At 43.3% G+C, this 58,498-nt stretch overlaps 1 protein-coding gene across 2 annotated transcripts; it reads right to left on the minus strand.

Annotated features, from left to right (window-relative positions):
• Positions 1 to 233: 233 nt before the first annotated feature.
• itga3b (integrin, alpha 3b) lies at positions 234 to 32,874 on the minus strand. 2 transcript variants are annotated; one of them, XM_066698706.1, is made up of 26 exons: positions 32,294 to 32,874; positions 13,810 to 13,937; positions 12,798 to 12,880; positions 11,554 to 11,803; positions 11,030 to 11,122; positions 10,626 to 10,827; positions 10,122 to 10,315; positions 9,503 to 9,591; positions 9,035 to 9,171; positions 8,665 to 8,748; positions 8,393 to 8,460; positions 8,112 to 8,254; positions 7,706 to 7,855; positions 7,506 to 7,603; positions 7,055 to 7,229; positions 6,743 to 6,832; positions 4,554 to 4,633; positions 4,307 to 4,384; positions 4,063 to 4,162; positions 3,706 to 3,882; positions 3,442 to 3,546; positions 3,138 to 3,251; positions 2,729 to 2,827; positions 2,294 to 2,419; positions 1,474 to 1,629; positions 234 to 402 (listed from the first exon to the last, which is right to left on the minus strand). In XM_066698706.1, exons 1-25 carry the CDS (start codon positions 32,488 to 32,490, stop codon positions 1,519 to 1,521), a joined length of 3,171 nt encoding a protein of 1,056 aa, XP_066554803.1. In that variant the 5' UTR covers positions 32,491 to 32,874; the 3' UTR covers positions 234 to 402; positions 1,474 to 1,518. The 2 variants fall into 2 exon arrangements, with proteins under 2 accessions (XP_066554803.1, XP_066554801.1); XM_066698704.1 differs by having other exon boundaries at positions 7,706 to 7,858; positions 32,294 to 32,872.
• Positions 32,875 to 58,498: the final 25,624 nt, after the last annotated feature.

The following is a 58,498-nucleotide window of genomic DNA, read 5'->3' on the forward strand; positions in this document are numbered from 1 at the left end:
GCACTAGAAAACTAAATATTTTGATGAAACCAAATTGAAGTCCCCCCCCAAAAGGAAAAGTAGTTCATGTGCACGAATTGTATTGGTCGAGTTCATACTGTGATGTCACACAAACCTAGTTAGCAGGGGTTGGTCCTGCCGCCAGGTTTGTGAGGAAAGACTGCACCTGCGCAGACGAGTCTCTGGCCTCCCAATGAGGAGTCCCACACAACCCAGTGGGAAGGGCTAAGGAAATCAGTAGTAGTAGCGTTGCATTTCAGTCCAGTTGGTGACCCAGTGCTTCTTCTTGGAGCTCTTGGTCAGGAAACCCTCGTTGAACTGGTAGCGCTCCTCCTTACGGATCTTCACAGCGTGGTACTTTGGCATTATCCTGTAGTAGCTCGCTCGCTTAAAGAAGCCACACTGCAATTGTACGACAAAGACAAGGAAGGAAATCCATTAGACAAAATAAATAAAAAGGTCTGTATTTTTAATTCCTTGGGTAAAAAGTCAAAGCAAGAACTGAAGGAAAGATGCAAGCTTTTAGAGGAGTTAAAAAGAATTATAAACGAGAAAAATAGAACAGCAACAGTATTGTTCCCAGTAGACACAGGGAAAGAACCTGTCCAGGAAGTGAGTTGAAGGTGACGAGAAAGAAAGAGAAATTATATTAATCTTGCTGAAACTAATCACTTTAGGAGGCGGTTAGTGAGGGGATAAAATTAAACCAGTTAGGCTTAAAGACAGAAAAGTGTTTTTTGTCATTTAAAAACAGGGGGGAAAAGAAGTGACAGTTGACAGTTATTACAGAGAGTGTGAAGAACAGGGGGCTGTAGTTCCATCTTGTGATCATAAGCAGAGCATCTTTTAACCGCTCCACCGGACTGTGTTGTTGCCATGACTGTTACTTGACATCAATGCACAGGGAGCTCATCCTGCTCTTAATGGAGGTTCAAACTGAAGTTCTGGAGGAGGATAACCCCACTCCCATGTGGTAAAAAGGCACTAAAGAAAGAAAAAAAAAAAAAAAAAGAAAACTACAGCCCCCTTTTCTGCCCAGTCTTTTGAATACAATGTGACTCCTAGTTTCTGGAAGGCCATGTTTCCCCATTCACTGCAGCACAGCAGAGATACGCTAATGACCCTGACAGGAGACGTACAGTGGCTTCAGAATTCCACTCTGTCATTGCTCCTGCTCGTCTGGTCCTCGTTCCTTGTTTACAGATAGTAAACTTCTTACTATTTAACCAAATAGCCTTTGAAGCTCCATTATCTCAGGGCTTTATGCCACAGGGGACATACCCGAGTTCACTATTTATATATACACACACACATATATATATATATATATAGAATTGTGCATATATTGGGTTGGAGACCTTCCAGATGACCACAGCAGCCAACCCAGAGAGACAGACAGACAGAGATTCCAATGCCCTCCCTCTCCCCCTTCCCCCGCCTGCTGGTTGCTATTTTGTAACCAAGGTATATTACCAATGCAACTCATGAAATGTGCCAGTGGCCCCCAGGGGCCCCCGGTCAGTAGTCCTCGGTTAGCCGCTCAGTCTCCGACGGCTGGGTCTTCATCTCGGCTTTCAGCCTTTTGGCCTCGTACATTTCTCTCCTGCTAGCCCGCTTGAAGAAGCCACACTGAGGGAAGTGGGGAGGGAGGTGGGGGTTAAAGAGCAGCACTGCACACGCAGCACACACACTGGGCCCAGGGGACATCGGGGGGGCAGGGACCTGACCTGGGAACTGCTTATGGCTTTCTATTATGGGTGCTTTTGCAATGGCAGATGCAGAGGGAGAAAAAACGTTTTATTTTTTTACGACAAATATGTAATTAACTGTTGCAGCAGTCTAACACCAATTACTTCATCCAGTTCTTCATTTACGAAGGATCTCAGGAGCTCCTCCGTGCACCAAGGAGGACAATAAATTGACAAGTTTAGGCATTGCAGTTCCAGTTTACTACTTATTACTACATCTGAGGTGTGAAATATTTTAGTCACCACCTGCCACTGATTACCAGACACTTGCTCAGTTAAGGAGATGCAGGCAGTGCACAGGTCTTTCCAATTCCCTTCAGTCAATCATTGAACATCACATTAACCTTGACTGATTAAAATAAATAAATAAACTGTAACTAAGATTAAGTCAGACAGAACTCAATTTGGCATAAAAACTAGAAGACATAGTATTTCTACAGGACCAGGAAAGGAGACCTTTGATTTAATGCATTGCGTCTCAATTAAAAGTACGAATGAAGCCACCCGAGGCAGGCAATACTCAGAGCTGGCAGTGGAGCTCTCACCTTCCACAGTAACAGTATGATGAGGCCCAGCAGTATGACTCCCGCCAGTGCCGCAACAATAATCGTCCACATAGGAACCTCGTAGGGCTTCTCCTCCCTCAGGGCCGGGTCAATGTTTAGGATAAACTGCTCGGGACAGACAGATGGGGGGGGGGGAGAGGAAAGAAGGAGGAACAAGAAGAAGAAAAACATCATCCCATCTTGCTCGGTTGGTAGTGCCTTAATGATCCAATGGTCTGATTATGCCCTTTATGTATCAGTACTACTACTTCTGCTACTAACACTAAGTATGAGCGTTTCACACAGTAGTATTCTGTTTTAAGGCTGGTTTCAGAGCGCCTCTGGGCCAGGTTGTCAAATGAGACCTGGATCCCAACTGACCTGAATCTGGATAAATCAAGGGAGGATGTTAATTTGTTTATTCACGGCGCTCACCTCTCGCATCTGTGAAGTCATCTTGATGGTGGGTTTATCTGTTTCCAGTTTCAGGGTGGCCCTCCCAGCCACCCTCACGCGAGCCGCATTTATATAGTCCTGAGGACAAACAGACAGACAGACTCACAAGCGCTTCCTCCTGTGGGTGTAAATTGCTCATGGTGTCCCCACAATAATATTTAAATAATTCCTGGTGTGGAAGGCTTTCCTTACATATTGGGATTCAAAGGCCAACTGCAAGGAAATGTTCATCCTTTCAGTTTAGTGGAAGGGCCAGAATATACTTTAAACTTTTCAGACTATCTTTTCAGAGTCGATCTCACAGGTGTGATGTGTGATTTATCGACCATCAAATTGTTCCGGCATGGCCCATGGTTGGCGTCAGTGTGGGAAGCACAGAAGTTCATACCTCCAGCATGGTGCTGTTCCACACACGTGCTCGCACCGTCACCTCCGCCGTTGTGCTCATGTTGTGCAGGGGGCATCTGAACCGCACACACTTCGCTGTATTGATCTGGCAGTTCTGCGTAGAAGAAAATGGAAACAGCCATTTCTACAGTGAGAAGGCACATCTTTGATTTGCTGAAGATACATCCCAGCAGTGACATGGACTGGGGTCACTCTGGGAGGACGTGGTAAACACACACTGGTGTTTGTTTCTGGTGGAGGTGGGTCGTACACAGCAGAGAATAAGGACCAGACTTCCCACTCACCAGTTTGAATAACTCTTTCTTGTTCTTCAGGGTGCTGGTGGCCTGGGGATCCACTGTCTGGTCCATCTCATCAACCTCCCGCCTCCTGCGCAGATTGCTGGACAGCTGGAGGGAGAGAGAGAGAGTTTAACAAACAGAGTAATTATTTTGTTTATTTTTTGATCATTTGAACTTCTGATCAGCCCTGCAGTCCTGAGCAGCACACACATATTTCCACAGTCAGAAAACAAGAAGCAGTGAGAGCCAAAGCAGCACCAGACTCACAGTGAGGTTGAGCGGGTTTATGACGTTCCCTCGCGGCACACAGGTGGACTCGGCTGTGCCCTTGGTCTTGATGATGGTCGGGTACAACAGCCACTTGCCGTTGGACACCTCGTAGGGCCAATCAAACTCCACTACTAGAGTGCCCAATGACCCCAGGGGCTCCCCAGTTACCATCACCTGCAGAGGACAAGGTGGACAAGAATTACACAAAGACCCATTTGGAGGAATGCACACAGGAGAAACCAGGCACATCCCCTGCACCTGCTGTATTAACATGACAGAACATGACACGTCTTATGTACTAACACACTGCATAATGTAAGCTGCCTCAAACAGACTCCCCCGGCCGGCACTCACTGTGAATGTGTACTGCACAGGACTCCCCACATCACTCGTCTTTTTCATGGCCGACTCCCCCATCACCGTCCCACTGAAATACGTTGTCTTCTCATTGTCCCTGAGGGGCAAAACTCACATCACTGACCTGATAACAACCCCAAATCATACAAATATAAACGACAGACTACAGAAGGAAAAGGACAACGTGTTACTGAGAACAAAAAAGGAAAAGAAAGGAAGCCAACTTTCCTTCCTTACTCACACAGTGAAGGAGACCTGGACTGCGTACTCCACGAGCAGAACCACAGGGACTGGGAACATGTCTTTCTGGTCACTGATCCTGGAGAGATAAAACAGAGAACATTGAGCCCAAACTGACACGGGCACACTGTAAAATGACCCTGACACCAATACAGCACACATAAAAGGGACAGCTAATTTTTATATTTCCCAATACATTTATAATATATCAATCATAAAAATGACAATAAAGTGTCAGACAGACTCACGTGGAGAGCTGCAGTGTGGTCTCTATTCTGTCTGTGTACAGGTTGATCCCAGAGGTTTCAAAAATGATCCATATCATCTCCTGGGGGGAGGGGGGGGTGGACACAGGGGTTTTGTGGTTACTTTGTGTTATTTTTGAGACTGAGATTGTGTCTAACAGTGCTTGTACATTGATCTAGGCTGAGCAGTCAGTGTGAAGATGCCATATACGTGCGAAGGTACAGTGAGGGAAAAAGTATTTGATCCCCTGCTGATTTTGTACGTTTGCCCACTGACAAAGAAATGATCAGTCTATAATTTTAATGGTAGGTGTATTTTAACAGTGAGAGAAAGAATAACAACAAAAAAATCCAGAAAATCGCATTTCAAAAAAGTTATAAATTGATTGGCATGTTAATGAGGGAAATAAGTATTTGATCCCCTATCAATCAGCAAGATTTCTGGCTCCCAGGTGTCTTTTATACAGGTAACGAGCTGAGATTAGGAGCACTCTCTTAAAGGGACTGCTCCTAATCTCAGCTCGTTACCTGTATAAAAGACACCTGTCCACAGAAGCAATCAATCAATCAGATTCCAAACTCTCCACCATGGAGACCTACACAAGGCTGGAATGGGCTACAAGACCATCACCAAGCAGCTTGGTGAGAAGGTGACAACAGTTGGTGCGATTATTCGCAAATGGAAGAAACACAAAATAACTGTCAGTCTCCCTCGGTCTGGGGCTCCATGCAAGATCTCACCTCGTGGAGTTTCAATGATCATGAGAATGGTGAGGAATCAGCCCAGAACTACACGGGAGGATCTTGTTAATGATCTCAAGGCAGCTGGGACCATAGTCACCAAGAAAACAATTGGTAACACACTACGCCGTGAAGGACTGAAATCCTGCAGCGCCCGCAAGGTCCCCCTGCTCAAGAAAGCACATGTACAGGCCCGTCTGAAGTTTGTCAACATCTGAATGATTCAGAGGAGAACTGGGTGAAAGTGTTGTGGTCAGATGAGACCAAAATCGAGCTCTTTGGCATCAACTCAACTCGCCGTGTTTGGAGGAGGGGGAATGACCCCTAGAACACCATCCCCACCGTCAAACATGGAGGTGGAAACATTATGATTTGGGGGTGTTTTTCAGCTAAGGGGACAGGACAACTGCACCGCATCAAAGGGACGATGGACGGGGCCATGTACCGTCAAATCTTGGGTGAGAACCTCCTTCCCTCAGCCAGGGCATTGAAAATGGGTCGTGGATGGGTATTCCAGCATGACAATGACCCAAAAAACACAGCCAAGGCAACAAAGGAGTGGCTCAAGAAGAAGCACATTAAGGTCCTGGAGTGGCCTAGCCAGTCTCCAGACCTTAATCCCATAGAAAATCTGTGGAGGGAGCTGAAGGTTGGAGTTGCCAAACGTCAGCTTTGAAACTTTAATGACTTGGAGAGGATCTGCAAAGAGGAGTGGGACAAAATCCCTCCTGAGATGTGTGCAAACCTGGTGGCCAACTACAAGAAACGTCTGACCTCTGTGATTGCCAACAAGGGTTTTGCCACCAAGTACTAAGTCGAAGGGGTCAAATACTTATTTCCCTCATGCAAATCAATTTATAACTTTTTTGAAATGCGTTTTTCTGGATTTTTGTGTTGTTATTCTGTCTCTCACCGTTAAAATACACCTACCATTAAAATTATAGACTGATCATTTCTTTGTCAGTGGGCAAATGTACAAAATCAGCAGGGGATCAAATACTTTTTTCCCTCACTGCAAAATGTACTTTGATGGCTGAGCGTACATGCGTAACTTAACCAAACATCTCCGTAGCTCTCGGTTTCCTGTGACTGATATTCTCTTTTGCTCTTTACATTCTGCACACACACCATGCAGACCATACAAGATGAAACTGTGCATCAGTGTGTGGGATGCTTTGTGAGAGTGCCTGCTCTGAACGCCTGTGGATGACTGAAGACAATCCCAGCAGCACCTGGGGATCACCTCCAGGAACATCCATTAAATCCACCATAAAATTAGTCTCTGGTGGAAAGGACCTCTCTGCGTTTATAAATCACAACCTGTCATCGTCGGCTGGAGCAGCTGCTGAATTTAAGTTTGCTCCTGTGAACCTCACATTTGTGGCCAGTGCAAAGACCGTCAAGATGAATAAGGAGCTAATAATGTTTCTCTCCCAACAGAAGCCGTGTACCTCCTGGTTGCTTTTGAATGGGTTCCCCAGATCACAGATTAATGCGTCTGTCCCTTTGTCTTTGCAGAGGATGTTCTTCTTGTCCTTTTCCTGACAACAGAAGAAAAGGAACAATGCACAACGTGATTAAAACCTACAGGGTAAACAGCGGAGCTACAGCATCAGATGGAGGAGTGACACAGTTCTCCATGAAAAACAAAAGTAACTTTCCTGGATGTGTCAGCTACTTTACTGTAATTTCTTTACTGTAATTAATTCAGTACTGAAAATGACCCCCTCACCCCGTGGTTTTCCTAGATGGCTTTCTCTTACCAGTTGTCCGGAGCGCACCCCAGAGTAGCGCAGCGTGGGCGGGATGGTGATGTTGAGCACGGCCTGGTGGGCATCCTCGGCCTGCACCCCCACAGACGGCAGGTTGGTGACATTCACCTCCAGCAGCAGCTTCTTTACATTGGGGTTGTAGTCCAGGATCTGATGGCCTCCTTGACTACACACACACAGGGAAGACACATAGGACGCACATGGGAGACACACACAAGGAACACAAACAGAATACATGTTTATCCAACCCACACACGAGTGGACAACTGTTAAAAATAAACTGTACAGCTTGTGAGGTCAAAAATGGACGATAATGAGAATTGCACACTAAATTGCTCTCAGGATTTGTGCTTGTTCATTGATTCATTCATGTGGGGGAAAAGGCCCACATCATTTTGGCATGCTGTGTAGTTAGGGGGAACAGGAAGCTGGTGGGCAGTACCTGGGGAAGCGGACTTGCTGCTCGTTGATGAAGGCAGCCACCAGCTGCAGGTTACTCTTACACGTGTTGTCTTCCCCACACTCCTTCTGGAAATTAATCTGGACGAAGGATAAATAAAATAGAGAAATTAATACATCAGTGAAACACTTTTAACCTTTAACAAAAAAAAGCACGTTAGAACAAAAAAGCCTCATCAGTGCCTCATCTCTGGCGAAGACGTCCTGTCCAGCACTCAGCACCGGGAACGCATCCAGGTTCTGTAGGGCCCGGCGAACCTTGGGCTTGGGCTCCACCAGGGAGTAGTTCAGGCCGAACACAATGGGCTGAAGCTTGTCCTTGATATTATTGTCCTGCTGGGGGAGACAACACCAACATTCACTTTAACACATACTTAATATTATGCATGCACTACTACTACTACCACCACAATTTAAATAATAACGTTATGATAATAATAATACTGATGATAATAATAAATAATAGTAATAGACGGCTGTATAGCAGAGAAGGCAGATCAAATCTTTACGTCAAAGCTTTCCCAATGAGCTGTTTCTACGCGTGTGCTCTGTGACATGCTGAAATATAGGGGGACTGAAGGCTTCTTACCAGAATGACGTCCACATACTGGCATGTGTCCTCTGGCATGGAAAAATAACCCCTGTAGACACTGGCGGAGTCCTGGCTGCCACTGCGGAAGCGGACCCTGTGGCTGCGGCGATCGCGGTCAGCCTCCAGGCTATACTCCAGCGCTGTGAGCAGAGAGATGGGGGGGGAAGGGCCAGATCAGTAGGGCTGCTGAGACAACTGTGGGAGGCATTTAGGCATTTAAAATACAACACCCCCCCAACCCACCACCTTTGCAATTACAGATTGGAGGCTTCACTCACTGATGTTCCTCTTGTTCTCCTTACTCCCAGTGCTGAGTGTGTAGGAGAAGCACACCTTCACTTTGATGCTGAAAAACACACAATTGTGAAAGGATGAGAGACACACTGAGGGTGAGAGAGAGCTGGTGGCCATGAAGGTAAGGTAAGAAAAATAAACTAATACCCAAAATTTAAGCCAGCCAGCTAGTCTTAAAGAGAAAATAGTTAAATCCACTGCACAGGAGCTGAACGGTGAGCTGGCTGATACACACTGTGTAACCAAAAGTTCTCACCAGGAATCCAGAGTGCATTTACTGGGATCCACAATCCTTGGCTCCACGGAAAATTCCTTGGAGAGATGAATGACTGGTCTGGCCCTAAACGACACATTGGGGGGGGGGGGAACAATCAGCACAACAGGAAACAGAGATCCACAGACAAACAGTGAATATAAATGTACAGTGTAACGAAGATGCACAGTTATCTTTATTCACACACAAGTGACAGCATTGTCCGTTTAACTGAGCATCACAACTTTCCACTGGTAACTGTTTGAGAAAATGTTTGCCTTAACATTCCCTTTTATTATTGATGGCTTTCACTGAGGGGACATTACACATCAACCAAAGGGGATTCTTTGAGAGATCCGTTCAAATGGCCTACCTCAGCAGGGCCATTTTATCATCCAGGGAGCCCACCAACACATCGGGGTAACTGTTTTGATCCATATCCATTCCACCAGTTACAGAGTAGCCAAACGTCATGAACCCCCCACCGCTCACGTCCTGCCCTTCGATCACCTGCCGAACGCCAACATTCAAAACAAACAGACATTCTATTAGCAGAATGGCTGAAGAGCAGGGCAGAGAGGAATAAGACAGACAAGCCACACTGCCACCGCCCCTTTCATACACTCATGGTATACATTTTAGCAATCTGCATGACTTCATCTGATAGATAATGCCCAGTTACTGGACTATTTATACATGCCAGCCACCCCGTGTGGAGATCGTGTTCTATTGTTTGGGTGTCGTACATTTTATTTATGTTTACAAATCAATAGACTGGGTAAACCGAGAGCACAGGTGCAATCGTCTGTGACCTCTGACCTGTGGGCATCAGAATCCATACCTGACTGGGCTCCTGGGAGATGCCCTGCCTGCTGCCACACCAGATAAACACCTTCCCTGTGCCGTGGAAAGGGGCTCCCACAGCAAAGTCTGGGAAAATGGGGGAAATGACAGAGTTATAGACCCAGCCCCGCCAGAGCTGTACTTTTAATTTAATTCACTCACTCATTCACCCACGTATGTGAAACAAACAGAATACAACCAGGATAGGATTGAAATGAAACATAAAAAGGAACATATATGGCGATACAGTACCTATGTATTGATTTACTTATCTGGTGGTTGGTTTTGTTAACATAGGAAAATTCTATAAACCACATGTAACTGTCAGATCCTGGTAAGCACCAGTCTTGCATGACCCTTAACAATAAAAGTGTTCAGTCTAATAGTTTTTAGACCCAACCATGAACATCGCCTCAAGGTGGCAGCAGTGCAACACAGTCCTGCAGAGTGTGCATCAACCTTCCCAACAAGCAAGAGGCCCAAGACACACACAAGTTGATTCAAAGTGCAGTGTGTTAATATGCCAAAGCAGTACCTGCACAATTCCTACAGCTTGTGTGTTGACTGTGGAGATTTACATGTAAAGATTAGGGAGATGAAAGAAAAAACCTTGATACCTTGGAAGCCATCCTGGTTGATGTCCCCAATGGCAGCCACAGCAAAGCCGAATCCGGAGCCAGGAGGGCCCCGCAGCACCACGGTGGCGTTCTCCTGGAAAGAGCCGTTCTCATTCATGAAAACGTAAACAGTCCCACCTTCTTCCCTCTTGTGGTGGAAATAGAAGGGGGCTCCGACAATCAAATCCTTCCATCTGTTTCAGAACCAACACAGATAGGGAGAGAGGGAGAGCGACAGAGAGAGGGGAGGACAGAGGGAGGGAAAGAGATTGAGAGAGGGTGTAGTTGAGAGTATTTTGTTCATTTTTTTACTCCACAGATTTAAACGTCCTGCAGTCATACAATTCCCAGTTGCTTTTCAGGTTTGGCCAGCTCTGAGCTCCTTGACACGCTCTTAACAAAGAAAAGCAGTAGTTAAATGTTGCCTGTCTGCATGTACAAAGCAAGGTCACAGACATGCCTTCTACTGTAGTTATAACTGTAATGGAAGGTCACAGAACGTACCCGTCGTTGTTGAGGTCGGTGGCCGCGATGCTGTTTCCAAAGTAGGAGCCCACCTGCTCCCCAAACAGTGTGATGTTGGACTTCAGCTTCGAGTCCATGTCAGCCAGAATCACGGAGCCCACTGTGCGGTCGCGTGGAGCTCCCGTCAAGACCGTGTAGACTCCCTTTCTCAGGACATCCGTGGCCTCCAGCACGGAGTACCCTGGAGCACACACCAAACAAACACACGTATTGGGAAAGGTTTGTAAACACAATGGTTCTTTATGGTGAAAATCATGTTCGTGCGATTGAAAATACTCTGGAACCAAATTTGGAAATGTCAGTGTATCCTGAACTCCATGTTTAAGTGTCTTTGAATATCGGACTCTTTTCTGCCTGTGTGAATGTACTGGGAAGCAGCGTACCAATGTACAGGTAGCGGTTGTTCAGGTTCCCAAAGTCTTTGTCGTTGGATAACCAGGACTCCAGAGAGTTTCTCCAGGTGTTGTGGACATTTCCTGCAAACAAAAGAGTTGGGGGAGGGGGATAAATTGTTCCATCAATCTAGACAAGGTTGAGGAAGGCATTTCATGAAGAAGAGTGATAATTATGATAAGACTGGAAGGATTTCTGGGATACAATCTGCTGTATTAGAAGGCAATCCACCAGGAACTGCAGGGTTCAGCGATCACCAGGTCATAGACAGACACAGGATTTTCTGGTTTCATTCCACCTGATTGGATGATCATTTCCTGGTAAAGTTAAAACTAGTCTGCATTCCCCACTGTTATGATAATATATCACATGGTACATTCATGTATTTGAGTTACTTGCAAAGAAATCCTGGCATGAGAAGACTTCCTTTGAGACTTTTGTGGTATTTTAAGAAGTTCTTCTTCTAAGAATCCCCCCCTTCCCTTTCTATACACACACACACACACACACACACCTTGCCAAAGGTAGCTGCCTGGGGCCCCGATGTAGACATCCGATTCGGTTATCCCAGCCGATATTCCCATGTTGCACTGGCCCTCCAGTGTCATGTCGTTGTTGGGGTTGCAGACCTCGTAGCGGCTGTTCTGCCAGTCATCGTTGGAGTCAAATTGTAGGTCGTTGCCCCTGACAAAGCACCTCCCGATCATGCGCCTCTGCTCCTCTCTGCCCGAATTCACAATTTTCACAAAGCGGTGACCACAGGCCTGTGCAGACACACGGAGAGAGAGGGAGGGAGAGAGACTTGACTTTTAAATCACTTATTTATCAAAAAACATAATTTATCCAAACAATCCCATTTAAAACACGAGAAAACATATGCAAAAGCATCCTCATCTACTCTACACATGGTGTCCCCCACACACCACTGGCTGGTGAAAGTGCCCAGGTCAGTAACTTTCTTCCTGTTAACCAGACTGACAGTTTTGCCTGTCTAAAAAGAAAATTAACCAGACTAATTTGTAAAGAGAGAGAGAGAGAGAGTGTGTGCATGCGTGTGCGTGTGTGTGTTTGAGTGTGTGTGTGTGTGTGCGTGTGTCACCGGCTCTCTCAAAATGAAGTAGCTGTTGAACAAGAAGAACTCAAACTCTGGGTAATAAGACAGGGCTGCTGTCTTAGAAGGGTTTAAAACTCCATTGGACTCACCACTGTCTTAATACGCACCCACACAACTATTTCAATTTATTACACGTAGATAATTAATAGCCAAGATCAAATAAAATCCATGCCAACCCCATACAGAGCAAAAGAAGGTGAGAGACATACACACAAATTGTCATACGCAGTGTATTATTCACATTCTTTCATTTATTTAACTCATTGTAATTATTCATTTCATTTATTATTATTATTATTATTATTATTTTTATTTCTTGGCAGACGCCCTTATCCAGGGCGACTTACAACATTTATCTGAGCTGCGGTAAACAGACTATGTTGATTCATCCTTTGCCTTTTTGATTAAGGATTGATTCACTAAACATTTTATCTTGTTTTCATATGCTTTGGATAAAACTGTAACTGATCATGCCAAGAAAGCAATTTGAGACTTAATCTGAACTTGGATTTTTGCAGGAGTAGGAGAGAGAGCCAGCGAGAGGGAGCAACAGACACATAGCGAATGTGAGAAAGGAGGACAGAGAGAGACAGAGAGAGAGAGAGTTCCTGAGGGTGGCAATGTGACACCAAGGGGAAACTCACCAGCACTCGGCCCCCTGTTGGCCCTCCCTGGCTGGACACGGTTACTCCCAGCCACATGCCCTCCACCATCTCCTGGGGATCCACTGAAAACAGATGGAGAGTGTCACAAACCACACAGCCACGCCTGCCCTGGACAGAACAGTAGGCTACAAAGTACCGAGTCCTGTCACATGAAACTGAGCCTCCCTGACACATACAAGACACCAAGCACAAAAGAAAGGAAGCAAAATCTTGCCTGGACAAGGAAGCCTAGGCTGAAATCTATATCTTGGGCATGAATGTACTACAGGCAAAACTGGCTTTTGTGTGTGTGTGCATCATTTTAATATGGCAGGTCTCCATCTTTTTAAGTTGCGTGTCTCTGTTACCTGCAGAACAGACAAGCACTAACCACGGCGCCAGGGAAGTTAAAGATTTGAATCTGCTCCTTAATCAAGGTTGCATTTCAACTTTGCTTCACACTGTGATTCGGTGAGAGAACAAAACCAATACACTGCATCTACTAGGCTGAGGAGAATCATCAGAGCCACAACTTGCAGTACCCGTGTTCATTGCTCTCTGCTCACCACAAGGCAGCTCGAAAAACATCTCAGCCTAACATCAATGTTAAATTTCAGAAAAAAATAAAACAGGAAATCACTTGTCTCTCACATGCCACAATTTGTTCTGTGCACTTAAGTTACCTAGTATCTAGCTGGGTGTCGGTGGGAAACTGATGTTGATGTGGTCCCTGTACTGTTACAGTGCACCTGAAACCACCTCCGTGGGCAGCTCGAGTCCTTCTGGACGCAATGTAGGTTAACAGTCCACCCTCTGTCCACCCTCTGTCCACCCACTGTCACTGGTGAGCAGAAAGTGGAGGCAAAACCTTGGTTGATTTTGTGGCAGGCCTTACCCTGACACCTCTCGAGAAACTGAGTGTGCCACACCTTGGGAGGGTTTTGGTCCATCTCCCTGTGTTCTGGGAGGAACTATTCATTGGAAAATAAATTTAAGAAATTAACTGCCGTACCTGTGGTGACTAGGTCCATTCTGGTGCAGTCTGTCATGTCAGTGGTCAAAGGGCAGGAGTAGACCGCTCCAGTTTCATTTGCGCTGAGCTGCGGCACCGCTCTCTCTTTGGGCGCTCCTGTTAAAAGCCTGAAAGAAAGACCTGTTAGTTCTATTGCATTTTTATATTTCTGAAAAATCAAGAAAGCAAAATGCCATATATATATGGCATTTTGCCTTCTTGATTTTTATATATTACACACACACACACACACACACACACACACATATATACAGACAGGTGACAAATGAAAGGAAAACCAAAAAAGTGTCTCAGTAAGGTGTCGGGCCACCACGAGCCACCGGAACAGCTTCAGTGCTCTTGGCACAGATTCTACGAGTCTCTGGACTCTTCTGGATGCCTCATGCCCTGTGGATGGGGGCACTGTCATCCTGTAAGAGACCACTCCCATCAGCAGTCATCAGAATCGCCCACTTGTTGAGAATATGGTGAAGGATGACTCATCTGACCATATCACTTTTTTCCTGTAGACAAGTGCCTATGGTTTTTGCACCATTGAACTCTCAAATGTGCATTTGACTTTTAGGGGTTTATGCACTGCAACCCTAATATCCCTCTCTGTGTAGTTCTCAATGGACTGTGCTGACATAGTCTGATCACGTCCTGCATTGACATTCTCAGTCACTTGGGAAGGAGTTGCTCTTCTGTTTTTCCTTACATATCGCAGTAATGCATGAGCATCACGGTCATTGAATGTGTGCTTTCGACCACAATTTCCAACCCTATTTACTGAGGTCGTTCCATATAAAAAAAAATGTATTCACTTGTTATGTCTCCAAACCAACAGTATGCATTTAACTCAGACACTTCTGTGGTCAGACCAGACAGACACAAAGCCAGATAAGATCTTACCTCGAGCAGTAAAACTAACATACTGAAACTGTGACTCAATGTGCATCGGTGGCTTTTTCGATTTTTTGTTCTCAGCAGGGATGTTGAAGTGAAATGAATCCTGTATGCTTTTAAATTGAATAACTAATAATAATAATTGAGTCATGTTTAAATGGTCTAGAGTGTGTTGTACCAAGCGGCTTGTCATTATGCAGGACATGTTATCAGAAGGTGGTCTGTAACTCATGGACAATGTAATATTTTGCACCTGCTCTGGGGCCAGGACCTCACCACTGATTTCTCAGAAGCCTTATCATTGTAGAGCATTTTTAAAATATTATTCAGAGCTTTATCTCAGTAGCCAGGGTGAGCTTATCAGAGAACCAATTTCCATATTTATTTTTTTATTTCTCTCTTCCGCCTGATAAACTTTTGCCTGGCGAGAGCACACACAGTATAAAAGGGTGTGAGGGAGATTTGTTCAGGGAGGAATGGGTGCAGCAAAGGCAGAAAGAGAGAGAAAACAGAAGAATGAGAGAGAGAGAGAGAGAGAGAAAGAAGGTGAGAGCTGGAAAGCAAGGGAGAGATGAAAAGGGAGGCAGAGAGGAAAGGAAGGAAAAAAATAAGAGAGCAGGTGATTAGAGATAGAGAGTCTAAAGGGATGAAGAAAGAAAGGAATCAGAGAGAGAGAGATAGAGAGAGAGAGAAAGGTGAGGGGACAATAGGGAGAGAACGGTTAGTAGAGAACGGTTGGCATTGTTCAATGATTCCCTGGGCCTCCACTCAACCACGTACTGCACACACCCTATTTCCTGTGAGCTGATTTCTAGTAAGGGATGTATGACTAACCTGTCATGTGAAAGTTGAATTATATTTTGCTTGCCAGGACAAGGCCGTGATTAAAAGGAGATGAATGGGGCAATCAAGTATAAAACGATCCCTTTTATGGTTCATCTGCTGTGTCAGCACCTTACAAAAGAAGACACTTTGTTTGAAGTGGGCAAATTATCACTCGGATTCCAGGTTTAGTCAGCACATATCCATAACACATGATCACTAACAGTCTGCCACAGCAGTCTGCAGAAGGACTGAGCAAGCAACATTATCCTTAATAACGCAGGAAAAAGAAAAGCCTACATTTATTGATTTTACAATTGTTCGGCCATTCGAGAAAGCAATGAAAAAATAGAATCCCAACAACAATAACATAAACAATTACAGTAACTTCCATTAACTGTAATGGAGGGATTTCACACTGAAAATAATGTATTTCTCTAGCAAAACATAAGCATTTTCCCTATCACTGAAAGCAGCTCCTTACTGAACCGGCACTTTTAAAGTCAGACTGGATAGGATCCTTGGATCACTCAGTTATTAATGGACACCAAACGAGTACGATGGGTCGAATGGCCTCCTCTCGTTTGTAAACTTTCTTATGTTCTTATATAACAGCATTACAGACTGTGGGGCATTACATTAGAAGAAGGTACTAAACTAACAACGTCCAAAGTCACAATTATAGTCTGATTCTTAACTACATTATCATGTGGTTTCTTCTTTATTTTTCTCCACTTTTTATAACTCCCAATTAAATGTATTTGATCTTAAATAAGAACAAGGGGGGAGATCTCTCTCTCATATCTATGTTGTCTCTTCTTAAGACTTCAAACTTCACAGTAATTATTCGGATTCTTTTTGAAGAAAAGAGAGGAGCAAACCTTGGCTCTGAAATAACATACTTACATACATAAATATCTTTGATAGTACCAGCAGCTCAAGTTCTAAAGGGAAAAAACCCAAACAACCTGCAGTCATGTTCACTGTCAGTGTCTTGCTAGCTTATATCAGTGGTGCAGAACATTAGGGAGGAGAACAGAGAGAGATGGTGCAGGGAGCCACAGAGGCAAAGCGTGCGCGTGTGTGTGTGTGTGTGTGTGTGTGTGTGTGTGTGTGTGGTTGGGGTTGGGTCTGAGACCAAGAAAAAACACATACTGCAGGATGAGGGAGGATCACTGCTTCACTGGGAAGAGGGCTTGGCCTCTTAGGAATGTGATCCACCTTTGCGGCTTGTGCTTTTGGAAGAGTCAGTGCACATACTGCTCTGCGTAATCTCCTCGCACCTCAGTGTCAGTGGAATGAATATGGTCCCAATAAAAAAAGGCATAGTGCTATGGTGTCTCTCACTCTGTGTTTCCCAGGCCCGGCTGCAAGAAGCAGTGTGTAATGGACGGTACTGCCCGGACACAACTCCGGAATACCGCACTTCTGTTCCCTGGCAGCACTGCGTTCCCATTCTTTCTGAATGGCTTTCGCAAACATTTCACTAATGAAAACTATTTACAATAACAAAGAACACAATACTGTTTTCAGAGGAAGGAAACTTTTTATTATTTATTTGTAATACATGTACTTGAACCTTTCTCCCTAGGCAAGCACAGGGATTTCTGAACTACTGCACTGATGCTGCCGATGCAGCACGATGACGTCCTTTTAAGATCAAGATCATGCTTAACTTCCATTGGTTGGCTGCAACAGGTCCCAGCCTCTGCCATACTGAATGGAGCATCTTCGGCATGGGAATCAGATGTATGAGACACAACACTTAGCATAAAATGGAGCAATTACAAACCCCATCGTCGACCCATTAAATAATACAGAGCCATACGCATATGTGAATAATAAATGCTAAGAATGATACCACACAGATTAAAAAATAAATAAGTGGCTTCCACCACAATAGTACATGGCTTGGTGTTAAAAAAATCCCACAGTCATGAAGTACATTGTGGTTTCTAGGTTGGTTAGGCTAAGTAAAGGGTCTACAGCTTAATACTGAGAAACCACACAGTCAGGCGCAGAAGCTTGGGAAGCTGAGCCAGCTGCAGCAGCAGTACAACACACAAGGAGCCCAGACACTGGAGAACTGGGTCCCGGACGCTCTCCCCTGGTCAAGATTGGGTTCCGAGTGTCACCTCAAGTGCTACTGGCTCTTTTCAATTGCTCATATGGTAACGCCTATAAGTAATCCAGCTGTGAGGTGAGAAACATTCTAATAATTTAAAAAATAAATAAATAAATAAATAAATAAATAAGCATCCCTTTGTAATTCAGCAGGGAATCAGGGGACGCATTGAGAGGCTGCCCAGAGTGGATGGTATTGAGACCATGCTGGCAAAAAAAAAAAAACGTAAGAATGAAGGAAATAAGGACAAATTTAATCTTGACGCAGATTTACAAAGCAAACTGTGCTGAGCAGCATAGCAATGCCCATCGAGGTCAGCAACCCTGGAATCACAGCAAAACTGCACATTCCTTAATCCCTTAAACCCTCCAACCGCTCTTTGCTGCGTGATTCAAGGTTAAGAAATGCATCCCTGTGTTTATAGTCAACATATTTCACCAGCTCAGACCACCTGGCCTGTTTAGGAATCCTGGCAAGGTGCTTGCTTTCAATTGTACACATTCAGTCTAATAGGAGCCAGTTGGCAATTAATAATTGACGAGGGGTAAAATGTTTATGCGTTGATTTGCCTTTGTATTATTTCATTAATGCAAATCCATATTTTTTTTTCTTTCAGCCTACATGGTGCTGAAGCAATACAAAGGTGGAGAAGCAAGAAGCCTCTAGCCAAGAGAAAGCAGTCATTCTGGTATTGTTGCTCTTAGACTGGTATTGCTTTTTTGTTGTGGCTGTGGTCAGGACACAGTTTTGATGTGTGCCAAAATAAACTGCAGCTGTTCTAACAAATAATACTTTCAATAGTTAAATAGAGTTATACTTCTACAAAGTGAACCCTCCATGCCCCACCAAAAGACACACACACCACCACCCCCTCCCATCCAAACTCACAGATGTAATCTTTGAATAAGTACGAAAACCTTGCAAAGAATGCATGTGTAATCATTTTAAAAAAATACAGTTTTGTTAGTCAACCTTAAACTGAGTAATAACATTCCTGTCTTTAAATAACAAAAAACAATTACATTCCTAACAAATAAAAGGAGAGACAGCTCTCACTTTGACCTTTTCAAAATGCTCAGAGAAGGGACACTTCCTCCGAATCCATTAAACATTGGCAGCTTAGTCAAAGCTTACTCACTGGTCGGCCTGCTGCCCCTGGCACCAGCCACTCAACTGTAACCCACCATGCCTAGGGCAGGAAGTACCTGATGGACACAATGAGGTCATTCGTGATAAATTATTATTTTATGGTGCAGAGAGCATATTCTTCCGGCAGCTATCAAGTCCTTCCTGTGAGCAATGGGTTCCAGGGCTGGGCAATACCCTGAGTGTTAGTTGTAAAGCTCATAAAAGCATGCCTTACTGTGCTGCTCACCTGTAGCTGTGCTTCCCTCACACTGAGCCCTTCAGTGCTGCAACAGGGGTGAAGATTGCAGTTAATAGTGAAGCTTTCAATTTTCTGGCCCAGAAATCAAACCTTTCAAAAATCCTTAAACTGTTACAAGCACAGATTGGTCTCCATAGCACTGCTGACTGAGTCTAGGCAATGTCATTAGCTGGCTGAGACAGGGATTCTCCAATGCCCCTTTTGCACTGACACAACCGACCCGACCCAGAACTTTTGCCGAGCTGGCCTGGTGCGGCTCCAATCCAGTACTAGATAATTAACAGAAAATTCAATGCCTGGTTCAGACAAAATTGCCAGTGGGTTACAAAAGTAGGGACAAAAGTAGCTTTGGGCTGAAAGTCCACATGGTCCTCAGAACAACGGCATCCCCGTGTGACAATGCACATATCAGGGGATGTGCGCATGATGTCTTCTTATCTTTGATACTTCTAAAAGCACCTGAGTGAAATAAAAATTGGTTGGTTAAAATAAAATAAAAAATGAATAGCAGATTCCCAATGCAAAAAATAGATAAAAATAGATAAAAATGGCACTAAGCTTCACACAATGATTTTCTTGGTTATGCTTCATTAGCAGTATGTTGGCTTGGGGGGGCACTCTCAACTGTGGTTTTCCCTCAACAATGCAGCCTTGACTCACACACACCACAGGCGAGGCACACAGGAAACAGAACACCAGCAGGAGTGTGGAGCACCTTGGAGATATTAAAGAAAAATAAACCACTTTCCTGTCTCCACAGAGGCAAGGCTACACGTGATAACAATATTAGGGCTCGCTTAGTCACAGCAAACAAAAGAATCGCTCTTCATTTCCAGAGCTCAGACTGTGTGTCTGTGTGTGCGTTTGTATCGGCGCGCTCAGGGGCCGCTCAATACTGTGCACAGAACGGAGGCCACTGGGGATGAATTGTAATAGTGTAGAACACAGCTTCAGCAAAGCATCACATTCATTCACTGTGATGGATTGAAGCTGCAGATGTCAATAACGCTGGGCTACCTTTCCGGAGGGCGCAGGAGGAGAACGAGGAGCGCGACTGCTGCGGCACTGTCAGTGTGAGGGTGCCAGGGGGAGAGGAAAGCAAATCAGCCTGTGTTTTCACCAGCATTCAAGCAATGACATCCCTCCAAGACTGGTCTCAGCCACTTTTACTTCTGCTTTCGCAAAAAGCACTAGACAGAATGACAACAAGTGGTTGTGGTAAAGAAAAAGAAAAAGGACTGATTAGCAGTAGATAACTGCAAGACAGTCCTAGGCAGATGTGCAATGATGTACACTTACACATTGCATAAAAGAGGAACCCATGTTTCAATGGAAAAATCACGATATCAGTACTGCATATGCCAGAAGCTTAGTCTAGACACCAGCCTACAGAATCATAGCACATGAAATAGCAGTTCCGATAGCCATCTGCACAATCCGCATCCGTCCCATTGTGCTGCAGGTACAGAGAACACGCGGGAACCTGCTTGGCCTGGTGTGTGGCTCGCACTGACAGGCGGGCAAAGTCCTCCCAGCCCCCACCTGCAGGATCCGCGCAGATGGAATGTGGAGCTGATATGAGCCATTGTTCTCCGCCAGGCAGGCCGCCACAGTGTTACACACAGAAAGAACGTCAGGGCCTAGTGGTGCCTCAGACAGCAGCTACCTACAAGGCCAGAGGCAGTAATCAGAACTGTGCACAAACACGTTAGTAGGGCTTGACCCCCTTTCCATCTCGGATCGCATTTTGTCAATTACATCCCATGACGGCAAATGAGCAGGGATCAGTATATAAGAAGGAACTCTTGAGAAGGGCAGGTGTCTGCAAGCTCATTGCCATTAGAGCACCTCAGGTTAGATTCGAATGACCAAATACAGGGGCTTGGGTGTATAAAGAACGAGCCCTGGTACTGATACTGAAGCACATCATCAAGAGATTTTCAATTCTCCCTGGCGATAGTGAAAGTCTGCCAACATAGAAACGTACATCAATTCAATTAGGGGTTATCTCCATCCCCACCCACCCCCTTTCAGGACACATATATATTCCGAATCTCTCAGACACATTTATGAAAGAGATGCATCCCGACAGAACGGCAGTATAATCCCATCTGCCCATAGTGTAATTGGAGCTGTCATAATGTGTCGAGACTCCCAATGGGTCAGTGCATCACACCAACATCTCCCACACACTGACAGATGAACAAAGATCCATTTACCACCTCTGCTGTTCACAGTCAAACTGAAAGAGCAATAAAGGCTAAGGGGGAAAAACATCTATATGCATTCTGCTCACTCTTTCAATTTTTTACATTAGAAGAATAGACAAATTCTATGAAATGTCCAATTTCCACCAGTAAGTTTGCCCCTCTCCCAGGCATTAGAAAACCTAAATTGTGTATGTTATTATAACATTGGCAGTGAAATAAACCAGGTATTTCAACTCTGTATAAACACAGAGAAGGGGCTCCCAGTTAACAATGAATTTGCCTGGTTATTTTTAAATGAGATTAAACCGTGTTCAGTTTAGGTGATCTAATGCAATAATCTACATAATCAAACAATAATAATCTACATCATAAAAATAAAAAGACAGCCTATTTAAGAGTTTCTGTTTTTGGTCATTTTTCAATGTTTGCATTCAGACAGACTGGACGGCAGGTGAGCCTATACAGAACCCTTAGTATGGGACTGTACCATCTTGGAATGACAGCCCCCTCCCCCACACACCAAACACCCGCATCCCCACAGCGGGAGGGAGTCAAGACTAAACCATTCTAAAACAATACAGACTACACAGATGTCTGTCTGTCTGCAGTCTTCATCACACAGGGAGACCTGGTGACAGCTGGGGCTGAGCGTAGGAGAGACCGACAGACCCTAGCCTTGAACCCGGCTCCTCGCTGTGCCACTCCATCAGCACTGAATGCTTGTATGCAGCCAGAAAGTTGTAGACAAAAAAAGTCAATGTAAGCTGAAGGATACCACAGTATTTGTGTCATGGTTTTTTATTTTGTATATATATTTTATCTAGATTGGACTACTGTAACTGTTTTCTGGTATCTCAAATCAGGCTTTGTCACACCTACAGAATGCACAATGCAGCTGCTAGGGCTTTAACAATAGCAAAGAAACAGGCTAATATTACTCCTGTGTTGGCTTCACTGCACTGGCTTCCAATATGCTTTAGGATCAATTTTAAGAACATTTTACTTGAATATAAAGCACATATTGGAAAGGCCCCAGATTATTTGACTGAGTTCCTAACTCCATATCATACCATGTGTGTCCATATACACTACCAATCAAAAGTTTTAGAACACCTCAATTTTTCAATTTTTGTATTGACATATACACAGTTTAATGTCTCAGTGTACTCTGCAATTAAAGAATAGAACAAATAAACAATTCCATGATTTAATTCTTTAACAAAATGTAACCCCTTAAATTGACCAACCCCTGTGGTACCCTTAAAACACCACCAAATCCATGTGCCTCTCTTTAATCCCATGTGTACTCTTCACTGTTGTGTTTTTTGTCAAGTGTTTGGTATCCCATGAAATCTACGACTCTCAGCTTTCTAACAATTTGAAGCATTCTCTGATGTGAAAAAAAATGTATAACCCCCTGCATTCTGAAATACTTGGTCTGAGTAGGAATATCAAATCTCAGAAAATATTGACAATCATGACATATTCTGGAACCAGACAGTCTACTGATCAAACCAAGACCATCCACGTTTTGGTAGAAGCAACACACACCCGTAGAGAGCTCAAAATGTCAAGATGGAAAACTGTTTACAGTTTGTACTAATACACAATGATTTTACATAATTGGATCTGAACTTCTCTGTGTTTGATAGAATATATAATATATACTGGATTAATCGTTACGTTGTTCTAAACAAAACAAGCCTATTTGCAAAGAAATCCGATCGAAACGGAGTGATCTGTGACCATCTGAATGAGACACCCCCCCATCCCCCAAGGAAACTGAGCGTTTACCCCCCGGAATCTGACAGTGGGCGACACAGAAACTGTAAATCGGATGTGTTTGATAATGAAACGCATTGGTTGCCAAGAGAATAAGCTTTCAAACGATGTGCGCATTGTAGGAATACAGTGTAACTTCTATGCACAGGAGCTGTGAGTAACACTGACAAATAATGCTTAAGAGGGTGTAGTAACACAGCATATAATTCTGAAATGTACATTATTTTTCAGTTTTTGGTAACCTAAACTTTTTTTTACCTCAGTTTACTGCTTACCTTTGTACCATTTCAGGTTATTCACTGGACTTGAACTGCTTAAATTTCAATAACAACTGGAAAAATTGGGGTGTTCTAAAACTTTTGAAGGTGTAGGTCATCTGACAGGGGTCTACTTTGTGTCCCAAGAGTGAGGCACAAAAGAAAACAAGCAGCAGCTTTGAGTTTTCATGATTCATTGACTGTAGAATGAATTGCCCTGTTTTTTTCGTTTTTTTTTTTTCTTTTTAAGATGCACCCTTGCTTTAAGTCAAGACTTAAGACATATTTTTACAAACTGACTTGCTTAAACTGACTGTGCTACTAACACCAATATCTTTTTAGGTTTTTATTGTTCTCTGTATTGTATTTGTTGTATCTCTTTTATTTTAAGTATTCAATTAAATTTGTATTTTCTTGTACAGTGCTTTGAGCTACGTTTAGTGTGAAAGGCACTATATAGTTTAATAATAATAATTATTATTATTACTAATTCTGGGACGTTAACTGCGATCGGTTCTCAATCTTCATCAGCAAGACCACAGCCTCAACTTCAAAGCCCAAAATTAGACCTCATCAACAGTGTAAGAGGTGTAAACCAAAACGGGTGTTTCTGCTGTTAAGGGCAACGGAGGACTTTTTAAAGGAAATTACACAACCTCTAAAGATGGGCAGTGGTGAGCATTTGAAAAGGTTGATCCAATAGAAGTGACATACAATTAGTCCAAAACTCAGCAACAACACTGTGGACCACAAGGGAAAGGATCTGTGAATTCCACCAATCTTACATTTCTTGCACAGCCTTGCAGCAGCTCTGCACTTTGATTCCAGCAGTTAAATCAGTTTTTACAACAAACGGAAACACATCGTTTTTAAATCACTGTTTTGTGAACAAAACATGCTTCTCTAATCCCTGCCCTCTCTGCAGGCATTTCCTGATAACAACCTCTATCTGCACCGTCCTGCTGCTGCTCAGGGTTTTGTCCTGTTTTCTTTTCTGTGTCACTATTGCACCTGTTACAGCAGTACAGAATATACCGTGTCAGTCTCCTCCAGGCAGAAATCTGTATTAATCACAATCACAATATTTCTAAATCACCTGCAATTTAGTTTGAGAACTTCAAGGCGAGTCATACTAGATAAAAATGCTCGGCGAATAAATACATAATGATGAAATAATTAAAAACCCCTCGAGCCTTTAAAATCTCAGTGTAATTGATAAGGACAGTTGAATGATGGCATGCTGGTTTTCCTGACTGCTATCATAGAAGCAGGTCTGTCCTGAGGGAGCGACAGCCATTAGGACAGGAATTTAATGAAAGGGACGAGATTTTAAACTTGACTGTCAGAGGGGGAGCTTACCCCAAGTATGCATCAGCCATGTTACATACGTTCTCAGGAGTACAGAACAAAGTTGTCCAACTCTATTAGAGACCTACAAGAAGAACATTTGTGTTCTGTTGCTTCTGATCAAATACATGACAAAGGTGTTCATTGATTTATTAAAATACATTGAATGTTTTACTGCTACACACTTCCTATGCAAAAATGAGTAACCAGCTAAATTATTCACTTAATGTAGCATTTGCTGAACCAAACCTGCACCTAGTCATACAGAGCAATGGGCAGGAACTCTCTCACATGCTCTTTTCACCTTGTGCTGTTCCTGTGGGTTAAAACCACGAAGACAACAGTCAAGCCCGTGCAGCAGGTAGTCAGGATCCGTACTTCGGTCTCTATTTCCCCTTCCTTTACACTACAGTACTGAGACTGCATGCTGCATTATGTATGGATTGTCCTGCAGACAAAATGGCAGGCAGACAGAATGGGGAGAGATATACATGAGGGTTAATGTGGTGAAGATCGGCGCAAGCTATTATTGAAAGAGATAACCCGCCCTTATCTCAGTCTCCTCGCCTTTCTGAGAATACGAGTCGACTAGGAGAATCAGTGAATGTCCACCAGAGTTTTAATGCAGGGCTCTGCTATGCTGAGGATGCAGAGTCAAACAGGCTGTACAAGTAACAATACATTTACTGCTGACATGCATTAAAAAAAAAGAGGACAAATGTAATCAGTCAGGCTGTTTCAAAGAATGACTAAAGGATGCATTGCACTCTCATTTCTGGGTTGATGCTTCAACAAAGAGGTTGTTCCTTCCTGTTTCAATTACACAGTGTCTATAGAAAGTCTACACCCACTTGAACTTTGTTTCATATTTTGCTTTATCACTTCAATGCATTTACATGAGGATTTGATTTCCACTTAGCTATACACCATACCCCACACTGTTAAGGGGAAAACTGTTTTTATTCTGCAGAAATATATATAGCAAAAACACAAAACTGAAATATCACAATTGGATAAGACTCAAACCCCCTGAGTCTGTTGGGATAGGTCTCTACCAAATGTGCACACCTAGATTTGGCAGTATTTAGTGATTCTTCCTTACAAAACTGTTCAAGCTCTGTCAATTTCCTAGGGGAGCATCGATGGATGGCAATCTTCCAGTCATGCCACACATTGGATTTTGGATTCCAATGGACACTCAAGGACATTGACCTTTTAGTTCCTTAGCCACTCCAGTGTTGTTTTGGCTGTGTGCTTTGTGCATTTTTCTTTTCAGTGTCTCTACTGCACCCATTACAGCAGTGTAGTATATAGTGTTGGTCTACTACAAGCAGAAATTTGTATGAATCAAATTTTTTCTAAATCAACAACAATTTGGTTCAAGAATTTTGTTGCCAGGCTATAAGGCCACAAAATGTGAAGGTGGACATTTTTAAATGCGGCGTAGTAGGCACTTACTACACACAAACACACAAATAATATATATATATATCCACATAGTGAAGTTGACTGCTTATGCAATCTGTGCAAACTGCAGTAGCTCAACAACCCAGTTTAATATAAATGTAAATAAAGTTACAAAGTACACATAGCCTCTCAAACAAGCTGTAAATGTTCAAGTAAAAACAACTGGTATATAAAACTGATACACGTCATACTGATAAAATTCATGATAAGATTCCAACACATTTCAATAAAGACAGACTACCATAAAATACAAAAATAATGCAATGCTTTCATTAACTCTTAGATTAATATGACTTTTTTTCTCAGCAAAAATGGTAAATGTTGTCTCTTTGTTCTTCGTCCTTTATTGAGCAATTAAATACTTCATATTGATGCATAACATGTAAATAATTGTGACAGATCAAAGTCTAGCATGCCCCCCCTGCAAACTGCATTTGTTCAATTAGAGTGGCATGCTGGGTAATGTTTTTCCACCTTATAAAACAGTAGTTGTTCATGAACCTTCCATCCTACAAATCAATTCTCCCAAGAAGACTGACAACATCAATATTGCCAGGGGAGTAAAATGGTTCTAAGTTTTTGATTCTGTATGGATATAGAGATCCACCACAGATGGGAAGAAGCACATGGTTGCATACATGGAAGAGTAAAAGATCTACTGTTCCCGTCTGCCATTGACTCAGGCCAGGCTGACATCTGTAATGCTCTCTTCTGCTTAAATAAAGTCTTAAAAAAATTCCTCCTCTAAAAGCATTACTTCAGTGTTAAAGTGATTGCTCAAGTTTCTTTATTTTATCTAACCCAGCCAGGGTTAGATAAAGAGCAGTGTGGTCGAGGGAAAGGGGATATACAGGCTGACAGAGCAGTGAGACAGAACAGAGACTGGAGCCAAGTTTCCCAGTTCCCCATCCCTTCCCCCTGCTGCGTGGCATTGCATTAAAGATACATTATTAATGTTTCATATTCCTAATTTGTGGCAGATATTTCCTCACAGTAATTCTTGTGTAGAGCGGTCTTTACAGTGCTCTGGCCCTGGCAGGCTTTCCACAGAAGGAGCCGTTCCAGCAATACCACTCTGCACAGCAATTAATTCACAGCCTCACGACTGACTGGAAACAGAGGCAGAGAGAGAGAGAGAGAGAGAGAGAGAGAGAGAGAGAGAGAGTGAGAGTAGGGCCCTGGAGTCCCATGCCCATGTAAATGTTTGTCGGCATCAAACACATTGCAAGGGCCAATATCCCCAACCTGAAGGGAATTCTATCTGAAGTCCCAAAAGGTGAGACGAATAATCCTTGAAGAACGAATGATGAGAAGAGGAGAAGGCAACAGAGAGACCCAGAGGGAGAAGAAAACACTGAGAGGAATAAACACGAAGGAGGAGGAGCGGCACAGAAACGGTGAAAAAAACCCTGCCGTGAATTATTTGCAGGAGACATTGTGGAGAGTACTGATAATGGGCAAGACAGTATCAGTCAAGGGCCAGGGGCTACTGTAAAGCATAGTGGCGTTCATAAACCACACTGTGACGACTAAACGGCACAGTTCACAACACAAGGTCAGAGCAGCTTGGGAGTGATGTTGAATATCAAGGGATTCGAAGACAAACCGGGTGAACTTTTAAGAGCTTAGAGCAACTGAGCTCTACAGAGGCATTTCTAATGAACAGTTATGGTTCAAGGCAATAAATTTATATTATAATTCCATTAAAACAAAAAAATAATTGCAGGCTGAAATAAAAAGGCTGACTAACAAAAAACATCCACATTTCCTAAATCGTGATGGGAGTGTAAATGCAGCTACATGGCGCACAAGTGTAAGTTGGCCAGACAGAACTTTTTCAATTAATGGAGTGTTTTAGTTAGAGTGAAGCTTTATTGATCAACTGAGAGGGAGGGGGTGGGAGGTTTACACAGAGGAGTCAGCAAGTTAATCATCAGCTCTGATGCTGTGTGGGGTCTGTTTGCCCAGGGAGACGCTGAGGTGAAGTATCTGGAGGGGGGGAGTGAGGAGCCACAGACCGTTCGCCGAGTGCGTTTTTTTCTCCCTCTCTTGTTCCAGTCCTGTCCTAACCTGCCGCCTGCAGTGATTATGTGGCGCAGTGAAGAAAGAGGCATTCCTGGAATTCCTCAGGGTCTTGGGGTTGAGCAGCGAGAGAGTGAATCACAGCACCACAACCCCCCCCCCCCGCCAAAACCGCCGCTAACAAAGTGGACCCTTGAGGACGTGGGGAGGGCCTGATTAACAAACAGCGTATCTCCATTAGCACATTAATGGAGTAAGATTCGGTCGAGTCAAGAGCATTCCAATGGGGGGCTCTGTTCTCTACGGCGTACCAGGCATAGCCAGGATACAGGTGGGAGTGTAGGTATAAATGTATAACCACACCATCCCCCTAATGCATTTCAACATAAACTGCAGCACCTCTGTTCCACAAGATCCTGGTTCTCTCTGCCATCAATCACACACTCGCAGACATACATAAATACATACATAAACCCCAAGGGTGTCTCACGTATCCCTACCCTGCCCAGTGTAAACTTGTTAATAAAACAAATTAACCCGCTGTAGATTAAACAGACTGATTTATTCAGTGCTGATGCTGTATAGGTTTATGGGATCTCTACACACTCTTCTCTTCTGTGCTAGCTCTTAGTACAAGATGCTTCTGAAGCCAAACTGAATCGTGCTCACTTCATAGGACCCCAGCACCTGAGATCACCACAACCTCACATCTGCAATGGCAGCAGTTACAACGATAAAAAAAAGAGGACAATAAATTGTATTTCCCTTCCCTCCCACATATAGCACTGAGCTGGTGCCACTGCTCCTTTCACACTGCGCCCATTGTGCCCATCAATGGCTCCTCCTGCCAGCCTGGGATGCGAGATGCCATGCCCGGTTAATGTGGCCATGTGCACTTCCCCTTCGGTCTCAATGACTGGTTCAAAAGCAGTCTGCAATGCCTCCCCCTCATGGAGAACTGCCAGTCAGAGAGCCTGGCATCTTCTGGTTCCCTTTGTGAAGAATGAGGTATGAGACCTCCCTGCCTGGAGGCACGGGGAGTTGGTCGGTTAACCTTCCGGCCACCACCATGGCCCAGGACAACTACAATCCCTTCTCACTGGGGTGGGATGGAGAAGCCAGCTCCCTGGTTTCAAATCTTAAATTTAATTTATGTTCACTGACAGAAAATGTCTTCACCCCATCTTCAACTGATGTAACTGGGCTGGACAGTAGATTTAACCATTTAAACCACTGATACAAAGACAGGCTTGCCTAGCTGCGTAACTGCAACCTCAGTTAGGAAAAAAGCTTTTTTTCCCCCCAATTGTATTTGATCAAACCCACAATATAATCCCACCTTTGCAAATGCATTAGGCTAACCTATAATAAATGTTATTAATGTCTCCCTATGCATATTTACCCTGAATCCTTCAAATGTGGTGCAACATGACACATTGTTTGCCTTAACATAGAATGTAAAAAATAACAATCAAGAAACACATTGTTGCTAATGGTTTATTATAAAAAATAGTCAGTTTGGCTTTTTTTTTTTTCTATGGTCTTCCATGGGGCCATTTAATGCACACAAAAAACAAAACATAATTTCATAGTGATCCACATTCATTTACCCCATGCAATCTTCTTTCTAAATCTATGCTGCATGTCCGCAAACCCTGAATGGCCCGAGGGGAAGGGATTGCTAAAGAAACAACTGTACTGGCGTTTATGTTTCAAAATGGCTTTTACAACACATCTGCCAAAAGCGGTGGCATCACACAGCACCCTCTTGGGAATCCACAACACTCTGACCACAAGAAAAGTCGAGGCAAGCATCCTTCAGAGAGAAAAACACAAACTTTTTTTTTCCCTTTCATACAGTTTAATTGTATTACAAAGTGTTTTTTTTTTAAATACGTGGTTTCCCTCCCCCAGTAGTCAGGACCTCTTAAAGCTTCAAACCATCTGATTTTTGACCCTGGCACAAACACTGTGGGCATACATTGTGGAGGAGACTGTGAAGAACAGATTGAAATAAATATACTCCGGTTTTAATCTCATTTAGAAAAAAAAACTGGGCAGAAAAAAGGCTTTTAGAGATAGATACATGGATAAATTAAAGTAAGGTTTTAGCTTTTTACCGATTCTAGATCATACATATATTCCCTATTTAAATATGTTCAGCTTTACTAACTGTCCTGTATTACAAAATGTAGTTTCATGGCACATTATTTCAGATTTTCATAAAGCTAAGAACGAGCTCATTTGTTTTGCTGGCTATACATCAGGGTTTTTACATTTTATTTTTAAGAAATAGAGGAAATCACTTCCAGCTATTCCTAAAACCCAACAGTAACACCGAAACATCATTGACTTTCTCAGTCCTACGATGTGTCCATGTGTGTATGAAATGTGACTGGTATACTACTTTGGAGATCTAAACTCATTTTAGAGGATATTTATATCTAGTATACATAAAGCATCTCTGGTAAGCATTTGCACGCAAGAACAAGAAAACCCAACCTAACAAACAAAATAAATATAATGAAACTGCAGGAATATTTTGGAGCTGAGGTAAGTCAATATTTTTTGAGAAAGCTGCAGGTTAAAAAACAATCATAAACTGAGCTTCTGGATATGAGAACACACGCAACACAATGTAAAACAGACCATATACCCTTGATGTATTTGTAGGTAACAATAAGGTCTTTAAAGGAATCAGTGCAGACTAATTCCAGTTCAGCTACATATACCTCCCTGATCATCCAGCCAGAGTGCATCTCACAGCCCCCACCTGTTTAACCCAAGGCTACAGCTCAACCCCATCAATAACTACCCCAAACTGACACTGTACACAGATTGCTTACTTTGAAATCACAGGCGTGCAAGATTAGTACAATCCCAGTCTTCGACCCCAGCTCCGGCTAAGCCAAATATAAGGAGAGCTACAGGCTGTACTGAGGGGTGGGTTTAGACCTGGGTTTAGACCTGGGTTTAGAGATGTTCTAGATCAGTGGCGGTGAAGAATTTCAGACCCTGAAAATCTCACCAGACCATTGCCACTGTGCTGTGCAGCTGCACCCAGGGTGGGATGGAAAAGGTCCGAGTTTAGCACATAGAAGGAGCTGCTGTAGCCTCCCTTCTACCTGGGATGAAACATCTACATCAAGCCTGTGCAATGACTAGAATGCTTGTGGGAAATGATAATATAAGCATTTGTATTTATTAATGCCCGTTTCTTAAGCAACACCAGAGGACAAGTATTCAGACCGGATTAATGTTTAACCAGAGCCAAGGCCCACTCCGTGAACACACCTATCCAGTCATGCCTTTTGTTGCTTTACATGAATGTGCGAGCGACCAAACTTATCGACACATAAACACCAATATATCCTTCAAACACCGTGTACCGCGGCTCTGCAGTAGTTTCTTCCCGGCCACCTTTTCCGCTGGAGACTAACGCACAGGTCGCAGCATGAACTTGAAAGCGGTGTAATTAAGGTGTCGTTTAATTGCACGATCAAGTAACAGCCAGCGCAGAGAAAGGTGCAAAACCATTATAAGGACCCTTTTTGCACATTGTGAAGAAGACACTGGGAGTTTATTTGTATTATTGTCATTATTGATATCAATTATGATTGATTATTAAGCTTAATCTTGAGGTTTAATGCACTCCGACAACGCTATAATATCAGTGAAACGAGAACGGATATTGCAGTTCAATCACAGTGACAGGTGACACAAATCTTGTGGATCCTGGTTATTCGTCGCCCCGGGGCTGAGATTGCGCACAACAGCCATTTAATTTCCGTCCCAAGTCTGAAGCAGGTGTCTTCTAACTTTGATTAAAATGACAGCGGGAAAGGGAGGTGGGAGGTGGGAGGTTATTTCTTCCCACACGACTGAAGCGCCGACCCCCCAGCGAAGTGGCCCCGCGCCCGGAGGGACGCACCTGTGACCCTACAAACCAGCCGCGCTTACAAGAGAAGAAGGAAATCAGCCGATTCAAAAGTTTTGCACCTTTAAACAACATAAAACCAATGGAAATCCCACATTTTATTTTCCCTAAACGGACACTGAAACGCGCACATTTCCAGGTTTTTCCCCACGCAGCGGATTAAATGCCGCTGTGCCACTTGCTGCAGATCCCCCCGCTATCCCCCGCTTCCTGGCTACTCACAGGTACTGCTCCTTCCCCACTGTCTGCCGGTGCAGGGCGACGGAGAAGCCGAAGAAGCTGCCGGTCGTCTTTCCCTGCTTGACCACCGGGAACCGCACGTCCAAGTTAAATCCTGAGCAGGTTACGATCCCGCAGAGTAACACCACCAACGCGGAGTAGAAATCCTTAGAGAGCCCGTACAGTTGACCCGAAGCCATGTTGGCTCTCCGCGTCTGATGCTTCTTCCAGGCGAGCGAGGGGGGACTTTCTCCAGCACTGAGCCGCTTCACAGCTTCCCCTGCCTGCACGGATCATACAGATGCTCTCTCTCTCTCTCTCTCTCTCTCTCTCTCTCTCTCTCTCTCTCCCCCGCCTCTTTGTATTCCACACCCATTTAAACAACATCGTCTGAATCAACGGAGCTCCAGTCCTGCCCACAACATCAGTCTTTTCTTCCGGGGTGCACAGAGAAGGCTGAAATAATTGAAATCACGGTTACTGTGCTGATGGAAAGCACAACGGAGCCAACTTGACATTAACAAAACATCACTGCACTAGACGTGATTAGTTTTTCCAATGCACATACAGGCGCACACACACACACCATCAGCTCACCTACTGAAGAATTGCAACTGGTCTGCAAGAAAAACCCAGTACTATGTAAACTACCTTCTGCTAATCAAGGGAGTTGGGCCAGACTGTTGTGGGACAGTGACTGGGTTTATTCATACCTGTCGTTTAAAACACCCCAAACAGTTAATGATTAATCAGTTACAATCATATTTAGTGGAAAGTATTAGGTGAAAACAACATGGTCATGAGGCAAGATGGGATGTCACTCAGGGTCTGGTTGGACAAATAGAAAAACCGTGAGAAAGTTATTATATGGCCGTGAGACTGCAGAGAAGATGGAAAAACGGGAGCCTCATGGGTAAAACGGGAGACTTGGCAACTGTTTATCCGTTATTAATGTCAGATATGTACAACATGTTCTGGATGGAGATTGAAGGGGGGGGTTAAAGGCCTTGTAAAGTGGTTTGAATGCCACAAGCACAGGAAGCGACCATGCATATTGAGAATCTCTGACCGAGATGCTAAATGAACACAGCACTAGAACAAACACAGCATGTGGCTTAATTTTACTCTCCAATTTTCACATTTCACACTGACTCACTGACATGGTTATTCAGTTGGATTTTTCTCACATCAGAGGGTTTGCTTTTGTTTGAGGAGTCGCAGAACAGATTACTTTGAATCATGGGCAGGCTGAGGCAATCTGCTTTAAGTGATCAGGTTGTTACTTGCAGTTCGTTAAATGCATAACGCTTTTGAGGGAGGGGAGAGAAGTGTGCGATGCTCAGTGGAGTGTCATTGGTCCAGAGAATAAGACCCATGTTTCTTCAGCCTTACTCTTACCTCTGAACCATGTGTTGTAAGCGTAACCCAGTGTTACTTACCCTCTGGTACTGTCGTCTCTGATGAAGGTAATGGTGAATTGGTCTAAAACGTCATCTTGTACATGAATGTTGCACTTTCTTAAAGGTTCATCAACAGAGACTCACATAAAACAAACATATCATAACTTTCCTTAATAACTCGTAACAAAGTAAAACAGTCTCCTTATTCCTGCACCCTTTCTTCCTAAGGAAGTCTCAAATAAAGCCTGTGTGCATAAGGGGAGACCCAACATTTGATCTGTGGATGTTCAGACAGAAAAACGAGAGGAGCTGTCTGAAGGGTCTGGAAAGCTGAAAACAATCCCGGACACTCCTTCTCTTGCAGAGACTAGTAAACTGCTATCGATTAACGTGGAAAACAATACACCAACACTGGAAATAAAATAACTCCAAAGGTCAGTATCAGGTTCCATCAATACCCAATACAGTCAGGAGACTCACATGCAGGCTAATCCATCAGAGGAAAGGCACACACAGCCCGGGGAATTTTGGAGTCAGAGCGGCACCACAGGGAATGTGCACGATATCAGCAGGTCCACCGTGTGGCTCCCAGAGGGTTAGGGGGCCCAGCGAGGGGTGGCAGACTCCCCAGCCACAGCTCCAGGAGAAGGGCAGCGGGCAGCAGGAGACACTTCACTTCAAAACTCCTCAGACGTGGAATAGACGTGGTGGCCAAAATATATGGGCATGAATCGCACTTACCCCCAAATACATCAGAGGTCATTATGTTAAGGTGGAAGAGTGGAGGTATGGGGGGGCTAAGAGGCAAGAATATAAATGTTGTTGTAAATGTAGCACACCAAATATTGATTTGATGTAGATTTTTCTTCTGTTCACTCACTTTGCATTCAGTTGATAAATATAATCTATTAGCTTGTGTATTTTTGAAAGCATTCTTACTTTACAGCATATTTTCACACCTACTTTTGCACAGTACTGTATATATGGAATAATAAGAGCAACATATTTTACCAGCTTTTTTTTTTTTTTTTTGCACATTCATATAATATAGATGAGCCACAGTGTTAAATTACACAAAGGGGTAATTCGGTGTAGAATGAACGTTTATGTTGCAGTCAGGATTACTGTGGATTACATAACATGCTAAACTGGTGTTAAGTAACACCTCTAATTTGTGTCTTTGTCCTTTGCATGTCTTAGAGATCTGAAAGTGCAACTCTTTGCCCCATAACAGGCACCTGTGACTGCACACAGCAGTCTATATATAGAAACCTGCAGCTCACGGGATCTCTGCAGAAGCTAACCTTGCATAGTTTTTGTGTCTTTCAGACTGTCATCTGAAACTAGTATGCTATGAAATGAGAGGTTTTCACATTTGAACGTGAGTCCTGGTAAACATTCAAATAACGCAAACCCACACATCCAGACGGGGAAGGCAGAGAAACAGGGAGGCAACGTTTAAACTGAAATCAGAAAGAACAAAGGTCCCTGAATCGCTTTGTCAAAGACCCTAAAGAAAACAACTTTGCAAACAAGACATTCCATTGAGTGTTTGTACTGTAAATTAGAATAGGTTTGCCTTAGTCTCTCAGAAGGACTTTGATATCTGATGTGAGATAAATCTGCACTCACAGAGCCCTCTAACTGCATGCTTTTACAACTCGTTGCGTCTCCTTTGCAAAGGCCAGTCCACATAGTATGGACACACATTTACTGTTGTTCTGCTGTTCAAAGGTACAGTGTCTGTGTATTATTATCCCCTTGTAAAACTTACTATCACAAAAAAGAGCACAATTAATTAATTAATGAGCCTGCTAGTAAAAAAAAAATACAGCTAACATATTCTAAAATACTGTATAAAGTTCCATCAGAAGGAACATGATGTAATAAATAAAAATAAATAAATATTATTCAGTTATCTCCAAAACACACTGTTCTGAAGGCCTTCTGTTTGTAAGGTCCATAGTAAGTGGGCACAGCAAACTGGGACTTCCACACTTACTTCATACCTCCTAATTTTAGCATGGGTATGAATGATACAAAACAAACACAAACACACACGCACTTACATAAAAGCTGTTGACGGGTGTTTCTCATGACTAATGACCCTCTTTGCCAGAAAAGATTGGGAGCTCCTTTACGTGTGCTATTGTTAGCGAGACATCCTGAATTTGTTATCGGGCCGCCCCAGTCAGGCACACAAAATGTTCAAGCACGGGCTGACTGCGGCCATACAAGGCTGTCTCAGGAAAGGTAAAAGGAAGTGCCACACTGCAGGGACTGTGGCAGCTGGCGGGGGCAGCAGTGACTCACAACCGATCTCTGTGACCAGGACCTGCTGAGTGCCTGCTCCCAGCCCTTTCTGCAACATGGCCGCAGTGCCCGGACTCCTGCCATTTCAACGGGCCCACCACGTCACCCTGTGCAGTGTGATTCTGCTGGCTTTTGTGTTCCTCCATGAGCAAACATCAGCAGGCAAATAAAACCGAGAAAGATGACGAAAAGGAGGAACGTTGCAATAATCCCTCTATTCAGCCCGAGGTCAAATACAGCTGCCATGTGCGGGCCCACAGAGTGCTGTCTGTGTATGTGTGTGTGTGTGTCTGTGAATGTGGTGCGAGACTCAAGGACTATCATATCTGTGTGCCAAATGAGGGCACAACACGCCAGTCTGTGTAAGGTACTAACAGAGTAACGACGATCAGACGGGTGGCACAGTTTACAGCGGTAGTCCTAATCCTGGCAAGAGATCACTTTTTTTTTTACTTTTTAGCAAACCAGTTTTTACCACACACCAAAAAAAGACAGTCCCAGTTCTCCCATCCACTGATTTTACACTAGGAGGTTGTCCATGTTAGTGTTAAGTCTGGTTAAAATGTAGTACTGTATATAAACTTCAAAACCACTCGTTTTTTCAAATACCTTTTTAGTAAACATCTGAGTCATGTGTCAGATGTGCTTATCTTTCCCTTCACTGACAGCTTCAACTGGGAAACAACAGTCTCTAACTTTAGCTTTTCAATTTACTTGGCTGTATCGATAGGGAAGTTTCTATGCGCACTTTATATTTTTCTCCATTGATATTTATCACTCTTTTACTGTAAAATAAGATGCTATTTTGATACTGATTGGCATGATACAAGACAGGACACAGCACAAATCAGTCATTTACACCTGCCCTTTGGATTTGCATCGAATCCCACAAAGTCAACCGCGGAAAGGAACAGAACAGACGTGACCCTTTGCCCCCTGCTTTTGTGCAACTGGATCTGAGGGTGTGGATGTGTGAGGCAGGTGAGGCCTGTCACCTGCAGACAGCCCCCCAGCCCCAGCAGCCCTGCCCCCTCCATGCCTCCCAGCTTTCACATTTCAACATTGCCTATTTTCCTCGGGTCCACAATGGGGAGTAACCTGAGTGCGTCTCTCTCACTCCACCCTGCCATTTTGAATTGGGAGGTGGGAGTGGGGGCTGCAGTTGTGGTGCTGGTGTCCAGATGAGCGGGATACTCTCCCTGTGACACGCAGCTCAGTAACCCCAGCACCCCCCTGTCACCACACACTCCCCAGGCCTGCTGTAAGCCAATATGAGCTTTTTTGCTGTCGGGACAAAAGGGCTAAATGAGCTGCCATAGCTCTAGAGAATGGGTCCCAGACATGAATGACACAAGGGATGTGTGCAGCCATTTTTCTGCCTCTCTTTCTTGCTGCTCTCTCTCTACTTTCTTTCTTCCTTTCCAATTTAAATTTGCAAAGATCATCCACTTTTCATTATATATTAAAATAAAAAGTGCATGGATTTGCGAAAACCTCCTAGACTCCTTTTCCTGAATTGAAATAAGTTCAAAGGGACCCAGCAAGATCTGATATTTAGACTTCCTAATCTACTTGTGTAATGTCAGGAACAGACTCTCCCTGATTATCTGTGTCCGTTCCCCTCACACACAGCGAGGAGTGGGGCGCTCAGAGGAAGGGTCTCAAAGAGGTATCAACATCAGCTGACCTTTTGATACTTGTTTCTTATCATTTTCAAATTCTGTTATGTAAGTTCTGTAACAGACCCTGTAGTTCAACCTATATGATCTAAACAACCATCTAGTTAGCATGGAGACCTAAATGAGAGGCAGAAACAGAGAGTGAGACAGGATTTGCACCATAGGCAATGCACCGAGGAGGAATGACATCACAGGAAAACACAGCCTGCCCTGCCTCTGACTGTGGCTTTCTGTGCAGTTCTGTCTGCAGCCAGATCCGGGCCGAAGCCTGCGGTTGCCATGGAGCTCTCAGTTTGCTATGTGCGCCTCGCCTTTGGAATCCGATTCCACCGAAGTCGAGGCAGACAGAGGCAGTGCTCTCCCGAAACCCCTGCCAACTTCATTTGCCTCATTTGTTCCGTTTTAATTAAGTCAGACCTACATTTACTACAAAGCTTGGAGAATGTGTGCTTAATGGCCGTGATGCGGAATTACAAAACAACTGCATTGCACTACAAAATCAATCAGCTGCAACCAAAGCATCAAAGTCTACTTCAGCCTCAGAGGCGTTTGGTTTTTATTTGGGTTTGTGTCTTAGCTGAATGAGAAACACTGCAATATTATTCAGATTCTAATTATGGTCACTTTGGAGTCTCTAATTGAAAGCATTGGGCTTGTGTGAGTCTCTTGGATTGTGAGCTTGCCAATTAGTAATGGCCAATTTCCACTTTAATAACCAGACAGTGATAGATACTGGCCAGCAGGCAGCTCTGTAGCAACTGTGTCTTGTTTGTCGGGACTGGAGCACCGGCCCCTGGAGCTCACTGCCTCACAGTCACAGCACAGCCTTACAGTGGTATTACTAGCAGGCCAGTGCAACAAGTTACAAGGTCCCAATGTCTCCTGAACACACCACACAATAGCACGAGTGAGAGACTTTTCAGTCTCACAACTCAAACAAATGCAAAATAAGTCTTGGGCTGAATGTAAATACCTACGGGAGAATGTACACCTCATGTTTACGAAGGTTTGCCCTGGTTCGTTTTCATGGTCCTTTCACACTTCATAGCACCGCTGTCTTGTAGATGTTTCCTGAAGATTTCTTCCCCTTGCTTTTGTGGTGTTATCTTTTCACTACACTATGGGACACAGATCATGTGAACCAAAATTCCAGTAAGGGCTGTGTAAGACTTACATTATCACTTAACATTAGAAAAAAAACGTTTTAGGATTAGGATTTTAGGATTGTTGATTTCAGAACTCTGATCAATTCCAAAAGATAATAAACACTACATTTCAGAATAACACAACTGATAATATGTAGGATCGCGAGACTGGGCAGTAAACGTGGGAAAACATTCACCTGCACTACTGTTTTATGTTCTTGTTTTTTGCACGCAAATACAAGGATGTCTCTTGATTGCTGCATTAGCGACAAACAACTACGGGAAGTTAATTTGCAAAACCATAACACACGCACAGACACTCGCACACCAAAGCCATCTGATAGGGTTGTTATGACTTCTTATTAGCAACGTAATCTGTCAGACCGGGTGGAAAACTCCTGAAAATGAAAGTGCCAAATTGCCTGTACGACAGTGTGACGTGGCTGACAGAAGCACTTCCTGAAATAACCCTCCACCCCTGAATGGGAAACTTGTTGCAGGAACCCATAGTGCCCAGCTGAGAGTGCTGTCAGTGTCTGTATGTGTGTGTCTGTGGGGGCACAGAGTACGCAGACAGACATGGAAGATCACAGCTTATTTATTTATTTATTTATTTAAACTTTAGCTCCCACCCTGAGTTCCAGCACAGGCCTGACCAATCCTGTAGGACCGGCAAAACGTTTCCCCAGCCTGTCAAGGAGATGGGGACAATCATTCTTAGTCGTCGCTTTGTCCGGCTGATTCTCCCTGACTAGAGCTGACTACTTTTTAACGTTCCCATCCCTGATACTGTCTGGGTGGGGCGGTGAAATAGGGGAGGGCTGTTGTGTGACGGCGAATTTCAGCTGAGGGAACGGACGATCGATCCTCCTGTCCAGCCTCAGTAAGGTGATCCAGCATCAGAGACGGCAGGCAGGCAGAGACGTGTTTTTATTTCTCATCAACAGAAGCATCATGACTCAAATGCTACCCTGTACATACCTCCCGTACCAGGTCCATTCACTGTTATTGAATTAAGAGTCTGGCTAGGTTTAGCAACTGCCTGAACCTCCCTCTTGGCCAGGAACAGCGCAAGAGCACAGAAACAGATCTTGTGTGGCCCCATGTACAGTGCCAAGACAAGGAACTAATGGATAACCTGTTTTTTTAAGTTTGTTTAATTTGGTTAAATTTGTGTTTTTTTTATCATTTCTGTCAAGCACCTTTAAGTCACATAGATTAAAAAGGAACACACACACACACACACACAAATTCTAGAGGTGTGGAACATGTCCTGTTCTCCTACTCTTACAGCACTTCTGATACCTTCAACGTGGGATTACATATAAAGTAAATGGCTTTTTCTTAATGTTTGAAGGAGTTGCCAACATTCTTTTTGGGGATGTGTGGTTAGAATCTTCCAAGCCTTTTTTGTGTGTTTTGGTTTGTTTAGTTTTGTTTGCCCTGCAGGCCTTGCCAACTTTCTACCTGGTGAGGAGTACTGCTGCTGTGTGTGTTTCGCGTGGGCCGCCTGCTCCAGACCCGCGTCTGCATGCCTCCCTGCCCCAGGTCCCGACATGCCGGGAACATTGAGAGGAATGAGCAAGAGAGCAGGTAGTGAGGCAAGGGGAAAAATAGACAACTCTCAGGTGGAGCAAGAATCTATGCCCTTGGGGCCCTTGATTCTACCCAGTTAAGAAAGTTTTCTTTCTCCTTCTTTTCTCCTGCTCTTGTGACTGAGAAGAAGCCCTGTTACAGAAAAATAAACCACCATGAAGAGCACTTGGCGGAGATTTGCCGAGAGAGATATGCGGCAATGCTGGTATGCAGAGTGCGATGGAGTACACTCAGCATTGAATAAAAACATTCCTCAATCTCTACACTCGGCGGCCTGCAATCAGAGAAGGAGGGTTTGCTGTTAATCTGCCTTAACAGGCTCTGACAAACCTGCCTACCACGTCTCGTTTTCCTCCTTTTGACTCCCACAGGTAATGTTAGAGCCTGTGACATCATGCATCCTGGAACAAGTTTTGAATGAAACGTTAATTCCATAAAAAACCTGATCAGGACATTTCAACTCCACAGAGCAAGTTAAAAGACTTTAGCAACTTCCAAGAAGGCAAAGTGCTCAGCAAGCAGTTTCAGTGTAACAAAAGGCCATTTCTGCATTGTACTCTGAGCAGCACCTGTGGAGAGGACTAAGCTTTAAGCGCTGCTGGCACGGGATACCAGCTTCCTTCACTCGCGTTGAAGCATTTTAAGTTCAAAGCCTTCCTAGAAGAAAACCATTTGAGTCTGTGAGTTTGTCTCAGAGGTGTAAGATCCCATTTTGCAAGTCCCTTCAGGTACAGTTCTTTCAGAAGGGAAAAGGTATTACTCTCTTCTTTTCATTTTTTTCCATCATTTAAAAAGCTGGCAGAAGTATAGAGTAGGCAGGTCCTTTATACAGTGCAAATCTCTGAGATGCTGAACAGACAGGACACATCTTTCCAGTCTGAGTTTAATTGGACACCTCCAGCTATGCTGTTTTTTTTTCTGCCAGTTTTGGCATATGGCCCAATCCTTCAATTATGTTTCCTGGGGGTTCAGTCTTTCTGTGATACATGACCTGTTTAACTGCCTCATATCTGCACTAAGAACGTCTTCCCATAGTGCAGCTGACTGGTCCCTCCTTGTCAACTGAAAATAGTCAACATCCTCAGCTGACATAACTGCAGAATGGCATCATATTGAATCCTTGAGAGGTCACTTAATGTCACTTTCTGGGCCTGTAGACGTTCTAATACGTTATTACTTCAGAAGTAATTTTTACTCATTTTAATCAGTTTTGTTTTGTTTTTCTTGCAGGCATTTTGCAGGATGTTCTGTTGGTATAGAGTTCACAACGCATCTGGTGGGTATCAGAGCAATAAACCCATTAGGAGCTGAACCTTCCCTCCCTACACCTACTACTGACAAGAGGAAATGTTCTATTGTAAAGGAAAGCAGACAGAGCAGGCTGTGTGCTGTGTGTGTCATGAGGACTGTCCCCACTGTGCTGCCTCATAGTGTCACTATCTGTGTGAAGCAGCTGGAGATCACTGAGCGTGTGTTCTCTCCCAGCTGTGGCGAGCTGCTCGCCTGGGACTGAGCGGGGGTGGGCTGAGGTTGGATCTACAGGAGCTGCAGAGATGAAAGTCAGACCTGCTATCACCTTTGGGATGGAATGCATCTTGGAATGAATGGAATGGCTGTCTGGCACAAATAGGTATACCCGGACAGACGTTCTCTGTTACTAAAGGTGACTCAAAGGCCAGTTTTAATCAATGTTATTTGGAACGTTGAAAACCATATCAGGTATAAAAGTTTTGCCAGATTCCTGCATTAAGAGCTTCCTCCCTCTCACCTCCCTTTTGCTGTGCTTGAACATTACGCAGTGCTGCGCATTGCCATGTTTACTCTCTGGACAGTGTGAGAATTCCTGCAGGAGACACACAGGGAGAACTGAGTGAGGGAGAGAGCATGTGGTATGTGTGCCAGTGAGCCAGTAATTGCAATGTACTTCTCTCCTGATATGTTAAGATTCCTTCTTTACAGTAGGAGGTGTTTTTTTTATATATCATCTGTAAAATACGAAAAAAAAAATCCCTCTCTCTGTATTTAACTATGTCTCCATCACACACACACACACACACACACACTCACACAAAGATAAGACATGAAGCGAATGTTTTGACATCTGTCTTTGTTGTAGTGACAGCTAACAGATAGATTGCCCAAGTTAGAAGTCATATTTTCTTTGGTCTTGTATGTGTCATTGCTGACACCATTTCTTGATAAGTTTATGCAGGGCACAATTTTTCATCAGCCAGACTCTGAAACACCTGCAGCACACTGTATGGCTATTACGCCTATTTAGTAAAATCAAACAGGAACCAAGGCTAAAATATAAACACACACAGTGCCAGCTGAACAGGAGGTAACCTGTCTCCAAACGCAATGTGAGGTGGGACTCAGATTAGTGTGAACAAATGAACCCAGCAGCAGCACTCAAATACTCCAAAGCTGCTGATCCCGGCCTGCTTGTCTTCCTTCGAGAGAGACACCTATTAGGCTGTGATTGTGTGATTGTGTGATTGTGCTTGGCCTGCGTTCTCAGCCCTGGCGCTGATCCACCATGCTGGCCAAAAAAATAGGGGGGAGGGGGGAGCTGTATATCTAATAATAAATTACTCTGTCGTGTGCTGCTGAGGGGGCTTACATCACAGGCCAAAACACAGCAGAGACATGGTGCCCAACGGTCGGTGGACTGGAGGCCAAAGTGACAGTAAGAGAGATATATTGTCACCGCAGTGGGCCAAATATAATTTCCTTGATTATACAATAAATAACTAGGATTAGTGGTTCAGTAACAGTGTGTATATGAGCTGATTGAAGCACTGGGCTGTTGTAAGAGCACTGGCCACCCCTCCATTAGTGTAAATTGGCATGATTTACTGTAACCTCCCCCCCAGGCTAGTTTCTCTCCGCTCCGGAAAACAGGCGCTTGTCTGCGACTTAAGGGGCCGACTCCCTAAGGGAGCTGGGATGCATGAAATGATGATTCAATTACTGGGGATGTGTTTTCAGGGGGGTGGGGGGGGGGGCAGTGACGCTGACTGAGGAGAACATCTGAACCCTAAAGCACAGTTGCAGGGACTTGTGGGAAGCAAAGGACAAAACCGACCGCCCTGCCAGGTGAGCAAGGAAGAACATTTTCCCTTTTCTCTCCGAATTCAAATAATAAATCCTGAGCTGATGATAGAATTGGAATAGCCTGACAGTTAACACACAAGGAAGAAATAATAGATTATACATAAGGTTTCTGAATGTATTTTGCTCAGGTATGATTGAAAACATTTTCCAAAAAGCAGATGAAAACTGTTTGTTTCCAAATCAAAACAAAAATGTGTATTTCTGTCTCTCTTTGACACATCTTTGAACAATCTCACATTCGAACGACTTGCTGTTCTAGAGAAGTGGATGTAATTCCTTCAGTTATAGGCTTGAACGGCCTGCCCACAATGACACAGTGAGTAATGGCCCTGTGATTCGCTGTGTCTCTGCTCTATTGAATTGGCCTTTCAGATCATTAAAAGCTCATTCATTACAGTGAAAGGTCACGGTCAAAGACACAACGCAGGACAACAAACTAAGTGGAGCTTCCATCTGCGCTCTCTCTTGCACTTCACTTCTGAGAGATGCAGGCATTATTCAATCTGTCTGCCTTTGAATGCGTCTCATATCTGAGCATTAAAATAATAAGAATAAAATAAATAAAAAAGTGACACTTTGTCCTGTAGGATGCTCTCCACATTCAGTCAGACCACAATCAGCTGAAGGGTCTAGCACAGTGATCTCCAACTCCAGCCCAAACCCGACAGATTTCTGTAGAAATCATCAATCAGTGACTGAAGATCACACTGATCTTAATTAAAAGCACCAATAACTGCATCGATTAAGTAACTGGAAACGTGGCAGGAATGTGAACCAGAAGCCCCTGTAGCTAACCCAGCCCCAGGCCTGCAGTGGAGTAAGACAGTGAGACTGAGGTAAAGCTGCTCTTGTCACCGCCTGACCCACCATGCCATTGACTGCTCCCACTCACCAGCACAGGTCAACTCATGACAGAGATGGAACTCCATGTCCAAGAGAAGGACTGCACGAGCTTGTATGGGTGTTTGATTCAATTTTACTCAATTTGAATGGGTGGGAAGGGGAGTGTTGTGAGGAGGTGTGCTACCATATCTTAAAACAATCCCCCCAAGATATTAGTCAAATGTTTGCACCCCAGGTGTTTTCTGGCTTCAGTAAGGTGCCCATCAACCCTTAATAATCAACCCAAACAGGAATTTCTGCACCAAAACCAAAACCAAATTGCAGTGCAGGCAGTGCAGAACTCTTATCTGGAGACACCGGGGCTCAGGCCAGGCTTGAAAACCACACTTGAAGCAAGAAATAGGTATTATTCCGTCTGTGAAGATTTCCTGCATTTGGGAGGGAGATTAGCATCACTTTCTGTTCTCCCTAGTAATTTCATACAAAGCCATGTAACTGTGCCCCGATCCTTGAGGAATAATGAGGACAAAGTAACCTGCTATCTTTCACTTTCCTCCTCCTGCTGACTGATGTGTAACATGGGCTGCACTGTGTAGGCCTCAGTTGCTAATGAAAAGATGCAAATTACATCTACCGACATTCTGCCAGGGTGGACCTCAGTAATTTATTATACTCTTGGTGATATTGCCTTGCCCCCTGGAACTCAGCAGAAGGGCCTGTTCCTCTCAACAAAATGCAGCTTAATGTTTCTTGACAGGGAGATCCTACTTGCAGTGATTCATTCCAGTTTCAGCAAGTGAGTGAAAAACAGAGTGACTATACCAGAAAATAAAACAACTGTAAAGAAGTGGGCAGAAATAAGAAATGGATGGTGTAGGATTGGAAGAACAAAAGCAAAGTACCAGAAGTCTTGTACTGGCTGAGCCACACTCAATCTGTCAGAAGCAGAATCATGCTGTGAGCCCAGTTTCCCTGTGGACTGCTACACCTCCTGAAAGATATCTTATACACAGCCGGGCAGTTTAAAATACATTTTCAGGACCTATTTTGGGAACGTGAGAGAGGAGAAATCTCAAAAGAAGCGTTTTTTGGCCTGCTGTCCGGGTTGCCAGGCTCCCTCATCTCTGTGTTGTTTATTTTAACATTTTATCAGACAGCTGAACAGAGGGAGATGATCTCTGGTGTAACGTTTAATACGCTGAGAAAAAATAAAGTTCTCCCCACTGGAGACGGAGGACTCTGTGTGTGAGGGAGGGCTGTTCAAATACAGGCGGACAACAGCCTCCATTCTCTCAGCAAGGAATCGGAGCCAAAACTGCAGAGAAAGGCAGCCATTTTACGGCTTAAAGGAAGGGGGGGGACCCAGAATGTGAAGATTGTATTCAGCATTTGACTGGATTTGTTAGGGACTGAAAGGCAAAGCCATGCTGTCGTCGTCCACAGAGTAAGTGCTGAAGTGGAAAAGCAGAAAAGCACACACTGAGCAATTCACAGAGCTGAGAGGGGCCTTTTTTTCCTCAGCCTGGCATAGACTGTTTTGTGAGATGCACTCAAGAGAGGGGAGTGGTTAGCAGGAGGTGGACGACATCAGATCATCTTTGAGGCCTGACTCTTAGGAGTACTAATTAACTTTTATTGTAGATCAGTACTGTTGATCTTGGATATAGTATAGTATGTTTTTTAATTGGATTTTTCACTACCCTGTTATGCAATCCCACATCTTAATGGTCAGCAAAACCAAACTGTTTTCTAGCTGTGGCCCATGATACCTGTACCCCTCAGTATAACAAACAGCAACACTATCGTATCCTTTCAACCAGTAGCCCAGGTTTTCTGTTTTTCATGTCTGTACCTGGCATATGTCTAAATCATATGTATATATCCACATCTAACATCACCTGTATTTAATAGCTACCTGATTTTATAAAGCTTATTGGCATCCAAACAAAACAAAATAAAACAACACTCGTAACTCAACTGTCATTTGAGAAATCCACTCCTGAACTGCTGCTGTGAGACACAGATCAACACAAAAACTGTTTCTGGATAGTCTCCTTAATGAGGAACAGCCAGGGAAATGGTTGCATCCGGGTTAAGAGCTACATTAAATCAATTTGCCTGGAAGCGGAGAGACTTTGGTTGGACAGCTTGGAAATGAAAAGGACATATAGATCAATACAGCACACAAAATGTTCCAGTATTTGCTGAGATTAGCAAGATCCAGCAGAAATGCAGACACAGTGTCCGACAGCAGAGAGCGGGGGGGGTGGGGGTAGTCCGCAGGGGTGTTAAAGACACAGAGGGTGTATAGAGGGTGTATGAACCTCTGGGAGGGATGTGCGGAACATTTAGTGCTGTTTGAGTTTTGCACCAAAAGTTTGTTGGAGCAGAAACAAGTCACTCATTCGGAAGACTATGTAAACCAGCATAAAGCTGCTGCTCATTTCTAGAAGGAATAAATGGGATAGAAAGCTTGTGAATTGCAGTACGCACAGCAGCACAAAGCTCTGAGAGCCCTCCCAGAGACAGACTGGGAGGTACTGGGCAGGATCACATCATGGACGAGGAATGTGGTTTTAGCACTGATGTTTTTACCTGCATCATTACCTTCTGCCCGGCACACACTGCAAAGTGCCAAGGAGGGGTCTGCAGCACGGGTTCAATTCAGATTAAAAACAACAACAACACCTGGACACAGCTGGAGCCTGCGTGCCATTGCCTCTCCCAACAGCTGTCCAGGGCTCTGACTTTTTAACTGAGATACTGTTTTTAACTGACTACTGTAAATACTTGTGCAAGTTAGCAGATACATACAAATGTCTCTGGTCTTTCTGCACTAGATTAAAATTAGATTGCCCTTTTAATAGCACCTGTGGTAGCATGTGGACATGAGAAAACTGAATTCTCTTGCTTCTGGTTTGTTCTCTGTGCAGCCAAGCAAGATTATTATCTCTCCCTGTCTGCAATTGACTTGAAATTGAAATCATAGCTGACACACACAGAGACTGCAAGTTGTCATTTCACACTACAAAAATTTGCAGATAAAGAATGATTGAATCCCACAGGAAATATGCACCAACTTCTAATCACTTACCATGGTATGACCTGGTCAAAGTGCAGTAAATTGTAGTAAGGTGGAATGGAGATAAACACTTAAAACAGCAAGTAAAGAAAGAGACACTGAGACAGGATCTCATAGTAAGCTTTTGCAAGGGCCAAGAAAAGGACAATCCCTGACTATTAGTAAAATACAGAACACTAAAATGAGTTAAAAGCACTGCACACACTTACAAATGACTGTGATGAGTGAAAAATCTGTATAATTACAACCAGGAGAGTTCTTGCACTATACTGGTTTCAAAACCTCCTTTTCATCACTTAAAGAATGCATGTAAACTGTAATCACTGATGTTGACCTCTTAAAATAATTGTATCCTTCATTTCAAGAAACAAGCAAAAGAAAAACAGTCTCCCTATTTCTGAGGGAGAAGAGGAAACTAAGACAGGAGATAAAGTCATCATTGCTTGGGGTCTCCTCTTCAGCTCGGTTTTGCCAGCTCTGACTCCGCTCATAAAACACCCTCACCCTGTCATCCCACGCTGCGCTGATTAGCTTAAGCGAAGCGCAAAGCAGACAGCTTTTCATTATCTGGAGGAGCGCCGGCCTTGAAGTTGCAGAAGGAAATTAAATTGCCTGACTGCGGAGTCTCTTTTACAGTCCACCGTTAATTGAATTATGAGGAGGCTCTGCAGGGTCATTTGACTGATGGTCTGACATACTCACAAGGGCTGCTGTGTGTGAGAGAGAGATGGTGTCTACATGTGTCAGAATATTTTAGAATTTCACATTTAAGTGCTACATAACGATTTGCATATACACTCACCTAAAGGATTATTAGGAACACCTGTTCAATTTCTCATTAATGTAATTATCTAACCAACCAATCACATGGCAGTTGCTTCAATGCATTTAGGGGTGTGGTCCTGGTCAAGACAATCTCCTGAACTCCAAACTGAATGTCTGAATGGGAAAGAAAGGTGATTTAAGCAATTTTGAGCGTGGCATGGTTGTTGGTGCCAGACGGGCCGGTCTGAGTATTTCACAATCTGCTCAGTTACTGGGATTTTCACGCACAACCATTTCTAGGGTTTACAAAGAATGGTGTGAAAAGGGAAAAACATCCAGTATGCGGCAGTCCTGTGGGCGAAAATGCCTTGTTGATGCTAGAGGTCAGAGGAGAATGGGCCGACTGATTCAAGCTGATAGAAGAGCAACTTTGACTGAAATAACCACTCGTTACAACCGAGGTATGCAGCAAAGCATTTGTGAAGCCACAACACGTACAACCTTGAGGCGGATGGGCTACAACAGCAGAAGACCTCACCGGGTACCACTCATCTCCACTACAAATAGGAAAAAGAGGCTACAATTTGCACAAGCTCACCAAAATTGGACAGTTGAAGACTGGAAAAATGTTGCCTGGTCTGATGAGTCTCGATTTCTGTTGAGACATTCAGATGGTAGAGTCAGAATTTGGTGTAAACAGAATGAGAACATGGATCCATCATGCCTTGTTACCACTGTGCAGGCTGGTGGTGGTGGTGTAATGGTGGGGGGGATGTTTTCTTGGCACACTTTAGGCCCCTTAGTGCCAATTGGGCATCGTTTAAATGCCACGGCCTACCTGAGCATTGTTTCTGACCATGTCCATCCCTTTATGACCACCATGTACCCATCCTCTGATGGCTACTTCCAGCAGGATAATGCACCATGTCACAAAGGTCCAATCATTTCAAATTGGTTTCTTGAACATGACAATGAGTTCACTGTACTAAACTGGCCCCCACAGTCACCAGATCTCAACCCAATAGAGCATCTTTGGGATGTGGTGGAACGGGAGCTTCGTGCCCTGGATGTGCATCCCACAAATCTCCATCAACTGCGAGATGCTATCCTATCAATATGGGCCAACATTTCTAAAGAATGCTTTCAGCACCTTGTTGAATCAATGCCACGTAGAATTAAGGCAGTTCTGAAGGTGAAAGGGGGTCAAACACATTATTAGTATGGTGTTCCTAATAATCCTTTAGGTGAGTGTATATAGTCAATTCAAATGGTTAACCTGAGATATTTCAATGGAGTCATGATTTATTTAAGGCATTTCATATTTGTATTGTAATGGTCTGCTTTTGTGATCTGGATGTTCATGAAACGGTTGCACTATGTGCTAAATGGAGCCACTGAAGGGCCCAGAACAGAATTTCCAACTCCTCGCTGCTGCTGATAAGAAGCAGACCTAAAGAATTTATCTCACAGCCCCACTGGTCTGAGCATAGGCCCAGTGGCATTCAGCCCGCACAGACTGGCAGAGAGTGGAGACATAGAGGGCCTGAAGGATCTCCATGAACACTCCTTTCTCTGTCACTGCAGCACTCCCCCTTCTGAGTGTAATTGGGAAAATTCAAGTAAAGGCTGCCAACTGAAGAAGAGGAGACAGATGTGTATAAATATAAGTGATGCACATAGGCTCTTTGGTAAGACATCCCATTCAAGATGTCATATTCTTCTGAATGACTGGGTTTCACATGCAAGTCCTTTCTTGCAAACTTTCATTCTTCCGTCTTTGATAAGACCATGACGTGCAGGGCCACGCCACATGACTGTCACGGACAATTGTGCAACACATACCTTCTACCACCTCAGCGATGCACTCATCCACTCAGGCGCAGGTGGGCGGCAGTGACTTGTAACAATCTGTTGGAAGGGCTTAAGTGCGAGTCAGTCACTATGGAAGAAATGCCAAGGTATTCCTTGTAAAGATGCTCTCACTTTGATTCCCCAAACACTTGACATCTCAAATCACAGGTATAAAAGGAGCTGGTGCCCAAGGAACACAAAACCACAGCCTTCGTTTGTGAAAGTCCCAGCTTCACGCATTTTCGTTTTGTTCGTCAAAAGTCTCAGTGTATTTTAACACAAGATGAAAATGTCATAAAGGTTTGTATAGGCAATCCTGAACAATTGAAGCCAAATCACAAACTCCTTACAGTACAAATGGGAAGATAATTCTCTCTGTGCTGCTTTAAAAGAGTGGAACAAATCGAAGACCAGGTGTGAACATTGCTCATAACAAACAGATTGGCGTTTAAAGACCCACAGAACACGTTCTCTCTGAAGTTCAAATTGAATCTTTCATCTGCGATCTCTCATTAGGGCACAGGACCTGATTTTCCATCCTTACTTAACCAAACGTTCCCTGATTCAGAGTAATAATGTGCTTGAAACGGAACAGCTGTTGCATGTACATCTGAAGCTCTTACACACCACAGATTGCTTACTGGATACCAGCAGGCCCATGGGATCAGAGGAGGAATTCCAAACTTAAGTGTTTTTTGTACAGAAATGCCTACACAAATAAATAAAAAAGTGCTGACCTTCACACATTTTAGCTGAGCAATAACTGTTCACAAAACAATACCTTGACCAGAGTTAAGCTTCACCTTAATTTCCACAAACTTGTGTCACTGATGAGCTTCCTGCACATTTGATCAACATTTATTATCCAGCAGGAAGTGTTGTTACATGTTGATCCATATCTCGGTCCAATAAAGAGTTACTGTAGAGATCTGAAAAAGAGCAGGACTTGGGGCTTGGCCAGATAACTCATATCCTCACAGGCGGCATTCCTGAGTCTTTTAGTGTCCCGTAAAGATGCACAGCTTGAAATATACATATGCTGGCCATCCTAGAAGACTGGCACTGCTCCATTATCACAAGGTTCAAGCAACGGAGATGCAGAGCACTATAGGGTCATGCTTTTAGTAATTAAAACACTTACAAGACCACAAACTCTAAGTTAACAATTGGTGTATGGTAATATATTGTTACTATAATAAACACTGTACACAACCCTTTAAAATGAATGAAAACAACAATTCAGAGATAGGGAAGGGAGGGTAAGGATATACAGAATAGTATTCCATCTTATCTGATCACTACACCACTGGTCTGTGTGCATGTGTTTGTCAGTCAGTGTACAGCATCAGATAACACTGAGCGCAGTGGGCAGGAACAACACATAAACCTGTCTTTAAACCCAACTACTCTATAGGTTTTCAGTGGCAACCAAAAACATCACAAATGGAAATCCCAGGGACACACACCTCATCCTGCCCTCACACCACCTACCTGACTCAGGGCGGGTGAAAAAGTGCCTCCTCGCGCTCTCTTGCAGAACACAAGCGCCCAGATTCAGCTCAATCTGAAGCTGTCACTTCCACTGCACGGAAACACTACATCATGCTGATAAGCTGCCCGGCCAGGTCCACACTGCCCAGCTCAGGGAATTATAGGATCCAGTCTAAAGCTGTCCTCATGGAGCTATCACAATGAGGTCAATACAGCATTCAGAGGAACATTACAGCTTTTAGGGAATTGTCAGATTCCATTCACATCCATGAGCATTCATAAAAATTGGCCACTGCCCCAGGCAATGCATATACAGTATCACAACGGCTGCATGTATTAAATGTCTGTTTTGTTTAATTATTAAATGCCACAGTTTCTATTGTGATGATGAATATATGATGTATATATATATATATATATATGTACAGCAAACAGCCTTCACACAGTGATAGTGCATGCAAGATAATACCGAACACCAAACCCAAGGCAGATACAGACGCAACAGTATCCCACAACTCGGTGCAGGGCTCAGCCCCTCAAATAGAAAGGCTGACCTTATTTTCCCACAGGAGAGGATGTGTGGTGGGAAAAGCCAAGAGAGAGAGAGAGAATATATATATATATATATATATATATATATATATATATATATATATATATATATATATATATATATATATATATATTCCACATGTGTAAAAAAAAAAACAGCTTTTAAAAGATATCGCTGTAAACAGGAACGCGCCTGCAAGTCTTCCTGCTGGAGATTATCCCCCGACTGTGTTGTCAGCTCCTACGTTCTGGCAAGTTAGAATTCCTTTGATACGTTGGGACACGCAATAGTCACTCTGACAGGCTGTATCCCGGACACACACTCACTCAAACACACACACACACACACACACACACACACTTTCACACACACTCACACACACACAAACACACACACAGCCACGGCACGTTCCAATGACAGTACACATCTAAGTATTTACTAGGAACAAACCCCTCAGGCACATAATCCACAATTCACCCCGATGGGCTCTTTAGCATCAGGTAAACCCGGGCCCCAGTGTAGAGGCTGTAAATAACCATGATTACATTGTAACACTTGGAAGGCCATACTGCACTACAACATAGCAGAGGACGAAAACTCTTCTATTAAAAGATCCAAAAGTCTCACTTTATAACTAGGCCCAGAGCTAGGATCATTAGTGTCACCAATTCAATCAATAGCATAGTATTTGTCTCTGGACATTTCAAATAACCCCATGGATAATTTTAGGTTTTAGGGCTGGGATTAGGGTTAGGGTTCAGATGTTTGTTATTAGGAGTTTGTCCAAAGGTTAGGAACCATCACAAGTGATATAGAGAACGTCTGTGTCATTTTTGTAAGTTTCTGTACATTTAAAAATAACTCAAACATAAGGGTTAGAGTTAAGATTACGTTCAGGGTTGGCATCACTGTTAGGTTAAAGGACATATACTCACTGCCATAGTGCAGCAGAATGACACACAGTGTACTGTGGATTAGGACGCCCCCTGCTGCGAGAAAAACGAATTTGTTTTAAAAATAGTTCGCCTTTGATGTTAGATTGCGGGCAGTTTCTTTCATCGTTCATCATTTCGGATTTAAATGAAAAAGCAGCACGTTTATCAGTAATGATTTGTGATCATACCATTGATTTTGTGACAGAGTTTCCCAACAACATTTTAATTGAAGTAATAATATATAAGAAGTACATCAAGCAAAAAATAAAAACACTAGTGCAAACACACATAGACCCGTATGGGTTCAGTGTGTGAGAATTAGCATTGCTCTGCCAAGCGTTTCCTGTGCTTTTGTTTTGTTCCCCAGTGCGTTGCCTTTGACTTTTTTAAATGCATGTTTTTTCACTCTAGTGGAATTGTATTGACACAAAATAAGAGGAGAAGCATATCCCCCTTGCTCAGAGTTTGTTGCCCCCTATCTTTTCAAAATCCTACCTGCTTTGAAACCGGGGGGAAATGTTCAAATAATAATAATAATAATAATAATAATAATAATAATAATAATAATAATAATAATAAAAGTTCAATTAAGTATTAGCTCTATGACGGGCTTTCAATTTTTTAAAGCAGATCTTATTTTACCACTAGATGTCGCTACTAACCCGTTCTGCAAAATGTCTGGTTTACCTGTGCAAAGATACACAAAACATAGATTTAAGGTTTAGCGTTGTTCCAGGCAGCTGCTGTTGCATACCCGGATGTTGAACTCGCTCAACTCGCCCAGAGATAAAGACAGGTGGAAAGTGTGGGTGACAGAGATACCACTAGGCATAAAACAAACAAACAAACAAAACAGCTATGGAGGCCTTAGAAACCACTTTAAAATCACAGACTAGAAAACAGGTGTGGGCAACCTGCGGCCTAAATTGCATCCACTTGTGGTCCACGACCATCCTCCCCACCCCCCCAAAAAATAAAAATAAATAAGGAATAAAGTAGTATATTTATGACAACTACTTATTTGGTATCCATGTGTTACTCCCTTAATACATTGTTGATATGTATTTATTGCATTATATTGCTATTTTTAACAATTAAAATATGAAGACCTGGGGGTGGAATGAAAACCACAAGGGCAAGCAACCCCGAGGAGCATCGTGTCGAAATGCACAGGACCCCTTTACAGCGTCGCACCACTTGTATCTCATAAAATATTTTCAGGATTTTCTTTAAACATCTTTACGTCATGGAATGTTTTAAGTGCACAATGCACCTCACAGCCAACCTCACCCTCATCCCAGTGCCAGCTCACATTCATGGCAGCTCAAGAGGCAGCTCTCCATTATTGCCTGGCTGCACGTTTGTCCTGTCACTTTGCATTGTTTCACAGAACATATTCCACCTGGAGGGCAATATTTAGAAGTTTGTAGTTAACAAACAGACACACTCACATGTTTAATTGTACTGCTTTATTATAACCTGTGAGACTCTGTGACTCTGTGAACCAGGCCACTGTCTTACTGTGCTACGGTACTGTGCTTTAGTTCAACCCTGGTACCCAGAAGAACAAAGCCTGAAGAGAATGTATTACTAGTCATTTATATATTTTAAAAAAACGTTCTAATAGCCCTCTTTTAAGAGACTGGGGTTCTCCATCGATGTATATTGTACGACTGCATTCCTTTATATAATGCATTTTCAATTCATTCATTCATTCATTCAAGCTTTTTTTATTTAAAGGTAACCGTTTGAGGTTAGGGATTGCACACAGGTGGTGCATTCTTTAGCTTTGTTTTTCTTCACTCAAGCTGGCAATAGCGTTGGCTAATGTAAAATAGTTTCCACTAAGAGTGACGCACGACACGGCGTCTCGGTGGCACCCAGCCCGTCCGCCGAGGACACTCTCTCTGGTAAATAATGCAGGAGAGCCCATCCTTACCCATTAATAATGCATGCCCGCCGCAAGGTGGCAGCAGCGCACAATCAATTAATCTGCAACGCGAAACGTGCACCAAAAAGTGTTCAGTCTATTTTAAGATGTCACTTTATTTAAAAAGGACGCTGTCAAACCTGTCAGTGATATCATTTTCTGAAAAATGCATTTTTGTCCTAACATTTTCAAATAGAGTTAGATGGATAGAAAATTATATATATTTTGCACCATAATCATACAAAATATATTAATCTTTATAGGATATATATACACTCACCTAAAGGATTATTAGGAACACCTGTTCAATTTCTCATTAATGCAATTATCTAACCAACCAATCACATGGCAGTTGCTTCAATGCATTTAGGGGTGTGGTCCTGGTCAAGACAATCTCCTGAACTCCAAACTGAATGTCTGAATGGGAAAGAAAGGTGATTTAAGCAATTTTGAGCGTGGCATGGTTGTTGGTGCCAGACGGGCCGGTCTGAGTATTTCACAATCTGCTCAGTTACTGGGATTTTCACGCACAACCATTTCTAGGGTTTACAAAGAATGGTGTGAAAAGGGAAAAACATCCAGTATGCGGCAGTCCTGTGGGCGAAAATGCCTTGTTGATGCTAGAGGTCAGAGGAGAATGGGCCGACTGATTCAAGCTGATAGAAGAGCAACTTTGACTGAAATAACCACTCGTTACAACCGAGGTATGCAGCAAAGCATTTGTGAAGCCACAACACGTACAACCTTGAGGCGGATGGGCTACAACAGCAGAAGACCCCACCGGGTACCACTCATCTCCACTACAAATAGGAAAAAGAGGCTACAATTTGCACAAGCTCACCAAAATTGGACAGTTGAAGACTGGAAAAATGTTGCCTGGTCTGATGAGTCTCGATTTCTGTTGAGACATTCAGATGGTAGAGTCAGAATTTGGCGTAAACAGAATGAGAACATGGATCCATCATGCCTTGTTACCACTGTGCAGGCTGGTGGTGGTGGTGTAATGGTGGGGGGGATGTTTTCTTGGCACACTTTAGGCCCCTTAGTGCCAATTGGGCATCGTTTAAATGCCACGGCCTACCTGAGCATTGTTTCTGACCATGTCCATCCCTTTATGACCACCATGTACCCATCCTCTGATGGCTACTTCCAGCAGGATAATGCACCATGTCACAAAGGTGGAATCATTTCACATTGGTTTCTTGAACATGACAATGAGTTCACTGTACTAAACTGGCCCCCACAGTCACCAGATCTCAACCCAATAGAGCATCTTTGGGATGTGGTGGAACGGGAGCTTCGTGCCCTGGATGTGCATCCCACAAATCTCCATCAACTGCAAGATGCTATCCTATCAATATGGGCCAACATTTCTAAAGAATGCTTTCAGCACCTTGTTGAATCAATGCCACGTAAAATTAAGGCAGTTCTGAAGGCGAAAGGGGGTCAAACACAGTATTAGTATGGTGTTCCTAATAATCCTTTAGGTGAGTGTGTGTGTGTGTGTGTGTGTGTATATATATATATATATATATATATATATATATATATATATATATATACACCTTTAAGTAAATTATTGACCTTTGGATTAATCGTATGTGTATAATTGAATTGGATTATTAATACTAATATAGTACAGGCCTGTGTCTCTTCATTAACCATGCTCAACTGTTTATATTGAGTTTTCTAACAATAATTTTATGATAGTACATTATACAGACATACATTTACCATCTCTGTATAATAACCTGGTAAATCAACACATGAGACGATGGCTGGCATCCCAAGTCAAGATGGATCAGCTACAACAATACAGAAATGCTCCCAGACTTATTTCCAAATGCAAATTCGATTGTCAAACACGAGGAGACGCTGTTGTACTGTCGAATGATTTATCTCAAGTTTTCTTTTTTACCATGACACGTACCTATAAAACAAAGAAAATAACAATACAATAAATACAAGGCATGCACGTTTTACTAAATACAAATTGTGCATTGTTTCGGCATTGTAACTGTAAACTGTGAACTGTTACAGTTGTAAACTGTAAACCTTCTAATTTAGTTTGAGAGTAAAACGAAATGGCAAAACATAATTTGGATGAAAAGGGTTTCTGATATTACAGTAGCTCTCTGAGGGATACCAAAGCATTGCATTCTTACTATTGACAATATCGCCATAGCTGATGTCAGGATGAATTTCACACCCTGTCACACAACACACGAATACACCAGTGCAACACATACAACTCTGTTTTAGCCGGCACGTACACGAGTGTGTGATCCAGATAAGTGCCACCTCTCCAGCGAAAGTGTTGCTTAATTAAAGTCTCTTATCTCCATAAACCTTAACCGAGTGTGATGATCAGCCGCCTTCCCGTCGAGTAATCGAGTGAAAAGCCTCATTAACTGCTGCCACTTAACTGCTAAGTATTTAGTTAGGCCTATAGTAGCAATTGCTAAGCTTGCACAATATTATAATAGATACAGGCTAGAGATGCTTTATCCGGTCAGTACAATCAAAATAAATTTATTCAAAGTAAATAACTGCGCCGTAACGCACAATGACCCATGCAAAACAAAACAAAAATAATCCAAATAGCATGTTGGTGTGTGTGTGTAATGTATATATATATATTCTATAGGCATTTAATAATATTGTATTGTATATATGTGTGTGTAACTTTTAATGCAAATAATCATGGGAAACAACTTGTATTCTGTAGTGTAAGAAATAGCTCATAAAGAAGTCAAGACATAGAGGTTTGTAGCTTGTATTTGGAATTAACTGAACCTAAATCGACAGTCAATAAATTACAGCCTAATAAAACATTAAAAGCTGTTCTGGTCTTTTACATGCAGTCTTTTTGTGTTTAAATGAATGATACAGGCCACTTGTTGATTAGATGCGGGAGGGGGGGGGTCGATGCACAGGTTGAACCACGCCTAAGTTCTGTGAAGCCAAAAAACAAAAGAACCCCTCAAGGCGAGCTTTTAAATCATTTTCTTATCAAATCAATCTTTTCTTAACACTATGCTCTAGCACAAAAAATAAGGCAAACGAAATTCTGCATTCAAATACAGGCTCCCCCACAGGCATGCATGCCGCACTGTCCCGCACGGCTGAGACTGGGGTGCAAAGTGAAGGAACACAGGCAGAAACAGAAACAGAGTTAAACTCCTTCAAGCTGTTGCCTATACGAAACTTTACACTTTTTGCTAGTTTCTTTATTTTTTCTGTAAGTGTTACAAAAGGGCAGCGTTAATCGCGTGTAGATGTGGGGATGTGCTGCGACTTAAAACCCAAACGAAAACCAAGACTGTTTCAGAAATGCTTAAAACAAGTTACATTCCGCACCTCGAGTTTGAGTTTCACGTGTAATGTGGCGTATAGGTAGTCTATAGTTTTTCTAGTAGAAAGTTTTTCCATTTCAGTTCAATGCTCATCTCAATCTGACGCGTTAAGGAAAACGAAACGTTTAGTGAAGACGTCTTGCAATTACTCT

Source organism: Amia ocellicauda, chromosome 3, assembly GCF_036373705.1.
Source record: "Amia ocellicauda isolate fAmiCal2 chromosome 3, fAmiCal2.hap1, whole genome shotgun sequence".
Lineage (NCBI taxonomy): Eukaryota > Metazoa > Chordata > Actinopteri > Amiiformes > Amiidae > Amia > Amia ocellicauda.

Bases quoted from the DNA above. Each gene is read 5' to 3' on its own strand.
- itga3b (XM_066698704.1), bottom strand. From the start codon at position 32,490: ATGGCTTCGGGTCAACTGTACGGGCTCTCTAAGGATTTCTACTCCGCG. The intron at 10,828-11,029 runs GTACGCTGCTTC...TGTGTGCTCCAG, and splicing joins CAACCGCTACCTGTACATTG to GGTACTCCGTGCTGGAGGCC. The intron at 6,833-7,054 runs GTAAGAGAAAGC...TTCTGTTGTCAG, and splicing joins GGGTGCGCTCCGGACAACTG to GAAAAGGACAAGAAGAACAT.